The sequence below is a fragment of the Salmo salar genome, unplaced genomic scaffold (genome assembly GCF_905237065.1).
Source record: "Salmo salar unplaced genomic scaffold, Ssal_v3.1, whole genome shotgun sequence".
Taxonomy (NCBI): Eukaryota; Metazoa; Chordata; class Actinopteri; order Salmoniformes; family Salmonidae; genus Salmo; species Salmo salar.
Window position 1 is genome coordinate 47,641 of NW_025547873.1, and position 60,948 is coordinate 108,588.

General features: G+C 44.5%; 2 pseudogenes across 1 annotated transcript; both read left to right on the forward strand.

Annotated features, from left to right (window-relative positions):
• The first annotated feature begins 918 nt into the window (after positions 1 to 918).
• LOC123732478 (nuclear-interacting partner of ALK-like) lies at positions 919 to 9,712 on the forward strand (annotated as a pseudogene). Its single transcript, XR_006763173.1, has 10 exons — positions 919 to 1,054; positions 5,332 to 5,434; positions 5,693 to 5,843; positions 6,009 to 6,092; positions 6,291 to 6,419; positions 6,664 to 6,812; positions 7,101 to 7,368; positions 7,565 to 7,779; positions 8,115 to 8,331; positions 8,654 to 9,712. The product of XR_006763173.1 is annotated as a nuclear-interacting partner of ALK-like (transcript).
• Positions 9,713 to 13,418: 3,706 nt separating this feature from the next.
• On the forward strand, positions 13,419 to 44,222 carry LOC123732477 (ubiquitin-conjugating enzyme E2 H-like; annotated as a pseudogene).
• The last annotated feature ends 16,726 nt before the right edge of the window (positions 44,223 to 60,948 follow it).

A 60,948-nucleotide genomic window follows, 5' to 3' on the forward strand; every position in this document is an offset into this window, starting at 1 on the left:
GATGCGTCCAACAGTTGAGGTCTGTTACGGGTGGGTCCTCACCCTCTTTTAGTGAGACGGGAATTTCCCTTTACGCCTTCTCAAGAATGTGCCACCGGTGTTCCCTCTCAGACCTTCACTGAAGGATCACGTCGAGAAGATCAAACATCCTGTTCATTACACCAGGATTGTTGTGGAAATTCACCACTAAGGACTCAAACTCAATGTAAATGAATCAATCTTTATTATAATGGCCAGAGAGGTTCACAAACTCAATCCAAGCTTGATTTCAGTCCTCTTATACTGCTACACAAACAAGTCATATAAGCATGATTTACATTATTCATTATTTATCTTTAATGTTGTTTGCTGCATGTGACTGACTGACACCTCATGAGGCTTCTTCTCTCAAAGCTGGAACCTTGAAACTGAGATACTGATTTTGGTTCCCAAACAATGTTCTGGGCGTACTGCCAATTGGTCTGAAGAGGAGGTCACAGTCACCTGGAGGGGATGTGTACAATTCATTGCTATCTCTTCAGACAACAACATTTTCCCCTCAAGTCCAATATCTTGAAAACTTGAAAACATTTTGGAACTGTATCAACAGTGGACTAGTGAAAAAAAATACTGAAAGATACATTTTGGAGTGGATTCTCCTTCAAGAATTTCATAATTTAACCACCAAGGCAAAGGATTTCACAAGGAAATAGTTAAAAAATATATTTGGTAAATAGCACTGTCACAGTATAACGATTACAGTGTATGGACTTTGACAGTAGCCTACAGCAAAGGTACATTTAGAAGAATATAATAGATTTTATATGGACTTGTAAACATTGGCCACTTGAGTTGAAATCTAAGCAGGGCATTATCCCAAGCGGAACAGATAGCGTTCCTCTTTGAGGGGGAAGATTTAGCGTCTAGCACCGACCGATTATGGCGGCCCTTGGCAGTCGTGGAAATCGTCTTGATAATTCTCTAACAGACAGTTAAAATCTGTTTTAGCATCTCCAGAGAAAGTCCGTGAACTTCTCAACGCAGGTGTATTGTCGGATGAAAACAGATCAAATGGGTAAGTTTTTGGAGAATTAACGAATGCAATTTTTTAGGGACCTAACGTTAACTAGTTAGCTAGTTTGCTAGCTAGCTTACTGTGGCTGGCTCGCCATCTAGCTAACTAGGTGCCCAGTTACGGATCTAGTTTCCACATGTAGCATTACATTAGCAAGCAAGTTGCACACTTTATCGAGACAGGTTTTTTTTTTTTTCTTGATGCCTTTCTTACTCGACAGTTAATTTGTGTTTGTCTGTTTTGTTATTTACAATAGTGTCTAGCCATTATAGCTGGCTATGTTACGTAAACGGTCAATCATATAGCAATGTAAATAATAATCACAAATGATCAAGACATTTAATTGCAGCATTGTTTTCATAGTAGCTGCTGCATGCACCACTGTAGTAGTAACATGCAATGTCTTCGAGTGTGAACTTGGTTATGTTTTTGTACATTTTTTTACCATGTTTGATTGCTCACATGGGTCCACATGTGTGTACATAAATTAGGGTTTGTAACTATCAAATTACTAGAGTGGCTATGTCATAACCCTCGAAGTACCAGCATCAGGTAAAAATGGCATCCATATTGGTCAGGGAGAAATCCAAACCAGTGTAATTGGAATGAACGGCAGTAGAGGCATAGTCCTAATTTTACTTAAGCAGGAAAATATAAGTACGGTATGTGTTATATCAGAAATTGTGTAATTGTTCTCAACCTAAAATATTGTCACATCATTTAAATAGTTTTTACAGGTTTTAAACCAATGTTCTTTATAAATATCCTCTAAAATATAGGTAAACAGACCATCATAAATATCTAAATGTTTGTTTTCTTGGAAAGATGTGAGTGCTATTATATGATACAATATCAGTACTTGTTGCATTTACAACCTGTCTAAGTCTTATCATGAACTGATTCCAGCCAGTGTCTGGCTGTGGATTGACTGGGTTGTTTGAATGGAAGGTTGGCAGTATATTAAAACAATTAATGGTATCATACCTCTAAAACGATCTGGCTAGCTAGCTAACAAACGCACAGTGCAGATAAATGCATTATGAAAGGGATGATCAACAAGGGGCTATATGTTCTATTGAAGATAATAAAGGATGTGGAAGGTGTGTTTAACGATGTGCTAGCGGAGTGGCGTTATTTTCCAGAGAACGCATACAGCCCCGAGTTGATTATCCCTTTTAAACCATGGCTATAATTTAACTCATTTGCCACTAGAAATGTGTTAAACTTCCACTGAAGTAGCTAGCAAGTTTACTAGATAGCTGCAGTAGTTGCCGTGGTAACCAATGTGAGAGAAATGAAGTATTTACCTGATTTGTTTAATATTAATAGTTAACAACTATATGCTTAACAAATAGTGAGGGATATTCATGACTACTAATGCTGTGCTTCTGTAAAGGGTTGGCTCCTCTCTTACACATTCACTCCCCTCAGCTGGTCTAGGCCTCTAGTCAAGGACTTTCTTGGTGACTACGGGATAGAGAGAACTTGAGGGACAGAATAACCTGTTAGCTTTGCTTCTGAGTAACTTGGTCGCACAGCTTTAGACAAAAGTGACCACAGTTCTTGAGTCTATCCTTTTCTTTTACTATCTTCCAAGGGCACAGCTGTGTGGAGATATGAAGAGAACAGAGGCTAGCTTGAACTGAAAGGAGAAACGGAACTGCTGTTATCACTTGTTTGTGCGCTATGATCTCACACAACCAATACACATAGGCACAAGAAGATAACAAGGTAGCTTATGATGCCCCGGGCTGCTGGGGATGGGTGGAACCAACCAAGGACTAAGCAGTTTTTGGGTTTCTATATAAACCCCTTGCGTTTCTGTATTATTCGGGCTCTCAACGATCACTTCTGGGTGGTCGTTGACAAGTTCCATTATTGCAAAAATGTGTCGATATTAAAGTATAATTGTTTGAAGAAATAACAAAGTCTCTCCTTATTGGTTAGAATTTCCACGACACCAAACAAACAGACTTGCTAGTTTAGCTAACCAAACCATCAGTCCTGGCTTGCTATTATGAAAATCAAATTCAACAATACCAATACTGTTTTCAATTTGACTTTTGCTTTCAAAAGCAGCTCAAACAAAACATGTAAACATGAACTATGGCCATTGAATTCTACCATACAAATATACTGTGCATTATAGGGAAATAATGCACGCTCTGGAATGCCCTTCAAGCCAATCAGAAACAAGTTTAACGATGCCATAATTAAGCAATAAGGCCCGAGGGGGGGTATGGTAAACTCAGCAAAAAAGGAACGTCCTCTCACTGTCAACTGAGTTTATTTTCAGCAAACTTAACATGTGTAAATATTTGTATGAACATAACAAGATTCAACAACAGACAAACTGGACAAGTACCACAGACATGTGACTAACAGAAATGGAATGTGTCCCTGAACAAAGGGGGTCAAAGTCAAAAGTAATAGTCAGTATCTGGTGTGGCCACCAGCTGCATTAAGTACTGCAGTGCATCTCCTCCTTATGGACTGCAGCAGATTTTCCAGTTCTTGCTGTGAGATGTTACCCCACTCTTCCACCAAGGCACCTGCAAGTGCCCAGACATTTCTGGGGGGGAATGGCCCTAGCCCTCACCCTCCGATCCAACAGGTCCCAGATGTGCTCAATTGGATTAAGATCCGGGCTCTTCGCTGGCCATGGCAGAACACTGACATTCCTGTCTTGCGGAAATCACACACAGAACGAGCAGTATGGCTGGTGGCATTGTGATGCTGGAGGGTCATGTCAGGATGAGCCTGCAGGAAGGGTACCACATGAGGGAGGAGGAGGATGTCTTCCCTGTAATGCACAGCGTTGAGATTGCCTGCAATGACAACAAGCTCAGTCCGATGATGCTGTGACACACCGCCCCAGACCATGACGGACCCTCCACCTCCAAATCGATCCCTCTCCAGAGTACAGGCCTCAGTGTAACGCTCATTCCTTCGACGATAAACGCGAATCCGACCATCACCCCTGGTGAGACAAAAATGCGGCTCGTCAGTGAAGAGCACTTTTTTCCAGTCCTGTCTGGTCCAGCGACGGTGGGTTTGTGCCCATAGGCGACGTTGTTGCCGGTGATGTCTGGTGAGGACCTGCCTTACAACAGGCCTACAAGCCCTCAGTCCAGCCTCTCTCAGCCTATTGCGGACAGTCTGAGCATTGATGGAGGGATTGTGCGTTCCTGATGTAACTCGGGCAGTTGTTGTTGCCATCCTGTACCTGTCCCGCAGGTGTGATGTTCGGATGTACCGATACTGTGCAGGTGTTGTTACACGTGGTCTGCCACTGCGAGGATGATCAGCTGTCCGTCCTGTCTCCCTGTAGCACTGTCTTAGGCATCTCACAGTACGGACATTGCAATGTATTTCCCTGGCCACATCTGCAGTCTTCATGCCTCCTTGCAGCATGCCTAAGGGCACGTTCACGCAGATGATCAGGGACCCTGGGCATCTTTCTTTTGGTGTTTTTCAGAGTCAGTAGAAAGGCCTCTTTTGTGTCCTAAGTTTTCATAACTGTGACCTTAATTGCCTACCGTCTGTAAGCTGTTAGTGTCTTAACGACCGTTCCACAGGTGCATGTTCATTAATTGTTTATGGTTCATTGAACAAGCATGGGAAACAGTGTTTAAACCTTTTACAATGAAGATCTGTGAAGTTATTTGGATATTTATGAATTATCTTTGAAAGACGGGTTCCTGAAAAGGGGACATTTCTTTTTTTGCTGCGTTTATATGGCCAATATACCACGGCTAAGGGCTGTTCTTACGTACGACGACACGTGGAGTGCTTGGACACAGGTCTTATATATGGCCAATATACCATGGCTCACAACCCCCTCAGGTGCCTTATTGCTATTGATGAACTGTTTACCAACATAATTAGAGCAGTGAAAAGAAATGTTTTGTCATTCCCATGGTATACCATGGCTTTCAGCCAATCAGCATTAGGGCTCGAACCACCCAGGTTATAATTTACGCTATGTTATGACAGCACTGGCAAACCATGGTTGACCAACTCCCTGACCAAAATGGCTAACCTTTATCCATCATAAGAAGGTCCATGACCATTCTAGTATTCTAATTCCTAATTCTATGGTTGTTACACTGTGTACATGAGATGTTGCTGACTTGTGAGCGTGCGCGACACAGAATATCATACATAACATGTTTAAAGTACCCTATACGAGTTGTTGTATTTGATGAATGTTTGTTTAGCCCTATAGCTAATGCAAATTCCTTCTGTGAAATGTTTTTTCTTCTTGTGAATTTCAGTGTTCAGGGAGAGCTGGATAAGGTGGCACCAAACGGCAACCGTCAAGTTCCTTGTGAAGCGTCTAACAAAGAAGCCTTTTTCACAAGAGTGGAGTCCTACTCTATATCCTTTCTGCATCCAAGCCACGACATGACATGTTATACTGCCAAAGTGTTGTGTGAATAACCTTTTGAGTAGTACTGTAGTTGTACAGCACACCCTTTGCATTGCTTTTTACACACTAATAACATTGCCTACATTCCCCTTTTCACATTTTTCATCAAGACAATAACTTTTCACATTTATTTAATCATAATGCTCATTTTGATAATTTCTAGTGTGCTGTGTAAACGTTGTAAAACGTTTCCTTAGCGGGAGCACTGTCTGAGATGGGCAGGAAAGCCCCGCACTCTCTCCCCCCTGAAGTGTGCCAGCTATGGCTGGATCAACGTGGGATGTGACATGTTGAAATGTTCAAGTTGCCAGGCTTTCCTCTGTGCATCACTACAGCCAACCTTGGACTTCCAGAAATGTGAGCAGAGCAACCGGTTTGACACGTCTGCTGAACTTCCAACCATTATTGCAAAAGCCTTTGTTTTTTTTATTGTTAGAAACACAGAATGTTGTCATTAATTTTGTGCCTAAATACATTTAGCGGTTGGAATAATGTTTGCCCCTACTTCTTTCCTCTCCATAGATGATTCCCGGATAGCAGAGATAACTAGACAACTACAGACACAGCATGAGAAGTTTTGTCCATGGCCAGACTTTCCATGCCCAGGTAATGCAAAACTTTAATCCTCTCGTTGAATGGAGGTGGGTACATGTGTCTGTGTTCATTAGGCAACAAAAGGAAGGAATTGTATGGATGTACTGAAACAGGGAGGGACTACCTGGACTTGTCCAATAAGAAACAGTCATTTTTATTTCTGTTGTGTGCCTTACTGCACATGACCGTGATGTTGTATTGCCGTTTTAGACCGGTTCTGGCTTGTCCCGGGCGAACGAGCCATCAGTGCTGCTCAGTGCTTTCCTGGAGCGCTTTCACACCACCTGTCTCCTGGAGCAGCAGCTACCTGCCATGAAGCCAGAACAGCTTAAAACCATGGTGAGGGAGGCGAGCCATGTTCCTACACAACAATGAATCACCTATAGAAAGACGGGCTCTGTCCAGATACTAGCCTCTTCTGCTAGCCCCTTCTGCTAGCCCCTTCCCCTTATGGAGGTCTGTCTATGAACCCTTGGTTTGGGAATGCAGTTGAGCTTTTTCCCCACATGGCTTCTTGCACTACGATCCATTATCCTTTGCACAAAGAGAATCCCTCCCATCTCACCACTTTGTTTCCCTGCAGTCTTTGACGGAGGATGTGATTGGCGTTCTACTGCAGTTGATTGAGGATGAACAGAAGAAGCAGGGCAGGTCCCCTCTGAAGTCCACCTCTGAGGTCCTGGCTGTTCAGGTGGCTGCCTGCATCGTGGCCCTCTGTGGCTGGACTGGAAGGTTAGATATGAGAACAAGTCTCCCAATCTCCTTTTTATTGACAAAAAAATGTAGAGGCAAAACATTGTAACATTAGAAAAATACCAGGTCACTCTTACCAGATCGTGGCACTTAAAAGCCTTTATTGAATTGGCATCTCCATGTAGAAAGTTAAAAACATTTGCTTGTCTTAACTTTTAATTTTGGAAAGCAAAAAGCAGCTTAGCATATTAACTCGTTTTTTCCCCCTTTGTATTCATGTTCTATTAATAGGTTTGTTTCCACTTTCTCCCCTTGCTGTTTTTGCAGCCCAGCTCTGCAGGCCATGAGCCTACCCCTCCTTACCTGCTCCTTCTGCATGCGCAAAGTGGGTCTGTGGAACTTCCACCAGATGGAGGGAACAGGAAAAGAGGTAGAGGGAGACGTCCCAAAGTCCCCCACCACCCCGACGTCATCTACACCCCTGCCTGCACCCGAGGCTCAGGGGGACAGGAAGACCCCCACCTCGCCCTCACCTTCTCCTACTCCCTACCGCAGGGGGCTGCGGAGCCAGGACAAGACCAGAGGCTCAGAGCAGGTAGGTTTCAGGCAAGGCAGGCCACTTGAACTGGACGAATAGGTTAAGGTGGCACTTGGATGAGTTGGAAGTTCTAGCAAACCCGTTTTCCCAGTTTCTCGGTTCTTTGTAGCTTTCAGAATGTTGTAACATGGGCTCTCATACCTCTAGTCATGGATCTGTTTGTTAAAGTTCTCTGTTGATTGTGTCTTGGCAGCCTGTGGGCAGTCTGTCCCCCATGGTGGTCCGCACCCGCAGCAGGGACTCTCCCAGCCCCAGCGAGGAGCAGCCCGGCCCTCAGCCCAGGGGGAAGAGGCCCATGACCGGGGCCGAGGCCAGGGGGAGGGGACAGGGAGCGAGGGGACTGCTTCGGGGGGCTCCAGCCCCCAACGCAACCCCAAACGCATGTGCCTCTCCTCAGCCAGTAGCCCTGTAAGCCTTTACTCTCCGTGTTCACACCAGGTGTGTCGGGATTGTCCAGACCTGGGATGTGTGTGTGTGTGTGTGTGTGTGTGTGTGTGTGTGTGTGTGTGTGTGTGTACACTCTGTAGCAGATATAATACAGACAAATCCATCTATTTTAACACCGCCCTTACCTATAAATGTCTGCCTTGTTCTAACTGATCTTGGCCACTGGGTGCATGTGGGAGGGGAATGCACTTCAAGGTGAAGTTAAACTACTAAACTGACCCATGACCAGCATCTATCTTCACCCTAATCCGGTGCGTGCCACAACCTATTGACTTTCTCCATTCTCTTGTTTTCAGGAGGGCCCCCTGCATAGGAGTGTGTTTGACCCACTAGCCCAGCACAGAGACTGGTGCCCCTGGGTGAATGTAGGCAAGGAGAACACCCAGCCCACTGGTGGTGTACCCCTGCTGGGCCAAGAGGGAGAGCACCAGCAGGGGCTGGAGGGCCGCGCTCACTCTCCTCCTCCCCATGAAGAAGTGCTTCAGCCCAAACAAGGCAGCCAGTCCCCTACAGGTGAGAATCAGAACTTGGATGTGGTAAAATGGGGGTCCTGTGTCTCACTTGGTTGAGCATGGCTCTAACAATTCCAGCATTGTGGGTTTGATTCCTGCTGGGACCACCCATATGAAAATGTATGCTCTGAATGATGTAAGTCACTCTGGATAAAAGCGTCTGCAAAAACGGCATACTATTATGACAATATGAAGGGGTTGACATGGCTATGTTCTACAATGGAGCAATGTATATTACATTGTTACAGTTTCAGCATTTGGTCATAACTCTGCTATATGAGCAAGCTTTCATTTCTAACACTTCTGTTCCCTCTTTCCTCCAGGGTCCACATGACAAGTCTAAAAGAGTGTTTGCTATATTCCGTCAGTGGCAGGTATCTTCCCCATCTCAGTAAGGTCTTCCTTTCCACCCCAGAGACAGGATCATCGTGACATTCTCCATTCATATTCTTCCCTGTGGTATGCTGTACTGTACTAGTTTCACTGACAGTGGTTTCATATCTGTGTATTTCTCCCATCCGTTAAGTCTGGTTTACAATCATGGGGGGGGAATGGGGTTTGTATGAATTGAAGTACCGATGAGGATGGTTTTGCCAATGAACTTTGGAATGTTGCCCGGCTGCATGGTTCGAAAGCGATGAGTTCTTCACGGACATTGCCCACCAAGGAAATTCTGTTCTGAATGCAGTTTTTTTTTTAAGTGGGTTGACTTTACACTAAACTTAGAACCACAGAATGCAACGGCACACGGACACTGCCTGGTCTCAGACCAGCGCCTTGCCTCGTTTGTTTTACCTCCTATGAAGACCGCATGTGCTCTTGTCCTGTCGTGTGTCTATGGAATATATGAGGGACAAGGATTCTGAAATCTACCCCATGAGAAAGAGCCATCTGGCTTACACTGGAAAAAAAGTCATATGTATTATCTTCAAAGGGTATACTCTGTCATGTAGAAGTGTAAACATTTATTTACATTTTTACCCTAAAAGCTGTGAGGAAGTCATTTTTTTTTCAGTGCTGTTTTTTCCAGAGAGTATAAAGACGTAGATATAGGATTTCTAAACTTTACGCATACTAAATTTTGTTGCAAAGCAATTTTGTTACACAAATATTTTTAGAAACTTTGAAAAAGCTTTTTGGTTTTGTTTGTTTGCAAGTCTAAAGTGCTAAAGGGAGGGAGCAGGGGAAATCTTTTAATTGTAGATGTTAAACCAGGTAGAACAAATCATTTGCCATAGAAATCAGAGGATGTTTGGGGATAACATTGATTTAGTCTTTCATTCCATTTGCCTTTGTGGTTTTCTTAGCCAATGCAGTCCCTTCTACTGTGCATGTGCTTTTACTCTCCTAAGAGGATTTAATAAAATGTTCCTCTTTCTGCATGTTTATTTTTACTCTGCATTTTATTTTCATGTGTTCCCACGGCATATCCAATTTGTTTTGGAAGGATAAACTAATGACAAATTCAAATGCAGCTTCAAAAGGGAACATGTCGATGGCACTGTTCCAATAAATGTGGTCTTAATAAGTAGTTTGGAGGACAAAGCTTGGATCTGAGCCTGTATCTGCATAGCATCTGAGTGCTGATCTAGGATCTGCCCGTATAATCTTGTCAATTATGATCTAAAAAGCTCAACTCATCCTAGACCAGCACTCCTTCTCTGATGTGCTTTGTGGATACAGGCCCTGGTTTTGAGTGGCCCTTAGTCTTCTCACAGCAGCGTCTATGACCTACACAATAGCCCTAACTCTTCCTGGGCTGTCCTGTGGTTCCACACTGAGGTACTCATGGTCAGCCCATTATCCATAACAGTGGCAGTGAAGAGTTGCATTTCAGGTTCCTCCTTGGTGGCCATTTTGTCTGCTCTCATTTAAAACCAGACAACATGTGCAGTGTTTTCCTTAACATCTTAGAATCAGCCAAGCTTAGTACTAGTAATGCTACTCAGGTTGAGGCATAATAGGTAGCCTATTAGTCTGACTTATATAACCAAACGTAATATATTAGAAAAAGAGAAAGCAGTTAGAGAAGAAAACATGGCTGTTATGAGAGCAGCAGCTAACTGTGAGCTTGTCCTTGATACATCATTGTGTTTATAACCTTGGTCTTGCTCAGAAATAACTCCCTTGGTTAGGTCCCATCTGTATCCTATGTTGTTGCACAAGTTTCAAGCTATACTCTACTGTTTCTGTTTCTAAGAGGCAATTCAACTGAGAAAGCTGGTAGAAATCCTTAACATGTATTATATTAAGGGATCCTGGAAAGATACTAAGTGTGCAGCTAAAACAAACCTGTCAGCGACGCTGTTTTGTGGCCTGGCTTCCCCTTCTAGTGTTGCTTTGGGGGAGAGGCCATAGAAATAGAATGATCCCATCAAGGAATGTTGACTTGAATGGGGATGTCCTTTCTGGTCATTTTATTTAGAAGAGAGAGGCTGTGTCCAAAGGACTGTCAATGTTAGCTATCTGGGGTCTGCCTTGCCAGTTTCCACCCAACATCTGTGCATTCACTGCTGGGGGAGAGAAGGGGAGTCAAAACAAATATGCCACATGATGGGGGTGAATCTGTCTGAACTGGAAGCAATCCCACAGAGAAGGACGTGTCCATGAAAATAATATATTCCTGAACTCGGAACCAAAATACATAACTTAAGATCTTCAAGTTTTGTTGGATGAGGAATCTGACAAGCATGCCTTTTAGCTTTTTATTGCATCAACGATCAATGCAAGCTTTTATACTCAAACACCCATTTAATTAAGATCACTTAATTGGTCAATTACACACAAGGACTTACTGAAATTTGATTTCCACTTTTAACCCAACCCCTCCGAAAGACATACAGTACCAGGCAAAAGTTTGGACACCTACTCATTCAAGGGTTTTTATTTATTTTTACAATTTTCTACATTGTAGAATAATAGTGAAGACAAACTATGAATTAACACACATAGAATAATGTAGTAACTTAAAGTGTTAAACAAAGGGCCTTGAATTCTAAATAAATCACAGACGGTGTCACCAGCAAGCACCATCACACCACCTACAGTACATGCTTCATAGTGGGAACCACACACGTGGAGATCATCCGTTCACCTACTCTGCGTCTCACAAGAACACGGTGGTTGGAACCAAAAATCTCATATTTGGATTCAAATTTCCACCGGTCTAATGTCAATTGCTCGTGTTTCTTGGCCCAAGCAAGTCTTCTTATTGGTGTCTTTTTAGTGGTTTCTTTGCAGCAATCTGACCATGAAGGACTGATTCTGACACAGTCTCCTCTGAACAGTTGATGTGTCTGTTACTTGAACTCTGTGAAGCATTTATTTTGGCTGCAATCAGAGGTGCAGTTAATTGCCGATTTCTGAGGCTGGTAACTCTAATGAACTTATCCTCTGCAGCGGAAGTAACTCTGGGTCTTCCTGTGGAGGTTCTCATGAGAGCCAGTTTCATAGCGCTTGATGGTTTTTGCAACTGCACTTCAAGAAACTTTCAAAATTCTTGAAATTTTCTGGATTGACTGACCTTCATGTCTTAAAGTAATGTTGGACTGTCATTTCTCTTTGCTTATTTGAGCTGTTCTTGCCATAATATGGACTTGGTCTTTTACCAAATAGGGCTATCTTCTGTATACCACCCCTACCTTGTCACAACACAACTGATTGGCTCAAACGCATTAAGAAGGAAAGAAATTCCACAAATTAACTTTTAACAAGGCACACCTGTTAATTGAAATGCATTCCAGGTGACTACCTCATGAAGCTGGTTGAAAGAATGCCAAGCGTGTGCAAAGCTGTCAAGGCAAAGGGTGGTTACTTTTTTAGAATCTGAAATATAAAACATATTTTGATTAACACTTTTTTTGGTTACTACATGATTTCATATATGTCATAGTTTGGATGTATTCACTATTATTCTACAATGTAGAAAATAGTAAAAAAAATTAAGAAAAACCCTTGAATGAGTAGGTGTGGCCAAACTTTTGACTGGTACTGTACATATACAGGTTTTGGAGAGGGGGCTTGTTGTTGTGGGGGGTTAAGTGCATTGCTCAAGGGCACAACGGATAGGATTTGATGCCAGCAACTCTCTGGTTGCTCCCCCTCACACACACTGACACTGAACTGGAGAAGCACAGTGATTAATGAGGCCCTCTGCTCTATTTTGGTATTTTCTTTTGCCTCTGCAGCGCCTTTGACCTTGCGATTGATGAGTAGGCTCTCTCTCTCTGTGTGTGTGTGTGTGTGTGTGTGTGTGTGTGTGTGTGTGTGTGTGTGTGGCTGGATTGGGGTTGCGGGTGGACTAGACGATGTGCAGTTTGCACTGGACTGTGGGGAAAGATAATAATTCAGCCATAGTTGTTCTGAAATGTTTATTGCTTGCCAACATTTTACTCCCTCTATGTTTAATATAACACACATACATTCATTATTAATTTTGGTTGCCTATCCTGACGTGAAATGGAATACTTTGTTCTATAGAAAGTATTTGACTCTGATGTGTACCACAGAAAGTATTTGAGACTAGCCACAAAATTAAGGAAATTAGAAGGGGGGCACTACCGGTGGTGTGGGGGGGCAATGCCCCTGTGACAACAATTTTAGACCCCCTTGTGGCCCCCCTAAATGTGGAGTATGAAAATTTTTACATAACAAATTTTTGCTATCGTTCTTTTTTTACATCCGTTATTAGACAGTGGCAACGCGGAACATGGTCTTTTGCCTGCTAATGCCTGCAATGCAGTGAAGAAAACGATATGACAACAATGTCTAATGTAACTGGCCCCTCTAACAGTACAACTGGCCCCAGCTTGGCCCCCCCCAGTGGAAACGGTCTAGAACCGCCACTGGGGGGGGGGGTTCTGGCAGGGGGAGCGAGACAATTGACAGGGAGTGCCATTTCCAATAATTATTTTTTTTTAAACAAACACTTTATTTTCATATTAAAATCTCAGTCTATAGTCATAATAGCTTAGCTATGTGGCAGCTTGTCCATCAAACAGTTTTACGTTGATAAATCTGTAAAGACTACTAACACAATTGTGCCATTTATGTTGACGTTTTTTTGTCTCCTGTATATGACGCAATCGGCGGAGGGATAGCAGAAGCTTCAGGATAGTGAGAGCTCGGCAGCGAGAGAGAAGGGCTATACTTTGCTGCAGATAGAGTAGGGGACGTGGAAAGATTTCGTTATACGCATTTGCGACGAAAGCAGATGTAAACTTTGGGATATTACAGCTAGACGTTTGAGCTGCCATCACTTTACAACTTGGTGTTCTACAGTGGAATATAAAAATGTCGTCTCCAAGTCCGGGTAAAAGGCGAATGGATACTGACGTGGTGAAACTGTATCCTTTCAGAACATAAACAACAGAAGAATTCTAGCTAGCTGCTAACGTTTTACACTAGTTAGCTAGCGATATTTTTCCATCTTGCTACAGATGGCTAGTAATGACAGCTTGAAATGCATAGTTTGTATAATAAATTAATAGTATTGATTATTGCTCACGTTTAATGGCAATAACGTTAACTATGTCTATTAAAATGTGTATTTCTAATGCTAGTTATCGTTACAGTAGATAACTTGGTTTAGGTAGCTAGCTAACGTTACCTTGATGAATTGCATGCCACAGTTAGCTATGATGCCTAGCTAACGTTAGCTAATTAACCAGACAGGGACAGAGACTGATAGAATGTGCTGTTGCCAAGTTTGTTGATAATTACCTGCTAGTTGGCTTGAGCTATCTTGTTTTAAAACCATTTAAAATGTTGGAACAAGGGTATAACGTTAATTTGTTTGTTTTTCAAACCAGCCAGGTGTATAAACAAAGCTCAGTATTTTGACGTGGTTACAGTAGCTAACAAGCCCATATAAAAATTGTTGGCCAGCTAGCTAGCTATCGTTACACAAACGGACATCCTGTTGTTTTGCTCGAGTTGACCTAGCTAGCTACCTTAACTTACCTAGTGGAAAATGCCATTTCAACTTCACGATTTTTATTAATTGTATATATGAATCGAAATGACGAACATTGATTAAGACTCAAGTCCAAGCCTGCGGTCACTTAGGCTATTAGCTAAAGTGCTTTTTATCACATTTTCAGGTTGACTTATCACGCTTGTTTACATAACGCTACGACATGGAAACTGCTTTATTTCGACTATCACGGAGTCTCGACGACAACTTAACGTGAGCCATATCTGAGATTTGGTGCTCATCGAAGTATAGCTAGCTATTTTGTCATTTCCATTAGAAATATTAACAGCTTTGTTGTCAATCACGAAAATACCAATGTGTTTATTGGATTAGCTGTTAAGTATGCTTTGCTAGGTAGGCAGAAATATTGAATTTGTATCTATCATAACATGGCTGCATTGCGGAATAGAATAGTTTGCAGAGAAGGTTATTCTCATATTTCGATAACCACTAAAGAACCATTGGCTAGAGTTACGGCTTAACCATCTAGGTTTGTGGGGCTTCATGGACCTGCGTTGTGCTGTGCGCTGTTTAATTCTTTACTTTTGCATTCAATAACAGCTCGAGAGTTCCCATTTTGTTATCGATCCTTTTCTGCCTTTAATACATATACTAAGAAAAGAACAAAGGCAACAGGACTCCCATTTACAAAACTGTTTTTTAAGTTAATTTTCTTTATATATGCCAAAGTGCAGTGCAAAGTTATTGAAAAATATTCTAGGCCTATTGAAGTTCCCTGCCAGATTCAGGAGGAGTGGGGGGGGAGCACAAGTTTTGTTTTTGTCCCCAGTGTGCCCTGCAGTGGAAGCGAGTTTAATCATTGGGCAGGTCTGTTACTACCCGGAAACCAGTAGAGGGTGGGACTAGGAACAGCTGATTGAGTGACCTCAGTTCTTGTTCAAATATGGGGTAGGAGGAGGGGGTTGGAGAAAACCACAAACAAGACTAAGCCCTTCCTCCGCTGAGGTAAAAGTTGTTGAACAAAGGCAGTTTTTTTCTTGTTTTGAGTAGGATGAAAATGCTTCTAGTCAATACTTGCTGCTGAACCTTTTGTAGCTCTAGTTAAGCTTTTAGCCTACTTGTGCCTTTTTATTTTATCCTTGTAGTGTGTAGTTGCAGGAGTTGAATGTGAATAGTGGTCACTTCTATCGTTAGGCCTACTTTGCCGTTTTCAAACTAAATAGTTTTGAGTCATGCTGAATTCTGCCTGCCTGCTACTCACTGGCTTATTTATTGTGCCGTCCTCCCTAAGGCATTTGTATAAGTGCTCCTTGCTAGCAACCGCATTTGTTTCAGCTAGTTTTCGGCTCTTGTCTGTAGCCTGCATGAAAGCCATGACAGTGTATTGCGAGCACGCACGAGTGTAGTGCTGTGAAGTGAACCCCCACTGTCCTCTGAAGATCTCTCTGTGACGGGTCAGAGCAGGTTTACTCTTACTGGAAGCCACCTGTACAATCACATACAAGGACCTGTGTGTGGGGCATATGTTCAAGAAATAATGCTATTTGTGTGCATGCATGGCACGCTTGTGCGGACCTCCATCTAAGCTTGAGTTGTCCTTGTTTGTGTATTAGCGGGGTTGGGGTCAGGGAAAGTGAGCAGCTGTTTTGTGTGGAGTGTGTCCCTGCAGTAGGCTGCACAGCACGGTCCTCTCTCTGTGCTCCAGATCACCACAGCCTCCCCATGTAACCAAAACCCGAAATTAACACCAGCTTTGGAGAGGGACTTCTTATGGGGCTGTCTGACGCTGAGAACGAACCACACACTTAATTTGCTGCGGCAACAAGAGAGCTTACAAATCTGGAGCAGGCTCAATAGGGACTTCATGTCAGAATGACCTGGCCATGTAGCATAGGGTTTGAAACTCTTCCTAAGTCAGAAAACAAAATGTGGATCTGCCTGTGACGTTTGCACCTACCTCCATAACATGGAATAGGTCAGGTCTGTCCTTCAGATTGAATGAAATAGTCCCAGTAGAGGTATGGAATGTCTTGTGTTACACTTCATGCTGCTGTAGGCGCACTCCCTCTTCTGTCTCCATCTCTTCTGTTTCTCTCTTCTGTCTCCCCCTCTTCTGTTTTGCTCTTTCTGTCTCCCTCTTGATCACTCACACCACATCAAAAGCTTGCTGTCTGAGTGGCAATGGATCTTGCATCAGTAATCCCCGCAACGTGAAATACCTATAATCTACTACGTAAATCCACTTCTATCTACTGTTATATAGGACTGCTATAGCTAACTTACACTGACTGCCTGAATATTTCCAGGTAATTGGTGACATACTGTACTGGTTGACCGGTATTTTTCTTTCTCAGCATCTCGTCTAGTGGGAATAAGCCTAACCCTGTGTCCTCACTCCTCTTTCACCTGCCTGGGCAGTACTTCACTGGATAGGCATCTTTTCAACAACATGTAGGCTTTGCATTGATCTGTGACCGTGCACTTGTGTAGAAGTGGTGCTCGTGAGGATCTGAGAGTCTCATTATTCTGTAATTTACCCTGGCTGTTGAACTGGAAGCCCCCAGGACTTCATAACCAACTGAGTACAATGGGCTATTATCTATATCACTGTCGCTATATGGAATGACTACAAACTATGGTTTAAAAGACTTGGAGAGAGTTGAACAAAGTTTCCTCTTGTTCTTAAACACATGGCCAAAAATGTGAGCCATAGTTGGCTATTTCAGCTGTTAGAAGGAAATGTTTTATATTTGAAGGTAGACACTTAGTATTGAGAATAGGTGTAGGCTACACTTAGCCTAGTATTCCAAAGGTACAGTAGGCTTAACCCTAAGCACTGATAGGGTAGAGCTGCCGCTTTCAAGGTGCGGGACTCTAACCCGGGGAGCTTACAAGAAATCCTGCTATGCTCTGCAATGAACCATCAAACAGGCAAAGCGTCAATACAGGGCTAAGATTGAATCATACTACACCGGCTCCGACGCTCGTCTTATGTGACAGGGCTTGCAAACTATTACAGACTACAAAGGGAAGCACAGCCGCGAGCTGCCCAGTGACACAAGCCTACCAGACAAGCTAAATCACTTCTATGCTTGCTTGAGGCAAAGCAACACTGAGGCATGCATGATAGCATCAGCTGTTCCAGACGACTTCGATCACGCTCTCCGTGAGAATCGACATGAGTAAGACCTTTAAACAGGTCAACATACACAAGGCTGCGGGGCCAGACGGATTACCAGGATGTGTGCTCCGGGCATGTGCTGACCAACTGGCAGGAGTCTTCACTTACATTTTCAACATGTCCCTGATTGAGTCTGTAATACCAACATGTTTCAAGCAGACCACCATAATGCCTGTGCTCAAGAACACAAAGGCAACCTGCCTAAATGACTACAGACCTGTAGCACTCCGTCCGTAGCATGTAAGTGCTTTGAAAGGTTGGTAATGGCTCACATCAACACCATTATCCCAGAAACCCTAGATCCACTCCAATTTGCATACCGCCCAAACAGATCCACAGATGATGCCATCTCTGTTGCACTCCACACTGCCCTTTCCCACCTGGACAAAGGAACACTTTTATGTGAGAACACTATTCATTGACTACAGCTCAACGTTCAACACCATAGTACCCTCAAAGCTCATCACTAAGCTAAGGATCCTGGGACTAAACACACTCCCTCTGCAACTGGATCCTGGACTTCCTGACGGGCCGCCCCCAGGTGGTGAGGGTAGGTAGCAACACATCTGCCACACTGATCCTCAACACTGGAGCTCCTCAGGGGTGCATGCTCAGTCCCCTCTTGTACTCCCCTGTTCACCCACGACTGCACGGCCAGGCACGACTCCAACACCATTAAGTTTGCAGATGACACAACAGTGGTAGGCCTGATCACCGACAACGACGAACAGCCTATAGGAGAGGAGGTCAGAGACCTGGCCGGGTGGTGCCAGAATAACAACCTATCCCTCAACGTAACCAAGACTAAGGAGATGATTGTAGACTACAGGAAAAGGAGGATCGAGCACGCCCCCATTCTCATCGACGGGGCTCTAGTGGAGCAGGTTGAGAGCTTCAAGTTCCTTGGTGTCCACATCAACAACAAACTAGATTGGTCCAAACACACCAAAACAGTCGTGAAGAGGGCACGACAAAGCCTATTCCACTCAGGAAACTAAAAGATTTGTCATAGGTCCTGAGATCCTCAAACGGTTCTACAGCTGCAACATCGAGGGCATCCTGACTGGTTGCATCCTGCCTGGTCGGCAATTGCTCGGCTCTGACTGCAAGGCACTACAGAGGGTAGTGGACGCCCAGTACATCACTGGGGCTAAGCTGGTATACGGGTGCCAAGTCTAGGACAAAAAGGCTTCTCAACAGTTTTACCCCCAAGCCATAAGACTCTGAACAGGTAATCAAATGGCTACCCGGACTATTTGCGATTGTATGCCCCCAACCCCTCGTTTTACGCTGCTGCTACTCTGTTTATCATATATGTATAGTCACCTTAACTTCTTGCTCGTTCGTATGACATACTACCTCATTTGAGCTAACCAGTGTTCTTTCCGCACATTGGTTAAACAGACATATCTTGTTGTTGTGTGTATCACAAACATACTTTGTTCATTTATGTGGCGAGCATTGGCAACCATATCTACATGTACATGCTACACTCAATCAACCTGACTAACACGGTGTCTGTATGTATACAAGCGCTGTATATAACCTGTCTTTTTACTGTTGTTTTATTTCTTTACTTGCCTATCACCTTTTTTGCACTAATGCGTAGAGCCTTTAAGTAGAGCATTTCTGGAGGTTGTATTCGTTGTGCACGTACAAACTTTGATTTGAAGTTGTTAATTTGCAGTCGCTACAAAGGGAAGATAGACTTTTTCTGAAGTGTGCCCAAACATGTAGGGAACATGTGTCAGCTCTTTTGTCATTTTTTCTGATGTTGTTGTCTTGTGTTGTACTGAGTCAGTGACACATTTTCCTTACTTGAAGAGTAAATCAGGATATGGATTTTATTATGCTGGATATTTGTAAGCAGACATTTGTTTGTGTAAGGTTAAACCTCCAGGCTGGGGCTGGATAGGGCCTGAATCCCCACTGAAAGCCCATATTGGATGTTTTGGATAGTGGTTCTCTGAAGCATGTCGGACAGCCAGTGAATCTTTCAGGGGAGGCTGTGCTATGGGAGCCTGGGGGCTGTGGTTTTCCACATGCTTCGCTTGGGCTGGAGTTATCCGTCATCATTCCTGGAGTCGCCCTGCCTCAAGGTCCGTTCACTCAGCATCTTTTTGTGCGTGGGGGAAGGGGTCCATTGGGGAGGTGCATGTGTTCAGGCCAGCTTCGCTGAAGTGACCCCAGAAGTGAGGGAGCGAAGGGTTGGGCTGGCAGGAAGCTTCCCTTCTTGTTAGAACCTGTGTGTGTGTCCCACCACACACACACATCCCAAGCAATGAGTCGAATCAGGCAGTCACTGAGTGGAATACCAGTCCTGGGCTTTAGCTGTCCCGGGTTTGGCCCAGTTGTGCCCCCTCGTCTGTGCCCCCTTTGTCTGCCCTTACAGGAACTGTGTGACCCCCCGTCCCACCCTCTGCTGCTGTGTCAGTCTATGTGATGCCACATTGAACAGGTCCTTCACTGCACGGCCCCTTTGTTACAGGCCTGCACTAACTAGATTGCTGGCACACTGTAGGAAGGAGCCAGTGGTTTTGTGTGGTGACTGAGACAAGGAGAAAAGGCTCCTGTTGAATCAGTGGGGACAATGAGAAAGGCCTATTGGGTATAATAGTAAGTCATATTTCACCCTGCTGTATTATTACATTTGTGAAGCTGTTTTACACTTTCAAACACTAGACCCACACAGCCTACCGTCTTGTTTTCGCATTGGTCAATATTGTAACGGTCTTCGTTACGATTCAGTAAATCTGTTTCAGGGTTCTATAGCAGGGGGCCCAGACTTGAGTGACGGGCTGTGTTTTCCAGGGTCTTGGATCAGGGCGTCTGTGACAGTGGGAGATTTTGAGGCCCTCTGTAATCCCACAGTGCTAACTGTAAAGGCTTCCTACGCATGGCTGAGTCGTCTCAGAAGAACAGATGGACTCAAGTTCCTGTCTTTGTCTCCCAACATTTGCTGCTGATGCTGTTGCTGCTGCTGCTGCGTGTACATGGCTTGTCCTGTCCAACGGTTTGAAACACTAGGTACATGTTAATCATTCTCTGGAATAGTAATGTTACCTTATTACAGCCCGCTTCATAGCCCATCAGCTGGTTAAATAGAAGTGGAATGAGAGTGAAGTAAATGTGTACAGTAATCAGTCCTATCAACACTCCACTTCCCTGGACTGTATCTGGTGATGGGGATCTCTCTCTGTGGCTCTCCCTGGATCAGCTTAATAAAAGCAGCCCCTGTCGTGTGTTTTTTGTGCCATGATTAATTTCACTCCCTTTCCAGTCTCCCCGACAAAGGCTGCTGCTAGCTACAGCCGTATCCACCCCACAACAAGCTGCCAAAGACGTCTTCTCTCTGTCCACATCTCCTTTATTCTTAGCTACAGTGAGCAGCACTCTTTAAGCAATCGCCTAGCGTTTTGTTTTCTAAGCCCTCTCCATTCAAAGTAATGCAATCACAAGCCTGCCTGCTTATGGATGGATGCCTGGTTTGGTTGTTTGATCGTACGTGGCACAATGCTCTGTAAATAGATAGTTGATCTAGTGAGGAGGAGAGAGGCATGGAGTGCTCACTCAGGGAGGGAGTCATTATTACTGCAGTGGGGGGGGGATTTCACACCAGAGAGGAGACAAAGAGAGAGAGCTAGGGGCCCTGGAAAGTGCCTGTACCGTAGTGTAGCTCACTGATCTAGCTAGCTCTCTCTGTTCCAAGACATGACCCTGTGCTGTGGTAAACATGTTACGTTGTTGCAGAAGGTAGCTCCCTAAATGGCAGGTAATCCAAAGAAAGAAGACTAGTAGATTATTGCAGATAGAGCTGACATGATTGCTTATTCTACATGTCAAAGTGGCTTGTTTGTTCTACGTAACATATTTCTATCTGAATGTTCCACAACGCTGTGCGTGCCCCAGGACTGTTCTGTTTCTGTTAGTCAGTGTTGTTTCTGGGTCTCACAGGTTTAGCCTTTAGTGGTTTTGTAATGTAGTTCTGTCACAGGCAGCCCCACCCCAAGGGGTAGATGGTGGCACCAGGGACAGGGGAGGGGGTACTAACAAGGCCTCTATCACCAGGCTGGGTGTGTCTTTCTAGGCCTGGCTGCTAGAGAGCACCTGGGAAAGGCTGGTACAATTGGTCTAGCAGTCTCCAAATCATATACGCTTATGTAATTTCATCCAATAAAATGTGATGTATCACGATTCTATATTACGATTCAATACTGCAATTTAGTGATTTGATGTTCCAAACACATTGCTTACCATAGTAGGCTGTGTCTGCTGCAGAGGTTCAAGAGAGAACCATGAGATATTTGATTACAAATGTATGTATATTGCTGAAAACATGTTGCCAATTGGGCCTCTGGAGCAAAAGTAGGGGGGTCCACTTCTCCTTAATTACTCCATGTTGTTTTTAACCATATCCAGACGTGTGACCCGTCCAAAGTACAGTCTGTGACCATGTAGCATAGTAGAGTCTGACCAGTACATCTCCAGCACGTACCATAGTAGTCTGTGACCAGTACATCTCCAGCACGTACCATAGTAGAGTCTGTGACCAGTACATCTCCAGCACGTACCATAGTAGAGTCTGTGACCAGTACATCTCCAGCACGTACTCATAGTAGAGTCTGTGACCAGTACATCTCCAGCACGTACCATAGTAGAGTCTGTGACCAGTACATCTCCAGCACGTACCATAGTAGAGTCTGTGACCAGTACATCTCCAGCACGTACCATAGTAGAGTCTGTGACCAGTACATCTCCAGCACGTACCATAGCAGCATTCTACTGCTTGTACTCCCTCACTCCCCATGCCTCAGTGGGGAAATGCAGTTGGTTATAGATGAGATTTAAATGGAATTGGAATGCCTGAGGCTAGATGACAAGTTAGTAAGATTGCTGTGTATTGTACAGTTAGTCTCAGGGCACAGAATTAAATAGACCATATTATGTGTCTCTGTCCCAGTGTTTTGAAGATGAGCTCTGTGAGATGCAAGGACCAGTGGAAGTAGGGAAATCAGTCCCTTAAATGTTGTTGAGCTTAACTTGTTGACTTCTATAGGTCGCTGTTGCTAGAGAAAGATGAATGGGCCTATAACGTTACTGTAGGTCGCCATATTCAATTCACATCAAAACTAAGGAAGTTCACTGCCAGCCTTGGATGAAAACGTATCCAGGTATACACTAGCGTTTCAAAAGTTGGGTCACTTAGAAATGTCATTGTTCTTGAAAGAAAAGCAATTTTTTTTGTCCATTTAAAATAACATCAAATTGATCAGAAATACAGTGTAGACATTGGTAATGTTGTTAAAACTGAAGATATCGTACAATGCTGTGTACTACTCCCTTCACAGAACAGCGCATCCCGGAGTCGCCTCTTCACTCTTGACGTTGAGGCTGGTGTTTTGCGGGTACTATTTAATGAAGCTGCCAGTTGAGGACTTGTGAGGTGCCTGTTTCTCAAACGAGACACTAAATGTACTTGTTCTCTTTCTCAGTTGTGCACCGGGGCCTCCCAGTCCTTTCTATTCTGGTTAGAGACAGTTTGCGCTGCTCTGTGAAGGGGAGTAGTACACAGCGTTGTACCAGATCTTCCGTTTCTTGGCAATTTCTTGCATGGAATAGCCTTCATTTCCCAAAACAAGAATAGACTGACGAGTTTCAGAAGAAAGTTCTTTGTTTCTGGCCATTTTGAGCCTGTAATTGAACCCACAAATGCTGAAGCTCCAGATACTCAACTAGTCTGAAGATGGCCAGTATTATTTCTTCTTTAATCAGAACAACAGTTTTCAGCTGTGCTAACCCTTTTGCAATTATGTTTTCTAATGTTCAATTAGCCTTTAAAAATGATAAACTTGGATTAGCTAACACAACGTGCCATTGGAACACAGGAGTGATGGTTGCTGATAATGGTCCTCTGTACGCCTATGTAGATATTCCATAAAAAGTCAGCCGTTTCCAGCTACAATAGTCATTTACACCATTAACAATGTCTATATTGTATTTCTGATCAATTTGATGTGATTTTAATGGACAAAACATTTGCTTTTCAAAAACAAGGACATTTCTAAATGACCCCAAACTTTTGAACAGTAGTGTCTATTTGGGATTTGTACAAGAGAAATCAAAGTGTGCCTGACCATCTGGTCATGTAAAACCCCCTGTACTGTAGAAAATAGTATCTGTGGAGAGATGCTGTCATACCCTGTCCTTCAGATGAATAGACATGTTTCTCCTCAGTCTTTCCCATTTTATTTGACTCCGGTGTTGGTTTTAGACGGTTTTCTTTTGGATTAGATGTTGCTGCTCCTTTTCAATACTGAATTAGGAGGAAATGGAGAACAACTAAGTGGCAACTTGGTTTATTCTGGGCCAAAAGCTATACGATCATCCAAGTTCCAATTTAGGCTTGGGGTTACTGAATGGGTGGTGGGAAGCCCTAGGCTGTGTCCCAAATCTCACTGTATTCCCTACATAGTGCACTACTTGTAACACGAGCCCCATGGGATGCAGCCCCTAGGCTAAGAGACTGGCGTTGTCCTGTACAACAGGGCTCCTGTTGAGAAGCCCCAGAGCAGTATTGGAGGAGTGTTGGGACAGTGAGTAAAAGTCGACACCCGAAACCGTTCCCTGAGGCGAGGCCGGAAAGGGAAGTGGGAACAGCTGGTGGAAGGCTGCAGCAGTCCCACTCCCTCCTACCGTGGCACCCCACCTGCATTCACTTATCACTGTAGACCAGGGAGTGGAGGAGGGAGGACGACGACAACACCCTAGCACTTCAATGATATGGCCTTTTCACAGCCTGATTTCCAAGTTTGCTACATTGACATTGCTTAGGCTAATTACTTTGCTGTTCTTAAAGCAAAAGTCTCAATAACTGGTCTTTAACTTTCATGTTTTTTGTGATTCATTCAAGACATCCTGTCCTTTTCTTTTATTCCACCTTTATTTAACCAGGTAGGCTAGTTGAACAAGTTCTCACTTGTAACTACGACCTGGCCAAGATAAAGCAAAGCAGTTCAACACATACAACAACAACAACAACAACAGAGTTACACATGGAATAAACAAACTTATAGTCAATAATACAGTAGAAAAGTATATACAGTATGTGCAAATGAGGTAGGATAAGGGAGTTAAGGCAATACATAGGCCATGGTGGCGAAGTAATTACAATATAGCAATTGAACACTGGAATGGTAGATGTGCAGAAGATGAATGTGCAAGTAGTGCAGAAGATGAATGTGCAAGTAGAGATACTGTGGTGCAAAGTAGCAAGATGGTTAAAAAATACAGTATGGGGATGAGGTGGTTGGATGGGCTATGCACAGGTGCAGTGATCTGTGAGCTGCTCTGACAGCTGGTGCTTAAAGCTAGTGAGGGAGATATGAGTCTCCAGCTTAAGTGATTTTTGCAGTTCATTCCAGTCATTGACAGCAGAAAACTGGAAGGAAAGGCGGCCAAAGGAAGAATTGGCTTTGGGGATGACCAGTGAGATATTCCTGCTGGAGCGCGTGCTACGGGTGGGTGTGGCTATGGTGATCAGTGAGCTAAGGTGGGGCTTTATCTAGCAGAGACTTGTAGATAACCTGGAGCCAGTGGGTCTCTAAGTGTTGATGAAAGTAAAATGGCTGACTTGGTGGCTCCTCAGGAGTTTGGCTATGCTACCACCCTTGAAGCCTGTGAAGGCACAAGGCCTATATACTCCAGAGGCTGCTAGCTATATGCTATATACTCCAGAGGCTGCTAGCTATATGCTATATACTCCAGAGGCTGCTAGCTATATGCTATATACCCCAGAGGCTGCTAGCTATATGCTATATACCCCAGAGGCTGCTAGCTATATGCTATATACCCCAGAGGCTGCTAGCTATATGCTATATACCCCAGAGGCTGCTAGCTATATGCTATATACCCCAGAGGCTGCTAGCTATATGCTATATACCCCAGAGGCTGCTAGCTATATGCTATATACCCCAAAGGCTGCTAGCTATATGCTATATACTCCAGAGGCTGCTAGCTCTGTGAACCCAGCTCTGTCAGTGCAGGCTAATGCTTGGCTAACTCTCTGGTTAACAGCTGCAGTCGTGTCCGTGCTTTCATAAGGAGTTAATGAGCAATAAGGGGGATGAAGTGATAGATAAGGGTGGGGGGAGAGAGAGGAGCAGGTCACTGGAGTTTCCTGGCAGTGTACTATGGGGAGTTTTAGTTTGGCGGCGAGCAGATTTAATCACGCTCGGAGCGGCCCTACTTTTCCTCATGTTGCCGTGGCCTCGGTCGAGGACTGTTGCCATGCTACTCTGGCAGCCTGTTTTGTGTTCCTAGACTCAGTGTAGTGAGGTCACTCACAGTAATCCTGCTTGGCATTGGCACATGGCAAAACTTTCTCTGTCTGTCTCGCTCTCTCTATAATGCCCTATGTCAGAGAGTGGACCCGTCATGTGAGAAAGGACAGCATTGTTGTTGGCTTATTTTTGTGGAGTTCAGCACTCTGTCCTTATAGTGGCGGTGCTTTTTTGATCTTGCGTTTTCTCTAGTTCTTTCTCTCTGTCTTCCTCCTCACCCTTAACTACTTTTTTCCTGCCTTTCAAGGCCTTTGATTGCACATGGGGCCCAGAGAGAGAGTGGGTGTGTACGTGCCTGTGTTCAGAAGCACTATTCACCAGTGAACGTTGGTGAAAGGTGGCGGTGCACATCTGAGAAGGGCATCTGAGTTCACCCTTTCAAATAGTCATTTGCTCTATCCTGCCTGGAGTGCAAGATGGGAAGGTTTTTCTGTTTTGGGTCTATTCTCTTGGTCCTTTAAGCCAGACAAGCTGAATCAAGCACAAAGAATGTAGGTAATCCATGTAGGCAGGTAATCAGGGGGTAATTAATGAGCTGACCATGGCATGGGTAGTTGGTAAATATTTGTCCTGCCGCATAAGGCCGGTGTAAAGTGGTTCCGTGTTCCAAATGGCACCCTATTCCCTACATAGTGCACTACTTTTCACCAGAGCTCTACTGGAGCCCTATTCCCTACATAGTGCACTACTTTTCACCAGAGCTCTACTGGAGCCCTATTCCCTACATAGTGCACTACTTTTCACCAGAGCTCTACTGGAGCCCTATTCCCTACATAGTGTGCTACCTTTCACCAGAGCCCTTTGGAGCCCTATTCCCTACATAGTGTGCTACCTTTCACCAGAGCCCTTTGGAGCCCTGGCATTAATGGATGGAGGAGTATGCTGCCTGCCAGCCCTTGGCCTCTGCTCTCTCAGCACCTTTATGGTTCATCATCCTCTTCTCACTCACACACAGTGACATCACTGTAGCCATCGGCCCTGCAGTGTGCTGTGATGTCATTTGGATTTGTTATGATCACCAGATCTGCCGTGAGGCTAGGTCAGCATTCACCAGGCTGAGCGCGCCATCTCTCTCTCTCTTTTAAATATCTTGGCAGCAAGAATTTGGAAGTGGGCCTGATATGCTCCACAGATAGAAACAGAATGGGACAGCCATCTTTCTGTTGTCTGTTTATGTTGGTGGGAGTTGGATCAGGAGATGTTCTTGTCTGGTCTGCATTCCTCTTGACGAGAGCTGACTTCACCTCAGTGTTCAGCCAATGTCGTGTCAGGTCTCTGAATAACTTCCCATTACTTTTCTTTCTAAAGTGGGAAACGTTTGAGTGGTTACACCACGTTACAGCACATAGCCATTTATGATAATTATCGTGTTTGTTTTCAGTCTTTTTACTCCGGGGGGATATTTTTACTCTGGGTGGGTCAGAGAGGGACGGTAGTATTGGTCAGAATGGCCTGAGGGGCTAGGCCCTTAGGCAAGACGTGATGTCTAGACCAGACCAAACCAAACCAGTGTTGGTGAGTGTCCAAACAGAATCCATTAAAAAACATGTCTGTTGTCTCACAGGGAAGCCGATTGATTGGGCCCCTGAGGTATTAGATTATGTGTTTGCGTAACGGGATATTGACTAATGACCCTCCACAGATTATGACTAAATCTATACATATCCCAGGTGGGGGGATGGAGGGGTGCTTAGTGACGAGATGGGAGGAAACAGGAGGGATGAAAGGAAGGAGAGGGTGAGTTAGCGACTGCTTCTCCTGTGTCATCATAATGACATATGTCAAACTGGAGTTAGTGGAAGTTGGTATGGAATTGTTAGCACATTGCGGTAGGGTTTGAGAGGCAAGGTAAACCTGCTTATCCCATCTCCCTCTGTTTTAGTAGCTGTCAGGCTGGACAGCCAACTGTCTTCTGCTGCATCTTCTCACATCGTCCGTCAGTCAGTGTAACAGCTGGAGTTTAGGCAGGTTAGTAGCCCAACACCCTCATAACACCTGAGCTGCCCTCACATCACTGTGTGTGGAGTTGACAATGACATGGTTTTATTTTCTGGGCAGGAAGAAGGAATAAACTGCTACACAGCTTCCTGGGCTGTCTCAATAAAAAAAAAACAGTGGGATATGATCGTAAAACTGTCACTAAATCATGATGGACGGTGAGACCATTGACATGAATCCATCGGCGGACGGGTTCGTTCACAGGCCACCGGGTATGGAGGCAGAGAGAGAGTGTGTGTTTCTTGCTGTGTGAATGTATTTTTTTTGTTTGTGTGCATGCTGGTTTCGTGTGTGTGTTTTGTGTTCATGTCTTGCTGTCATGTGTGTGTGTGTGTGTGTGTGTGTGTGTGTGTGACAAGGACAGTAGGTTCTCTGCCACGTGTCATTGGGCCAGGCAGGGCTAGTGATGGCAGGTCTAGTGATGGCAGGTCTAGTGATGGCAGGGCTAGTGATGGCAGGCTGGCTCTGCTCTGTAGGAGATGTAGCTCTATCACCTGTTTAGTGGCAGTGCTCAATATGCCCAGTGTCAGTTAGTCTGTGAGGTGACTGCTGGTCACTACTGCTGACTCCCCTTCTCCTCCCTACCCTCCAACACATCCCTTTCCCATCCTCTCCTAGTAAACACACTAGTAATTCCCTACTGCTGACTCCCCTTCTCCTCCCTACCCTCCAACACATCCCTTTCCCATCCTCTCCTAGTAAACACACTAGTAATTCCCTACTGCTGACTCCCCTTCTCCTCCCTACCCTCCAACACATCCCTTTCCCATCCTCTCCTAGTAAACACACTAGTAATTCCCTACTGCTGACTCCCCTTCTCCTCCCTACCCTCCAACACATCCCTTTCCCATCCTCTCCTAGTAAACACACTAGTAATTCCCTACTGATAGATTCCCCTGACATGAAGGCTGGATAAACATAGAGATAAAGCCAAAGAGTAGGCCCAAGCTTTTGATAAAACAACCATTTTGATCCCTTGTCTTGAACTGTGTTCAGACAGACTCCTATAGACAGGTACAGCACATGAAGGGTTTGTTTTGTCAATAGTGTGTACTCATAAGTGTGTACATTGTGTCCTCGTTAAGGGATAAGTACTAGGCTGACATGCTGTTCAGACCGCACATGCACCATCGCTCACATGTTGATTTTGTCCACCCACACCACACGCGATCAGGACACGCATGTTGACATATCAAAAACTCTGAATCAACGATATTAATTTGGGGACAAGTCCAAAAGCATTAAAAATGTATAGTAATTTAGCTAGCTAGCTAGCTTGCTGTTGCTAGCTAATTTGTCCTGGGATATAAACATTGGGCTGTTATTTTACCTGAAAAGGTCCTCTACTCTGACAATTAAGTCACAGATAAAAGGGTCAACCGAGTCCTTTCTAGTAATCTCTCGTCCTTCAAGCTTCTTCTTTGGACTTTATATGACTGTTGGCAACCAACTTTAAGGTGCATTACCACTACCGACTGGAGTATGAACTTCAGCTCATCTTTCAATCACCCAGCCTCTCGAGTGGTGCAGTGGTCTAAGGCACTGCATCACAGTGCTAGCTGTGCCATTAGAGAGGCTGGCTTCCGGGTTAAGTGGGCATTGTGTCAAGAAGCAGTGCAGCTTGGTTGTGTTGTGTTTCGGAGGACGCACGGCTCTAGACCTTCACCTCTCCCGTGTCCGTACGGGGAGTTGATGAGACAAGACTGTAACTAGACTGATACCACGAAATTGGGGAGATAAAGGGGTAAAATAAATATATATTTAGATATTTCTTCTAATTCTTTCAAACACCCACGTGGGTATGTGCTCCTAAAAACCAATGAGATGGCACGTGGGTATATGCTGCTCAAAAAAACTACGAGGAGATGGGAGAGGCGGGACAAACAAAAGCAAGTTCTATTTTAGCGCCTGGCTACGCAGACACGCATGAGCAGTGTGGCTGCAATGATTGAGTAACATGTATGTGTAGATGTATTTTGTGACGTGAGCGACGTGGTCTGCTGACTGGCTGCGGTTTCCTTTAACTTCATCAAATCAACTGATGTCTGTGTTGTATTAGACTCTGTCAAAGCCTTGTTTTGAAATTGTGATCCAAAATGGCTATCGGTTGCTACCCAACACAATACTTCCTTTCTGAGAGCAACACTTCTTGTGATATGCTGGGGACTCACTCAATCTGCCCTTGCATGTTCTGCAGAGCTTAAAATAACCTTGAGTTTGCTTTAACCCTTTGGGGGTGGGTCACTACTCCACTAATGGGATCCCAGCCTACTCTGTCAGGATCCACAGCCAGCTGCTGCTGTGTGTCAGAACATGATGGCTCTCTCTGTTTGAATCACTCTCTCTCTTTTCTCCCTCTTCCTTTCTCTTTTGCTGCTTTTCTCTTCTCTAGCCCCGCTCTCACTTCTCTAGCCCCCTCGCTCTCACTTCTCTAGCCCCTCGCTCTCACTTCTCTAGCCCCCTCGCTCTCACTTCTCTAGCCCCCTCGCTCTCACTTCTCTAGCCCCCTCGCTCTCACTACTCTAGCCCCCTCGCTCTCACTACTCTAGCCCCCTCGCTCTCACTACTCTAGCCCCCTCGCTCTCACTTCTCTAGCCCCCTCGCTCTCACTTCTCTAGCATTCTCCCCCCTCAGCCAGCAGTGGGTAATCTCTCTGTGATGAATCTAGCTCTAATGTACTAGAGTGGGATGTAGACTAAAATCTCTGGATGATGTGAGATGGGATAACATGACCCCATGCTGTACTGAGTGGTAACGAGAGATGGGGGATAACATGACCCCATGCTGTACTGAGTGGTAACGGGAGATGGGGGGGATAACATGACCCCATGCTGTACTGAGTGGTAACGAGAGATGGGGGATACCATGACCCCATGCTGTACTGAGTGTTAACGGGAGATGGGGGGGGAGGATAACATGACCCCATGCTGTACTGAGTGGTAACGGGAGATGGGGGATAACATGACCCCATGCTGTACTGAGTGTTAACGGGAGATGGGGGGGATAACATGACCCCATGCTGTACTGAGTGGTAACGGGAGATGGGGGATAACATGACCCCATGCTGTACTGAGTGGTAACGGGAGATGGGGGATAACATGACCCCATGCTGTACTGAGTGGTAACGGGAGATGGGGGGATAACATGACCCCATGCTGTACTGAGTGGTAACGGGAGATGGGGGGATAACATGACCCCATGCTGTACTGAGTGGTAACGGGAGATGGGGGGGGATAACATGACCCCATGCTGTACTGAGTGGTAACGGGAGATGGGGGATAACATGACCCCATGCTGTACTGAGTGGTAACGAGAGATGGGGGGGGGAGGATAACATGACCCCATGCTGTACTGAGTGGTAACGGGAGATGGGGGATAACATGACCCCATGCTGTACTGAGTGGTAACGGGAGATGGGGGGATAACATGACCCCATGCTGTACTGAGTGGTAACGGGAGATGGGGGATAACATGACCCCATGCTGTACTGAGTGGTAACGGGAGATGGGGGGATAACATGACCCCATGCTGTACTGAGTGGTAACGGGAGATGGGGGGGGATAACATGACCCCATGCTGTACTGAGTGGTAACGAGAGATGGGGGGATAACATGACCCCATGCTGTACTGAGTGGTAACGGGAGATGGGGGATAACATGACCCCATGCTGTACTGAGTGGTAACGGGAGATGGGGGGGGGAGGATAACATGACCCCATGCTGTACTGAGTGGTAACGGGAGATGGGGGGATAACATGACCCCATGCTGTACTGAGTGTTAACAGGAGATGGGGGGGGATAACATGACCCCATGCTGTACTGAGTGGTAACGGGAGATGGGGGGGGGATAACATGACCCCATGCTGTACTGAGTGGTAACGGGAGATGGGGGATAACATGACCCCATGCTGTACTGAGTGGTAACGAGAGATGGGGGATAACATGACCCCATGCTGTACTGAGTGGTAACGGGAGATGGGGGGGGATAACATGACCCCATGCTGTACTGAGTGGTAACGGGAGATGGGGGATAACATGACCCCATGCTGTACTGAGTGGTAACGAGAGATGGGGGATAACATGACCCCATGCTGTACTGAGTGGTAATGGGAGATGGGGGATAACATGACCCCATGCTGTACTGAGTGGTAACGGGAGATGGGGGGGATAACATGACCCCATGCTGTACTGAGTGGTAACGGGAGATGGGGGGGGATAACATGACCCCATGCTGTACTGAGTGGTAACGGGAGATGGGGGGATAACATGACCCCATGCTGTACTGAGTGGTAACGGGAGATGGGGGGGATAACATGACCCCATGCTGTACTGAGTGGTAACGGGAGATGGGGGGATAACATGACCCCATGCTGTACTGAGTGGTAACGGGAGATGGGGGATAACATGACCCCATGCTGTACTGAGTGGTAACGGGAGATGGGGGGATAACATGACCCCATGCTGTACTGAGTGGTAACGGGAGATGGGGGATAACATGACCCCATGCTGTACTGAGTGGTAACGGGAGATGGGGGGGGAGGATAACATGACCCCATGCTGTACTGAGTGGTAACGGGAGATGGGGGGGATAACATGACCCCATGCTGTACTGAGTGGTAACGAGAGATGGGGGATAACATGACCCCATGCTGTACTGAGTGGTAACGAGAGATGGGGGGGGAGGATACCATGACCCCATGCTGTACTGAGTGGTAACGAGAGATGGGGGGGGAGGATAACATGACCCCATGCTGTACTGAGTGGTAACGGGAGATGGGGGGGGGGGATAACATGACCCCATGCTGTACTGAGTGGTAACGGGAGATGGGGGGGATAACATGACCCCATGCTGTACTGAGTGGTAACGGGAGATGGGGGGGATAACATGACCCCATGCTGTACTGAGTGGTAACGGGAGATGGGGGATAACATGACCCCATGCTGTACTGAGTGGTAACGGGAGATGGGGGGATAACATGACCCCATGCTGTACTGAGTGGTAACGGGAGATGGGGGGGATAACATGACCCCATGCTGTACTGAGTGGTAACGAGAGATGGGGGATAACATGACCCCATGCTGTACTGAGTGGTAACGGGAGATGGGGGGGAGGATAACATGACCCCATGCTGTACTGAGTGGTAACGGGAGATGGGGGGGATAACATGACCCCATGCTGTACTGAGTGGTAACGAGAGATGGGGGATAACATGACCCCATGCTGTACTGAGTGGTAACGAGAGATGGGGGATAACATGACCCCATGCTGTACTGAGTGGTAACGGGAGATGGGGGGATAACATGACCCCATGCTGTACTGAGTGGTAACGGGAGATGGGGGGGATAACATGACCCCATGCTGTACTGAGTGGTAACGGGAGATGGGGGGATAACATGACCCCATGCTGTACTGAGTGGTAACGGGAGATGGGGATAACATGACCCCATGCTGTACTGAGTGGTAACGGAGATGGGGGGATAACATGACCCCATGCTGTACTGAGTGGTAACGGGAGATGGGGGGATAACATGACCCCATGCTGTACTGAGTGGTAACGAGAGATGGGGGATAACATGACCCCATGCTGTACTGAGTGGTAACGGGAGATGGGGGATAACATGACCCCCATGCTGTACTGAGTGGTAACGAGAGATGGGGGATAACATGACCCCATGCTGTACTGAGTGGTAATGGGAGATGGGGGATAACATGACCCCATGCTGTACTGAGTGGTAACGGGAGATGGGGGATAACATGACCCCATGCTGTACTGAGTGGTAACGAGAGATGGGGGATAACATGACCCCATGCTGTACTGAGTGGTAACGGGAGATGGGGGGATAACATGACCCCATGCTGTACTGAGTGGTAACGGGAGATGGGGGGGGATAACATGACCCCATGCTGTACTGAGTGGTAACGGGAGATGGGGGGATAACATGACCCCATGCTGTACTGAGTGGTAACGGGAGATGGGGGGGGATAACATGACCCCATGCTGTACTGAGTGGTAACGGGAGATGGGGGATAACATGACCCCATGCTGTACTGAGTGGTAACGGGAGATGGGGGGGATAACATGACCCCATGCTGTACTGAGTGGTAACGAGAGATGGGGGGATAACATGACCCCATGCTGTACTGAGTGGTAACGGGAGATGGGGGGGATAACATGACCCCATGCTGTACTGAGTGGTAACGGGAGATGGGGGATAACATGACCCCATGCTGTACTGAGTGGTAACGGGAGATGGGGGGGATAACATGACCCCATGCTGTACTGAGTGGTAACGGGAGATGGGGGATAACATGACCCCATGCTGTACTGAGTGGTAACGAGAGATGGGGGATAACATGACCCCATGCTGTACTGAGTGGTAACGGGAGATGGGGGGATAACATGACCCCATGCTGTACTGAGTGGTAACGGGAGATGGGGGATAACATGACCCCATGCTGTACTGAGTGGTAACGGGAGATGGGGGGATAACATGACCCCATGCTGTACTGAGTGGTAACGGGAGATGGGGGGATAACATGACCCCATGCTGTACTGAGTGGTAACGAGAGATGGGGGATAACATGACCCCATGCTGTACTGAGTGGTAACGGGAGATGGGGGATAACATGACCCCATGCTGTACTGAGTGGTAACCTGAGATGGGGATATCCTTTTCTTAACCGGTTGTGCTAAGGGGTAGGGGGGAACCATATCCCCTACATGGTACACTACTTTTGACCAAGTAGTACACTACTTTTGACCAAGTAGTACACTACTTTTGACCAAGTAATACACTACTTTTGACCAAGTGGTGCACTATATATGGAATAGGGTGCCATTTGGGATGAAATCCTCAGTGATTACTGTAATTAACTTGGTGTATCTGGAGTCGTGGGCATTAAATGGCCAGAAGAGGAGAGATCCACCTGAAGACTGGCAGATTATCCAACGTCTCTTTGGTATAGGATTTAAATGGGCGTCACACTCCAGATGAGGGAGTCAAACACATGAGAAACACAAACCTAGTCCCAGATCTGTATGTGCCACTCTTGATTCAGCCACCGGCTCTGACTGTTGTTCAACATGTCATGTATGGCAGGACAACAATAGCACCAGGACTGTTGTTCAACATGTCATGTATGGCAGGACAACAATAGCACCAGGACTGTTGTTCAACATGTCATGTATGGCAGGGCAACAATAGCACCAGGACTGTTGTTCAACATGTCATGTATGGCAGGACAACAATAGCACCAGGACTGTTGTTCAACATGTCATGTATGGCAGGACAACAATAGCACCAGGACTGTTGTTCAACATGTCATGTATGGCGGGACAACAATAGCACCAGGAGTGTTGTTCAACATGTCATGTATGGCAGGACAACAATAGCACCAGGACTGTTGTTCAACATGTCATGTATGGCAGGACAACAATAGCACCAGGACTGTTGTTCAACATGTCATGTATGGCAGGACAACAATAGCACCAGGACTGTTGTTCAACATGTCATGTATGGCAGGACAACAATAGCACCAGGACTGTTGTTCAACATGTCATGTATGGCAGGACAACAATAGCACCAGGAGTGTTGTTCAACATGTCATGTATGGCAGGACAACAATAGCACCAGGAGTGTTGTTCAACATGTCATGTATGGCAGGACAACAATAGCACCAGGAGTGTTGTTCAACATGTCATGTATGGCAGGACAACAATAGCACCAGGACTGTTGGCTAAAGATACAGATTATGGACCAGGCTAGAGATTGGCCAATCTCATAACCCCTTTACATAACAGGTAAAAGACAACGCCACACAAAGCAACAGAACACCAATTGTTGAAAGCATTTGATTCTCACTCTATTGAAACGTGTTGTAGATCTGCAGAGCTTGACTTATGGGGCGGCATGCAGCCTAGTGGTTAGTGTTGGGCCAGTAAACGAAAGGTTGCTAGATCGAATCCCTGAGCTGACAAGGTAAAAATCTGTCGTTCTGTTCCTAGGCTGTCATTGTCAATAACAATTTGTTCTTAACTGACTTGCCTAGTTAAATAAAGGTTTTAAAAAAGTGTGTGTGTGCTGTATACTGCTCCCAGCCCCCAGATGAGAACAGTAGCAGTGTGGTAAAAGGCCAGGTTGACAACAGTAGCAGTGTGGTAAAAGGCCAGGTTGACAACAGTAGCAGTGTGGTAAAAGGCCAGGTTGACAACAGTAGCAGTGTGGTAAAAGGCCAGGTTGACAACAGTAGCAGTGTGGTAAAAGGCCAGGTTGACAACAGTAGCAGTGTGGTAAAAGGCCAGGTTGACAACAGTAGCAGTGTGGTAAAAGGCCAGGTTGACAACAGTAGCAGTGTGGTAAAAGGCCAGGTTGACAACAGTAGCAGTGTGGTAAAAGGCAAGGTTGACAACAGTAGCAGTGTGGTAAAAGGCCAGGTTGACAACAGTAGCAGTGTGGTAAAAGGCCAGGTTGACAACAGTAGCAGTGTGTGGTAAAAGGCCAGGTTGACAACAGTAGCAGTGTGGTAAAGGCCAGGTTGACAACAGTAGCAGTGTGGTAAAAGGCCAGGTTGACAACAGTAGCAGTGTGGTAAAAGGCCAGGTTGACAACAGTAGCAGTGTGGTAAAAGGCCAGGTTGACAACAGTAGCAGTGTGGTAAAAGGCCAGGTTGACAACAGTAGCAGTGTGGTAAAAGGCCAGGTTGACAACAGTAGCAGTGTGGTAAAAGGCCAGGTTGACAACAGTAGCAGTGTGGTAAAAGGCCAGGTTGACAACAGTAGCAGTGTGGTAAAAGGCCAGGTTGACAACAGTAGCAGTGTGGTAAAAGGCCAGGTTGACAACAGTAGCAGTGTGGTAAAAGGCCAGGTTGACAACAGTAGCAGTGTGGTAAAACCAGTTGTCTCTGGGTCTTACTGTCTTTTCCTGTCTGTACTGTATCATGTTGACTAGTGAGGGGGTGTGTGTGTTTTGAAAACTGGAGTCTGATCTGATGGCCCTGGTGTTTGGGCTCCCTTTCCTGGAGAATGGTGACACTAGAGATAATAAGAGGGGGTGGGGGTGCTATTATCTGTTTGAGTGGATGGGCAACACGTCTGGATCAGCAGAGGTGTGTGGGTGGCATGGCACGCACGTGTGTGGATATGAAGGAAGCGTAATAATCCAGCTAATTGTTGACGTTGATTTCATAGACGTACTGACAGATCAGAGGGTAGTCGAGGAAAGCGCGGGAGAGACGGAGGAGAGAGAGGTCTGGTTAGCTGACAATGATGCACACGCTTAAATGGGGGGGGGGGGGCTGTGGTATGGTTTTGGATGGTCAAATAGCTAGCTACAATGACAAGAAATTGCTGAGCAGAGAATCGTAGGTGGCTCGTTTCAGCTCGTTCCATGTTGTTCTTGATATCATGTCTTGTATGTCACCTTTACGCTAATATGGCTAAAATTCTCTAGTTAGCAAACCAACTGTAACAAAGTGTTGGAGAGACAAAAAGTGCTCATTTTGCAGATGTATTTGTTTTCAATAAACAATGGAGACTAAATATTTATTTTATTTAACCATGCAAGTCAGTTAAGAACAAATTCTTATTTACGATGACGGCCTACCGGGGAACAGTGGGTTAACTGCCTTGTTCAGGGGCAGAACGACAGATGTTTACCTTGTCAGCTCAGGGATTCGATCCAGCAACCTTTCGGTTACTAGTCCAACGCTCTAACCACTAGGCTACCTGCCGCCCCAAATATGTTGTCAGCAACCCCTCAGTTTTGGCCCATAGTTGCGCACGTGTCAGTTTTGGCCCATAGTTGCGCACGTGTCAGTTTTGGCCCATAGTTGTGCACGTGTCAGTTTTGTTGCTAAACGACCAACCCGTTTATAGTGTTTTCTCCTCAACTCCCTTGTGAGGAAGCTTGTGGTGACATTCCACAGAGAAGGCGTTTCCCCATCAGCAGGTGCATTATCATATTAATGAGTTGGAACATTTGTGTGACCCAAAACAAAGAGAAATGACAGATTGTATTATTTATTTAGCTGCAGCCACCTCCGCTAGCATTTCAGGTTGTTTTGTCATTCAAATCCAGTGTCCATTTATCCTTAACCTCCTCCAACACAGCATTGAGAGCAAGCACGAAGTCACGATCCTCAGCGGACTCAATGAATTTGTAGTGAAGTTTTATGGACAACAAGGAAGTAAGTGTCTTATATTATGGAAATGTTTCTGTCCTATTTACCTATTAACTGCCTTTTGGTCAAGATGCCATTTTGAAGTCCCGCCCTAATCAAATAACTTCAGACATTCTCCATCGTTAAAGTGATCGCCTAGTTCATTAACATTAATCGCGGACTTTAACCACTTTGTGGTCTGAAAGCGTCTGACAAACGTTGACTTTGAAGTGAAAAACCACTAACTATCACAGGTTTCAAGTATTTGTTCATGTCATGAATCACTATCATGTCTGAAGTTTACTCATAAGAGTACCACAACAGAGATTCAGTTATGATGGTCCTGTTGGACTGAAGCCCTCAGGTCAGCTACCACAGGAATGTCCGCCTCCTGGTCTGAATGCTGAGTGAAGTTCGAGGGCAGTGTGTAAAATGGATTGGAACGTGGCCTGTACAGAAGGTGTAGGTGGAGATGCTTCTCACCATGTTTTTCACAACGTCTGTAGCACCAAACCCTCCCCTGATTGCACAGCAATAGAGGAAGTTTGTGTGTGTGGTTATGATGCAGACAACAGCAATCTGGGAAATGACTCTTTGGGGTGTGTACACTAGTGTGTTTTCTGTGTGTGTATGCATGTGCTGTCCCGTTCCAGTTCGGCACGACCCTCTGGTTCCCCACCAGGTATTCTGGTAGTTCATGACACACACAAGCCCTCTCCATTGGGACCCAGTCATGGGATATCTTTATATTATGGAGATTGATCTGGAAGTAAAGAGCTCTTCGCTGCCTATGGCTAAAATACATTACTGTGTAGACTCAAAGGAAAATCAACGCTCGCTCATTTTACCTCCACGCTGCCTGTTTATGTCAGTGGTGTGGAGAAGACTGTTCCTCTGACTGTTGATGTCAGTGGTGTGGAGAGAGAAGACTGTTGTCAGTGGTGTGGAGAGAGAAGACTGTTGTCAGTGGTGTGGAGAGAGAAGACTGTTGTCAGTGGTGTGGAGAGAGAAGACTGTTGTCAGTGGTGTGGAGAGAGAAGACTGTTGTCAGTGGTGTGGAGAGAGAAGACTGTTGTCGTCAGTGGTGTGGAGAGAGAAGACTGTTGTCGTCAGTGGTGTGGAGAGAGAAGACTGCTCCTCTGACCATTGTGAAGGGCTACAGCCTTGCAGTGTCAAGTCCATAGGGTTTCTATGGTTCAGTCTCTCTGCTGTAATCCCTGTACTCATATTAAGTATCTCCCTCAGTGATGTCATTAGTATATAAGCCTACCAAACCTGGGTTGAGGTACTATTTCAGATCTTACTTTCACATGCATTCAAAGTATTCACATATCTTATTGTTGTTGAATATTTTAATGTATTTGGAAATACACTTGGAAAGTAGTTGATATACTCAAATACACTCACATGTATTTGAAAATGCTGTCAACTATGTTTGTTTTTTTACAAATAACCATTCAAATACTCAAAAGTACTTGTTTTGGGCTGTGCATTTGAAAATACTCAAATACACCAAGTTTAAAAAAAAAAAAATTTAAATACCAGATACTGTGAACCTAGGACTGAATCCTACATGTCTATGTACATGCATGGAGAAAAGGCACCGCACATCGCAATCTATGTTCCTAATGTGGTTTATTGGTGAAAATGTTGGTCACCAATCAACCACATGGCAGCATAGAGTCTCGTAGGTCTAGATTGCGACCTGCAGAGTCTCGTAGGTCTAGATTGCGACCTGCGGAGTCTCGTAGGTCTAGATTGCGACCTCGCGGAGTCTCGTAGGTCTAGATTGCGACCTCGCGGAGTCTCGTAGGTCTAGATTGCGACCTGCGGAGTCTCGTAGGTCTAGATTGCGACCTGCGGAGTCTCGTAGGTCTAGATTGCGACCTGCGGAGTCTCGTAGGTCTAGATTGCGACCTGCGGAGTCTCGTAGGTCTAGATTGCGACCTGCGGAGTCTCGTAGGTCTAGATTGCGACCTGCGGAGTCTCGTAGGTCTAGATTGCGACCTGCGGAGTCTTGTAGGTCTAGATTGCGACCTGCGGAGTCTCTAATTCTACTTTTTACCGTTTTGATGTCCAGTAGCTGCTCAAAGACACTGGATGTGCATATGTGATCTTTTCTTGTAGCATGTCTGTTATCTCCCTTCTCTCTCTGTGTCTCCTCCCATCCAGCAGCGTATGAGGGGGGCGATGGAAGGTGCGAGTAGATCTACCGGACAAATACCCTTTCAAATCCCCATCAATAGGTAGGGGAAGGCATTGAGCCGGGTGGGGGTTCATTTCTCAGTTGACACACACACAAAAAATATATAGATATGTGTTGTTATTGTCACAAACACGGGATAGGTGCAGTTTTACAGGGTCAGCCATTGTAGTACGGCTCCCTCTTACTAGAAGTAACCCGTAACATCTATACTTGACTTACGTATTGTTTTTCTCTTTCGCTTGCAGGATTCATGAATAAAATCTTCCATCCCAACATCGATGAAGCGTAAGTTGATCACGACTTCTGATTTCAAAGGAACACTGAAATAGTAGAGGGTGCTCTCTCATGAGACTCATCACCTTGTCTTGTGTTGCTGGAACCAATGGCAGCAGGGAGCTTTTCTAACCACATCCATCTTAAACCACCAGCTCTGACCTTAACCCTGGCCCTGACCTTAACCCTGGCCCTGACCTTAACCCTGGCCCTGACCTTAACCCTGGCCCTGACCTTAACCCTGGCCCTGACCTTAACCCTGGCCCTGACCTTAACTCTGACCTTAACCCTGGCCCTGACCTTTGACCCTAACCCGTAAATAAGGATGAATAGCTAATGAGCTTGCGCAAGCGTCTAGTGATGACCCCACCTGCATACCCATCTCTAAGGACCTGTAGCGTAATATAATTCAATTTCATTGAATTTCCATTCAAGGACATCAGTGGGTTGTTTGGCTTGTCTCCCAAATGGTGAGAGGGGTCATTGGAGGATCTAAAGCACAGAACAACAGTCTGATCCTCTACGTTAACTGACCATAATAATCTGACGTGAATACAAAACATCAAAACAGTCATGATGAAAACACTGCCTCGAGCATTTCAGTGGGTCATTTTTAAGGAATGTATTCCCCTCTGCCACCAACGTCACTTTGGGGCGCTCCTCATGTTGTGTAGAGAGGAAGTGTCTAAGAGAGCCTCCTCCTTAACCCCCTCTCTTCTCCTCTCATCTCCAGGTCAGGAACAGTGTGTTTAGATGTCATCAACCAGACGTGGACAGCCCTTTACGGTGAGTGGGGTGGCTCAGAGCTTGGATGTTTTGGAGGTGTGTGTGTGTGTTTGTCTATGCGTATGTGAGACACGGGCACATGGGCCACGGCTCCCCTGTCCAGTGTAAAACAAAACAAAACCATGACCGCTGGCGTCACTGGAGAAACAAGTGTAAAAAGTGTTGGTTGTGGCTTCATGTAGGAGCGCAGCGCGGTCAGTTCTCCTGTAATCCTCTTACTGGTGCTAGAAGGCTAACAAGGTAATACCCTGAGCCAGCAAAGTCAGAAAACAGACAGCCTAGCTGCTTCTCCTGACACTAATAATAAACAACTCTTCAGCTGAGAGAACAAAACCGCACTGGTTGTCTGTCTGTCCCCCCTTCATATCGCAATGAATTCCTCAGTAATAATGACCAGTTTCTCAGTCTGCAGGTTTTTTCACCCCATCTTTGTACTTGATTGATGATTTAAGGTCACTAATTAGTAAGGAACTCCCCTCACCTGGTTGTCTAGGTCTTAACTGAAAGGAGAAACCAAAAACCAGCCGACACTGCTGGTCACCCCTAAAGCCAACTCCTCCTTTGGTCGTCTCTCCTTCCAGTTCTCTGCTGCCAATGACTGGAACGAACTACAAAAATCTCTGAAACTGGAAACACTTATCTCCCTCACTAGCTTTAAGCACCAGCTGTCAGAGCAGCTCACAGATTACTGCACCTGTACATAGCCCATCTATAATTTAGCCCAAACTACTACCTCTTCCCCCTACTGTATTTATTTATTTTATTTATTTATTTTGCTCCTTTGCACCATATTATTTATATTTTAAATTTGAACTTTCTTCAAATAACAAATCTACCATTCCAGTGTTTTACTTGCTATATTGTATTTACTTTGCCACCATGGCCTTTTTTGCCTTTACCTCCCTTATCTCACCTCATTTGCTCACATTGTATATAGACTTATTTTTCTACTGTATTGTTGACTGCATGTTTGTTTTACTCCATGTGTAACTCTGTGTTGTTGTATGTGTCAAACTGCTTTGCTTTATCTTGGCCAGGTCGCAATTGTAAATGAGAACTTGTTCTCAACTTGCCTACCTGGTTAAATAAAGGTGAAATAAAATAAATAAATAAATAGAAACTGAAGGTTTTTAGAGACTAATCAATATGGAATGGATTTGTTATCAGAAGATTATTGAAGTTCTGAAGCCTCCTGGTTCATTCCACGCAGGGTTCGTTCTGTGTGTTTTGGACCGCGGCTTTGTTGTTCGAGATGAGTCACTCAAGTTGATGAGCTAATATGTTTGATTTGGCTATTGTGGGCTTTGTGTGGACTTCCAGCAGTGTAATGGACTTTGAGAGCTCTAACAAATTAGATTTCCAGAACTGTAGTGGAGGGCTTGGGACAAAAACAAGCCAATCAATGAAGCGTTGTCTACTCTAGGCCTAGGTCCTGATTGTGGGTAGGGAACATACACTGGGTTACAGTCAGTCTACAGTTTTACCCAGTAATGTATTTTCTCGTTATATTTGTACTTTTACACCCAGTCAATGTATATAAACCCTGGATTGCTGATGCTGTGTATTGGCCATTGAGAGGCTTTGAAGCCACCGGTCAGCCATATTGGCACTCCCCAGTAGGAGCAGTCCTCCGTAAGAATGAGTGGAATTCTACAGTATTTATATTAAATGTTTCAAGGACAAGATTACATGTATTTTGTTGTTGTCGTGGGGACAATAATATTAATAGTCAAAAAATATATATGCTTTAAAGGAAAAAATATATATTTTTATTATGTTTAGCTCACATAATATAATTAAGTCTGTAATAGAGTAAATGTGGTAAAAACAAATGTAGACATTAATAAATGCATTTCTATATCTTCCAATGGTGGGGGAGTTCCAAGATGGAGGTGTGGTGGCTTCGAAACAGTACCCCCTAAGGGTCATCTAGTGTGTATATATAAATCATTGCACCCAGTAGACATCTGCAGCATTGCCCATTTTCCGTTGAGTGCTAATTTTCTTACAGTTGCAGGCCTTGCTTTGTCTCTGCATGTCTAGTGGAAGGTCCTTCCTCTGGCAGGATGATTTTTATTTTATTTCTACATAGAAGCCCAATGCTAAAATGATTGGGTAGGTGTAAGCAAGGGTTCTATTACATAACCATCACCTATCCAGTTATGTCAGAAATTATTTTTTTAAAGAATGCTTTAATTGTATTTAGCAAGTCATATGTATGTTCATTGTGCCCTGTTTTATCGATAACATTCTGTTCTGTCTCTCACTGCCTCTCTCGTCCACTCCCACAGATCTCACCAATATCTTTGAGTCGTTCCTGCCTCAGCTGCTGGCATACCCCAACCCCATCGACCCGCTGAACGGAGACGCAGCCGCCATGTACCTCCACCGACCAGAGGAGTACAAACAGAAAATCAAAGGTACGCTTCTCTCCCTACGCCTTGCTTTCTCAGTGTTGTCTGTCTCAAGGGAATTCAAAGTGCAGATGTTCATTTCAAACGTCGCGTAATGGGTCCATGTAGAATCAGGAGGCTCACTAATGAAATTAATACTGTTGGTCAATAATATACTTTGACATACAGCAGCTACATTTTTGTTATGTTTGTGCATTATTTTTATTATTACTATTTGATCATGTGAAGTAGATACCCCTGCCTTAAGCCATAGTCTACCCTTTTGTTCAGATTTGATATAGTAAAGTGTGTCTTGTCTGTCACTCCTGGCTGATGCTTTGTTCCCTGTTTAAAACGCCTGTTTGCTCCCTGGCTCGGAGCTCTTAGCCAACGAGTTTGAGTCTTACTGACCCTGCTGCCTTGCTCTCCACAGAGTACATCCAGAAATATGCAACAGAGGAGGCTCTCAAGGAGCAGGAGGAGGGCCAGGCGACTCCTCATCGGAAAGCTCCATGTCGGATTTCTCTGAAGACGAAGCCCAGGATATGGAGTTGTAGTGATGGGAGACAACTCCCCTTTAAAACCACAGACTGTATGATTTCCTAACCATGAGAAAGCAGACATCATATTCATATAAGTTGATTTTTTAAATTGTATTATTATTATTATTATTATTGCTAAAACAAGGATTTTGTGGATATCAAGCCTCGGCGTATATCACACACCACCCGCTTTGTGTTTTTGCCATGTCCCAGTCGCTTTCTCCTCCTTCAATCCCTGTAAAGGTGCGTTGGACTTAGCGGTAGCAGTCCCCACATTCCACCGGTAGTTGGAATGTCCCCTTTGACCCGGTGACCTTCGGCCTTACCCTCACTGCACCAACTACCGGACAAAATGGAGACTAGCTCTATAGGCTGGGCTGAGTGGGAGGTGGGCACCAGGGGATTTCCTTCTCTTTATCTCATGAATGTGTTGAAGAGGAACTAGAGAGTTAGCTCATATTCATCGTCATGGCAATTATGGTCCAGGTCTTCAGCCGAATTCGTACCTGTCTGGATTTGATTTTTGTTTGAATGGTAAAGTTGGATTTGAATTGGATACATCACCCTGCCGGGCGTTGGCTGTCGACTTGTCCTGCTAGACAGGTGATTGGGTATTTTAAAGTAATATGAAAGAGGGGAATTGCAGCTTCAATATCTATTTTCTTTCACCAATGTTGTTTTTCTAGTGTTCATTTGTGCTTTTCATTTGGCTGGGGTTAGGAGCTGCCTATTGTGTGTGTGTGTGTGTGTGTGCAGCACCTAGCTTGTACAGTGATACTTCACCTTTCTCATTAGAGCCTTATGAACCGAGCCAGCGCGTCAATCAAAGCGCTTACATCTCTCTGAGCCTGTCCGAGCTGGTGTGGCTGTCAGACTACCTGTACCCCTTTAGAAAAGTACATCACTTCCTGGAACGCCATAGGTATTGTGTATCCACTGAAGTTTGTTAGGGGTGAATAATGCCCAGAATGAGGGATTAAACGCTGATGTGTTGGAAAGTGAGGTAGAAGTGGCCGACCTTACCTCACCGGCCACAGCACAGACACCTAACAAATTCTCCTCCGCTCTGTTTTTGTAAAAAAGTTACAGGAGTGTAGAAAAAAATTGCAAGAAGCATTTTTGTAAAAAAAGAAAAGCACAAGGTTTTATTTCCTACAAACTCCTCCCTCCTAGATGATTTGGACCTTGTTTATTTTGGTGGCAAAGACAGGATTTTTTTGGGTGGGGGGGACATCATTCTGTACAGTTTGGGCATGATCCAGAAGTGACGTTGTGTTGGTCTGTATTGCGCTAGGCTAGTGTAGGGCTCAACTAAAGTAGTACTGCTTGTGTGGCTACTGTCTGAAGTATTGAGTTGCGTTGTGTACAAGGCTTAGTGATTTACCTGGGTTACCCTTCACTCTTAGATGGGGGAAAATGCAGGGGGATATCTGCAGGTCTTTTTTTGCTAACATTGTTGAAATGACCAACTTTGCCTATTGCTCGCGCTAAACTATGATATGTGTTTTTGACTTGATGTAGCGATTGTTAGTTTACTGGGCGGTGTCTTCAACTAAAGATATGGGTATATTTCAGAGTTAGCTTGTTTCAGGCAATTGTCTGATAAGTAAAACAACAATAGCTGATTTTTAAGTTTGAAGGTAATGTCCATTGTAGGGTTTACATCAGATATTCCATGGATCTATACCTGCTGGTCCCCTTCAGAGATGTACAGATCAACGTGAGAGTGATTCCAGACAATTGCAATGAATTGACTGGTGGAGAAACTAGACTGAATGTATGATAGTCTGTGCAAAACAAAAGCATTGGGCCTGTTGAAAGTATCAGACACTGCGCAGTGTGATCAAGGCCACATTGGGATAGAGTTTGGATGGGAGACCACGTTTTTCTTTGTTTTTAATTTCAGTGTTCCCTAAAAGCTTGACTGTTCAAGGCTCCTGGATAAAGATGGTCAAATATGGATTGGGTTCCAATCTATTGCCTGGTATAAGACAGGAAAGTGGGTTTGGGGTTCCCATGTTTCCTAACAGGCCAAATGGAGCCTGCAAAAACTGAATGATGTCACAAGGATACGCAGCAGAGTACCTTGCAATTGGCTTCTGCCGTTTCCTGAGCTGCCTATATTTATTCACTCTATATTGAAACCTTCGCTTTTCTTTTCGTTTTTAATCAAATCATTTACGGGCACCGCTGTTAAAACAAAGGTGTATGTACTTAGGCTTCAGCCAAATTGTGTCATGCTGAAGAGAATTAGAACTTGAATTTTCTTTCTATTTTAAGTATTCAGTTTGGATTTAATGATGTTTTTTTCTCCCTTTTTCACATTTATGCAGTATTGTACCAAAGTGAAAAAGAAAGAAAAATAAGTCCCATCAGAATAAGTGGAGAAAGGCAATGGAGGCCATTTTGTGTTTTGGACACTTGCATAGGGGGAGCAAATGTGATATTTCGGTATTTTTAAAGAGAGTGCTCTTGTGTTGTCCTTGTTATAACTATGGTTTTGGTTTTCAAGCAGAAGTGTCGATGTTCCCACAAACGGGCGATCCAAAGACGACATGTACTCAGCTGTGGTCTGTTGCTATGGTAAACATTTTGTTTTCTTTCACTCCTTTTATTCCCCCCCAAACTAATTCAATGATGAGAGGACTATTTCTAACCTTTGTTTTTCTGTTTGTTTTTAATTCCCAAGTCGAGGACTCAATGACTCTTACAATCCAAAAATCTCCAATAAACATGTGTGCTTCTGTTGCAACTTTGATTTGAAATTATTTTTGAAAAGATTGTGAAAAAGTTTCACTACTAGATTTTTAGCCCCTCGCTCTCTTAAATACATTAGACCATAGGTGTACCAATGTGAGATCTAATTTCCCCCAACACACTATCAACACTGACCCAAGTCAACCTGTTCCAAGTAATATCGAGGTGGGAGGGGCCAAACCAATTACTGTAGTAAAGGTTAGTGTTACTAAGAGATAGTGGTACATAGCCCCACGCACACACACCCAATCTCTTACACACACACACACCCACACCCAACCACACTTTGTGCATAGTGAAGTCAGTACTGAGGGACTCAGCTGGTGGCTTCTGTCCAGACTATTACATTAGAGGGGAAAGTAGAGGCCTGGCTTCCATCTGCACCATCCCCCCCAGTCCTGTTTCGTGACGTCACCCCTGACCCCTGTATTGACTGTACAGTACCTCTCCCATGCACTTGTCTTGCATGCATCTGGTGTGGAGGGGCTCGACTCATCAGTGTGCACCTCACGTTCTGTCTTTGTGCTTCTCCAGAGTGGAACGCACCCACACTCACACAGTCCTACTGCTTTCACTACAGGGGACATTGGGCACACGACATGGAAAATTGCTTAACAAAAAACATTATAGGAACTCTATTTGGTACCTGTCTACTACTTAAGTCAGGGGTGTTTTATTTTTATCTGTCCTTGGTCTTACGTGAATTTCAGTCCTCTTCCCCCGTCCCTCATCCCCTCTCTCTCTTCTACATTTTCTCCTCTCCGTTTACTCTGCATTGTGAAGTGGGCATGCTTGTCACAAGACAGACGCTCTCTATCAGAGGAGGCTGCTGGGAGGAGCTATAGGAGGATGGGCTCATTGTAATGGCTGGAATGGAATCAATGGAACGGTATCGAAAACATGGAAACCACAACTCTGTTCCATTTCTAACATTCCAGCCATTACAATGAGCCCATCCTCCTATATCTCCTCCCGGCAGCCTCCACTGCTCTCTGTCTACAGGATTATAACCTCATAAATAGTTGTGTATAAATAAACTGTAAGTTCTTTTTTAATAAAACATTAACTGTGTATAAACTGTCAGTGTCTTTCAGTTTGGGGATTTTCCTCATCTAGCCCAGTATTTATAACACTTCCCAGAGTACATGTTTTTGGGTATAGTAGTAGTTTTCCCCCCCTCATGGTGTAGTGAACTGTGTACATGTATGCACATTAACCCTATCTACACCAGTTGGTTTCAGCTTAAAGTTCAATTTAGAGAATTATTAGTCCTTTAAGAACGGTTATTGGAGTTGATCTGCCTTGACTCAAAGTACAGTTTTTAGATAACTGTAATGAACCAGAGTTAGAGCCCTGCCTTACACCTTTAATGGTTGTCATACTGTTTACTACCGCTAGATGGCAGCCTCTCACTACAGTCCACTCAATCACTACAGTCCACTCTCTCACTACAGTCCACTCTCTCACTACAGTCCACTCTCTCACTACAGTCCACTCTCTCACTACAGTCCACTCTCTCACTACGCACTTGTGTCAAACTCTCCGAACAATGTGGACCACTGTTCTAACTTCCACATGAACAGCCAGGGTGCAGCGAATCCTGAGATTCAGGCTAGTATGCCAGGTCTAGGTGGCTGAAACCTGTTAATGACTGCAACCAAATATATTTGTATTTCACAAGTTGAATAAATGAGCAGAAAGCTTAAGCTTATCATTATTGAATATGTACCAGCTTGGAGTGTGGATAACCAGACAGCTATTGGTGGACCTTCGAAGATGGATATGAAAGAACTGGATCAGTGTAAGCAACATGGCAGAAACTCTCATGAGGGCTAGGGAGTTTCAGCCTTTTAGTGCTTACAGAAACTAGATCCTTTCAGAACGATCAAGCAACCATCGCATAGTGTCTCTGCTAGGGGCTAACAAAGAGTTCATGCTGGGCATGGGAGTTGGGTGAACCTTGATATACCAGTACTGAGCCAAGCTGTACTGTGGTGAACTGGTTCACACAGCCACCGTTGTGAAAATGACTATCTGAGCCACCACACTATGGTTAGGGTAGGTACATTACTGTGAAGGGATGGGTAGTTTGTAGCTGCCATGATGCCACTTGAGCCCCAAAGCTTCTGCAGTTCCACATTAGCCCAGATGATGGCGCTGCTACACTCATTTGCTTTCCTTATCACTGCTGTACCTACACTCTACGTTATAAAGCATTATTAATCTCCTCCACCCAAAAATATAAACTCACATAGATTACAGATTTCTATCTCTGTCTGCTTTCATGTGAACACGGGAATCCTGAGGAGCAGAATTAAAATGTGTCATATGTCGTTTCCGTCTCACTGTTTAGTTTTTTTTTTAGGGAGGATGGAGCCCCCTAGAACTCACAGGGACCTGAAAGTAGATCTCCCTATCTTTCTCTCTGTGTCTCCTTCACTTCCTCCTTCACTCCGTCCCTCTCTCTCAATTCAACTTTCAATTCAATTTAAGGGCTTTATTGGCATGGGAAATGTATGTTTACATTGCCAAAGCAAGTGAAACATAAACGAAAGTGAAATTAACAATAACAAATGAACAGTAAACATTACACTTACAAAGGTTCATATGTCTATATGCAGTGTTGTAATGATGTGCAAGTAGTTAAAGTACAACAGGGAAAACAAAACTCTCTCGCTAACTTGCTGTTTTACTCCCTCACTTGCTCTACCCCTCTCGCTACCTCCCTGTTTCACTCTCTCTCTACCTTGCTGTTTCGCTCTCTCGCTACCTCCGTTTCACTCACTGACTCTCTCTATACCTCGCTGTTTCACTCCCTCTCTCTCTCTACCTCAGTTTCACTCCCTCACTCTCTCTCCCCCTATTTTTCTCTCTTCTCTATTGTTTTGCCTCCCTCTCTAAACCTCTAATTCCCTCACCCCCGCCATTGTTCTCCCTCTGTGAACATGCCCCCCTGTCCTAGCCCACAACCCCAGCCTGTCCTAGCCCACAAGCCCCAGCCTGTCGTAGCCCACAAGCCCCAGCCTGTCGTAGCCCACAAGCCCCAGCCTGTCGTAGCCCACAAGCCCCAGCCTGTCGTAGCCCACAAGCCACAGTCTGTCGTAGCCCACAAGCCCCAGTCTTTCCTAGCCCACAAGCCCATTGCCTGTCCAGGGCTCTCCCCTAAAGGGACAAGCCCCAGCCTGTCCAGAGCTCTCCCACAAAGGGACAAGCCCCAGCCTGTCCAGAGCTCTCCCCTAAAGGGACAAGCCCCAGCCTGTCCAGGGCTCTCCCCTAAAGGGACAAGCCCCAGCCTGTCCAGGGCTCTCCCCTAAAGGGACAAGCCCCAGCCTATCCAGAGCTCTCCCCTAAAGGGACAAGCCCCAGCCTGTCCAGAGCTCTCCCCTAAAGGGACAAGCCCCAGCCTGTCCAGGGCTCTCCCCTAAAGGGACGAAGCCCCAGCCTGTCCAGAGCTCTCCCCTAAAGGGACAAGCCCCAGCCTGTCCAGGGCTCTCCCCTAAAGGGACAAGCCCCAGCCTGTCCAGGGCTCTCCCCTAAAGGGACAAGCCCCAGCCTGTCCAGGGCTCTCCCCTAAAGGGACAAGCCCCAGCCTGTCCAGAGCTCTCCCCTAAAGGGACAAGCCCCAGCCTGTCCAGAGCTCTCCCCTAAGCGGGACAAGCCCCAGCCTGTCCAGAGCTCTCCCCTAAAGGGACAAGCCCCAGCCTGTCCAGGGCTCTCCCCTAAAGGGACAAGCCCCAGCCTGTCCAGGGCTCTCCCCTAAAGGGACAAGCCCCAGCCTGTCCAGGGCTCTCCCCTAAAGGGACAAGCCCCCAGCCTGTCCAGAGCCTCCCCTAAAGGGACAAGCCCCAGCCTGTCCAGAGCTCTCCCCTAAAGGGACAAGCCCCAGCCTGTCCAGAGCTCTCCCCTAAAGGACAAGCCCCAGCCTGTCCAGGGCTCTCCCCTAAAGGGACAAGCCCCAGCCTGTCCAGGGCTCTCCCCTAAAGGGACAAGCCCCAGCCTGTCCAGGGCTCTCCCCCAAAGGGACATGAACACTGGTAGGAATGTCAGTGATGGACATGTTACTGCCAATAGGCCCCAACACAGACATGAGTTATACAGGACCACCACTTATACTGTCGAGCATCAGTTGTCGGTTGATTTAATTGTTGCAAACGGGAGCCGTGAACCTAATATTCTTGAGGAGGAACTTTTAAAAAGACAAATGAGCATGATATGCCTCTGGTCGTCGCTCAAAGTCACAAGCACTTTGGTCTTCAGAGGTGGGATTTGAAACCACGCAGTACCGGGCCACAGCCTACACAGAGAGGAAGAACACCAGCCTCCACACCACTCCACCCCACCCTCCTGCCTTCTCCCTGTAGCCATGGAGGATGGGCGGAGGAAGAGGCTTTTTTCCACAGGCCTGACCTCCAAGAGTCCAGAAACCCGAGCTCCTCAATGAAATATTTAGAGCTGCTGCTTTATCCGCAGTGCGTTGGTCAAAGAGCTGCGCCACCCGGGCCTGGCTGCATGACGTAATGCACAACCTCATACTGACCTTCTGATAGGACGAGGCAGAGCTCTGTTGGTCAGGTGACCTGCGGGCTGTGCCTCTGGCGCTTGCAAACCATCCCAATTCCCCAGGCTCCACAGCGGACTGCTATTGGTTCGACTACTGTAGGCTAGTTGGTGAGTGATGACCTGTGGACCCATTAGCAGAATACTGAGAGTAAAGAGATACTCACTGGCAAGGACTGCAGGACATTGGCCTTCCTTTGTCAATACATGTGTTTTACCCAAGATTTAACCCAGTCATCAGTGTATCTTTTTAGCTACTGACAGTCATCAGTGACTGCTGCCATCTCTAACAGGTTTCTCTTGTGAAATAGATTTGATGTCAGTGAGACTAAACTGTATATTTAAATGTTAAATCAAATAAAAACTGTAACCATGGTATAATGTTGTTACAGAATGTCATTACGTAACACACTGTGTCAATCAAAACATCCAAACTGGAATGAAACACCGGAAGAAACATTTTGAGATTCGGGAGAAATCTAATTCTGCTAAACAACGTGCACAATGCACACATCTCCTGCTGCGCTGCTTGGGGTGGGGCTCTCTGTGGGCTTAATGCAGGAGTGCATGGTACAAGGTGCTGGAGTCAGAATCCGCTGTCCCATAATGCCGCAGTGGGACGAGGTATGGTCACCGCCAGATGCTCTCCTCTCTGTTTATAATGGGAGAGATGAAGTTGCCCATAGAAGCACGATTTTGGGGTCAGTTTAGCATGTCCCCCACTGATAGGTTTCAAAGGCCCAGCCCAGTGCAGTCAAATGGGTGATTTTCCAGTGTTTTATGTATTTCACACTGAGGTTGGAATAATATTGTGAAATTGTGAAAATAGTATGATAATGCCATTTTAGTGTTAGAGCTGTTTGAAAAGACTACTTTGAAAATTTCAGCCAGACTTTGATGGGATGAATTTTGGCCTTCCATGGTGACATCACCATGCGGTAAAATTAGTTAATAGACCAATAAGAAAGAGGAGTTCCAAACATCTACCAATAACAGCCTAAATTTAGATTTTCTGCTCCCAAACTCAGACCCACTTCCAGAGGGGTCCTAACTGAAAAATTCTTGCTTGAGAAATTGTTATTTACTAAGAAGCTTATTTTGTTGTTCCTTTTTGACGATTTTAATTGAAAACAACAGTTCAGTTCACGCTTACTCCCTCGATGTCCATTTCCATTTAACTAATTTGAAATAATATTTACCCAAACAGCATTTCATACCAGACCTGGCTTCCAAATACATGTATGTTTTAAGTAGAACCTCCTCCCAGGCTATTGATATTAGAACGAGGTAACTCTCTGCTTTGAGGCTCATTAGTGATGAAAGTACAACCATAAGAGGTTCTTCTCATCTGAGCCTGGCAGCCAGGAGATTGGGTGCGGTCCCAGGTGATGAAAGGTCCCGATGGTGGAATGGGAACACCATGCAAATGGAGGGTTTTAGTTGGGGCTGGGTGGCAGGCAGGCAGGCAGCAGACTCTCCGTTTTCCAGCTCAGTTTCAGGGGTACAGTGGGGCTACTGAACATCACCCATCCCAGGTCTTTATTAATGGATGACCCATTGATTGTGTTGGCCCTCCTAGTCCACATATAGGTGGTTACACACAATTAACTTATAACCTCTGCTATATATTATTTTATTTTTACTAAAGACTACTTGGATGGAAAATTGCAAAATATCTAAAACACTACTGGTGCTGATGAAGTCCCATGCTTTGATGTGAGCCTTCCTTCTGCTGTGCTTAAGAGGTTATCAATCGACCAGAGACCTCAAGAGGGAGCGTTTATGGACAACAGTGCTGGGTTGATGCCCAATGGTAGTGCACACCCTGCAGCAATATACATCATCACATCATTTTCGATTCAGGCAAAAATACAAAACATTATACCCACTAATATGGTCAGAAGGAAGTGGTACTCTGTAAGCAAGCAAGTGACGTCTTTACTGCATATATAATGTTACAATATATATATATATATATTGATATATTCAAAATGTATATTGACAATGATCCTGTAGTTGTATATGAGAACCATATTATAACTGAATATTTCATTAATTGTATAGTGAGAAATAAATCTTGTAAAGAGTAGCTTATCATATTAAATAGGCTATATTTTAAGTGAATATTTAAATTGTATATAATGTAATGAATTTTGTAGTTTATTTATTGTATTTATTAACAATTGCATGTAGCCATAGCCTGCACTAAATATCCAGCCTTCTTAACATATCAATATATTAAGACTATCTAACCTAAAACCAATGGGATGGACATCTTTGCTTACTGGCTGATATTTAGTAAATGGTGTTGTGTGGTGTTTCATCCAGAAAGATTAATGGAATTTGAGCGTGGATTTTGTAGCACCAGATTTGCGTTGAAATCAGCAGAAATATTAGCAAATGAATTTTTGAAAAAATATATATTAAGATATTTTAATTTAAGAATATATAATTCAGGTGATGATGTATACTTTTATTTAAGAAAAGTGATTGAAAATTGGCCATTTATTTATGCATACATTCTGGGCATTGTATCATATCGTCAACATGAAATAAAATTATGCAATTGTGAGATAAAGAGGACAGAAATTTTATATTGGATAAAGAATGGTATGGTGATATTATGCCTTTAGTCTTATAGGCTATATTTGTCAAAGATAAATAGATAGATAAAATAAATTAAATGATAGCGAATTTGAGAATGTAGAGGAAATAACATAATAAATCAATATTTATTTTATATGGATAGTGATATTTATATTAATGTGAATTTCAAAGATGACTAAAAGCTTACGATGTAGGAATATTGCTGGGGGATATTCATTCAGCCACAAGAGGCATTATGGTTGGGCACTGAGTAAGGTAATAAGATCTGGAGTGTCAATTCATCCCAAACAATTTAGATGGGGATGAGGTTAGGGTGTGAGATTAATTTCCACACTAATCTCGATAAACCATTTCTGAGATTTTTGCTTTGGCCTTTCCAAACTGTTGAAAAGGAACAGAAATATATAGAATGTATTGTATGCTGTCACATTAGGATTTTCCTTTCACCGGAAACTAGAGGACTTAGCCCAAAACCATTCGAAAAACAGCCCTAGACCATTAATATCCCCCCGCCAACTTCTTATAGCAGTGGTATATGTATTGGGTAGAAGGTAGTCTGGCATTGCACATTATAGATTTGTATATATTCAGATGGTGAAGCAGATTATCAAGAGAAACGTCACGCTCCAGAGTCCAATGGTAGATTCACCACTCAGTTGATGTTTGGCATTGCACATGAGATCTTAGGGGTTGTAAGTGGGTAGTGGATAGAGACAATTTCAGAAGACAAGGAACAGGTTGCGCTGATGTTGCTTCAGAGGGCAGTTTGGAACTCGGTAGTGAGTGTTGTAACCGAGGACAGATTAGTTTCACACGCTACACCCTTCAGACATGAGGTTGTTTGTGAACTTGTGTGGCCTACCACTTTGTGGCTGGAGCCAATGTTGCTCCCAAATTTTCCATCTTCACAACAACAACACCTACAGTTGATCCGGGGCTATTCTAGCAGGGCAGAAATTTGACTAACTGACTTGTTGGAAAAGTGGCATCCTAGGCTTATAGGCTGGCAGGTAGCCTAGTGGTTACAACGTTGGGCCAGTGGAATAGACTTTGAATAGAAGTCTGTGCCCAGTGGGTTTGCCTTTGACTTTGCCAAAATTCCTATAAGCCTACTATTCTACAGGTTAATGTTATTTATTTGATTATTCTTATTACGAGTCTACTAAGGAGAATATGTGATCGACAAAGTGCAGACTGTAACACCAATTTGTTCGAGGAATCAACTTCCAGATTTCGAATGATCATCAAAAAGATGTCCATCATTAACAAGTGTACATGTTGAGGGCCTGCATTATTTATTGTCAGTTGGCGCTACTCGCAAAGCCTAAACCCTGAAAGGAGACGCCATGCCACACGAGCGGCAGGTACATCCAATACTTTTCCTGGCAGGTGGGAGAGTAGGCTGAACCCAAAACGTAATCTGAATGGCACTGGCACAGTGGGGCAGAGCGAAATTAGAATTTTCAAATATTTATTGGGCTACTTTATTCTTCTATACTGTGCCTCGTGCACAGATGACTCACAGCTCGAATTTCCACTGTTCCAGGTGGAAACCAAGTATGCGACTTGGAGAGGTTTAGGCCGCGCTCAGGTTCACCGCTGACTACTACGACAATGTGTAACCAGGATAGATTTCACTGTCGCTATTCTTTTTGAAAGGGAGGTAACCAGATCGGCCATATAGTGCTACTGAAGCCGTTTGGATTACTTCAAAATATTAGGTCGTTTTTTCCCACTGCGATATCTGTCCAATTATCAACAGCAGGTAAATGGACTCTGGTTAGCTCTCAGAGAGGAGTATGGGTAGAATTCACCTGCATATATTAGAAATCCAAAGCTCAAGAATGCCAAACCTAGTTTAGCCTAGAAGAGCGACCTTGGCCTAGTGGTGAGGGCGCTCAGCTGCGTAAAACCGCACCGCGTGGCTGTCGGTTCACCGGTTTGTGCGTTATGGACGATGCGTTATGGACGAATCGAGTAACGTCTTCGCCGGAGAGTTGACTGTCAACCACTTGGACTCTCTGCACGTCATGGTCCTCACTCTTCAGGTTGTATAAGATCATGATTGTGCTGAAATAATAGTATAGCAGAAAGGGGATGTCGTCGGCGGACAATTGGCAACATTCTCATTCACTTTAGTCTTACATGCATCCAACAAGCACATGATGATTTATTTGGCAATTATCTCAACTGTTTGCAGTAAATTACAATACACATATTGGTAGACTGAAGTAGGTAAGCCTACTGTCATCCTTAACATGATGGGTAATAGGGACAGACGTATACCGCATTGCGACAGCTTGTTCATATGAAATGCTGCTTTTTAGTTCTTCTTGATAATTATTGGCCATCTGGACGCGGTCATTTGATCCTCCTGCATCAATTTAACCCAAGAACTGCAGGCTCAACAGTATTCCAGCCGACTAAACCTAATCCTTGAGTGGGGGCTGGGAAGATGCAGCCATTTTCTCTGTATCACAGGCCTATGGCTTAATATCAGAAAATGCAGCATAGCTAGACCTATTCTACAGTTAGAAAAATCATATGATTCAATTAAAATAAAAACTCTAATATGCAATGCCTGATGTTGTGGGTAGCTAAAAAGTAGTGCACTAACTATTTATATTAATTTAGTTTATGCGTTGTACCATATGTAGAGATTGTCGGTAAAACAGATAAAAAGGCTGCGTGAAATGCGCAATGGCAATTGGATAGGCTTTGCCGCCATACATCCATAAATAACTAATTATAATCATCAGAGGTAATATCAAATAGCCCTTTCTAAATGTTAAAAAATAAATACAATACAGTACAGTCCGTCGATCCGTTATACTCCCTCCCCCCCTCTCCCTTTCCTTTCCACCCTAGACAGAGCCTCTTTTGTCTGCTGGGCACCGCAGGTAAACACCTGTCTAACTTTATCCAGACAGACACAACCAGGACTGTCTTGCGTACATGTTCGTTGCAAAAAAATAACTTACTATTATGTTTAGATGTTATATAACATGTATCACGTTGTATCATTGTCCTCCATAAAACAATGGTCAAATAACCCACAGCAGGATTTTGCTGAACGAATTTCGGTTAACTTCTATTTCATTTGTAATATGTGTATATGAGGTCAAAAGACTTGCTAGAAATAGCAATTAAAAGGCATTAAAATAGAAAAGTATTATTTCTAATGGTTAAAACGTAGGTCTCTCTCCAATGTAGTCCCAAAACCATCAGAGCACCATAGATACAGAATCATAGAGAGACTCTTGTTAAATCAAGCAATAGCCTAAAGAGGGGCTGGACCAAATTATTCTCCATTAAATAATTTAATCCAGGGAGCAACCAATCCTCATCTGCTCAGGCTGCAATAGTCCTCCAGCCAAAATCGAAGCACTTTTAATGTTGCCTTGCCTCCCGCGAGCTCCACCTTAAAAGAAAAAAAAGCACTTGAGCCAGTGACATCGCAGAATACGAGAGACAGAGGCGGGTTTGGATTATTCCTTTGGTACGATAGTAAGATGCTTACAAACTAATTATCTTTTCCATTGGCAAATCCTTGCTCTCACAGCCCAAACAAGGAGCAACGGCTTGTGGGCAGAAGTAGAGCCTTTGCAGCATGCGGCAGGATAGAAGGCAGGATAGAAGGCAGGAAACGAGGCAACAGGAGAATCGCGCACCTGGAGTCGACAAAACGCCGCGGGTTGAGCCTCTCTCGCAGGTAAAGAAAGGTTGGGAAAAACAGGCGAATCGGGCTTGGAATTGACATTTGATACTCAGGAAGTTAACGACGCCGCTTGGATTTCTTTGTTTCATTGTAATTCTACAGTTTTGCTGAGGTCTAGTGAGCTTCGAACGACGTTTTATTTTGTCGAAAATAGCTTTATGTTTTAAAAAGCGTTGGCTAGTGAAATGTTGATTTGAATATGTTCTGCTAAAAGTGGTGAGCTCTGAAAAAAAGTAAAGGGGACCTGAATTAAGTGTTTATTTTTTTCCCCCAGTTTTTAGAATAAGTCTAGTCTTAGGTTAGGTTAATTTTTTATTCGATTTGCTAATGCACGTTTCGTCGCGCATCGAGAACAGGTAGGCTGATTATTTTTTGAGAATAGTTTTATATAGGCTAATAATTCGATTTGGTAAAACATCGGTCTTAAAAAAAAAAATGATGACTGTATTTTCCTTTAAAAATGTCTTTATTTTGTTGGAGAGACATTTCATCTGGCAACATTATATTTCTGTGATCCGTTAGCCTATTCCAAGATAAAGCAATTCGGACATGCTTCAGCAAACTAGAACAATTATTAGCCTATAAATTAGGCTAGACTAAAAATACATCCAGTAAAATATATAAACCATGTGTAGCCTAACATTTAATTTTCTTATTTTGTTACAATAAAAGATTTCGAACAATATTTTCCTTGAAGGTTGTGGCCTAGCTATTACATCGTAATGAGCAATATCGTTCATTAAAATGTCTTAGGGAAATGATTTGCATCCTGCCACAGGCTGGGGGTGAAATTAGAGCAGGTGTAGGCTAATTAGTGTATTTTGAGCCATTACACTTGTTTATACAGTAGTTTACACGTTTTGTATATGGTATGGACCTTAACTGCAACAACTAGTTTCATATGTCTGTATTTCATTTAGTCTAACTGTAGTGTGGAATATTTCTGGAATTGTATTTCGGCTACAATCATTTGTATATGGAAAAATGTAACGAAATCCCCATATAGCCTAGGCTACAATATGATGATCTTAAAATGAAATAATTTACATTTTCGTTTGTTTTATTTATGTGCCATATAATGCTGCACATTTATATATATATATTATTAATTCAGATTTTATTTCCCATTTTTACAGTCTTGTTTTTCATAAACTGGTAATCACACTTGTCAACTAATTCATCAACCCTATCGTGCCCTCAGAGAGAGACCATAGCAACATCGCGCCAAATCTCTCCTAAAATAACCGAAGTTGGAGGACTTGCAGACTCCGTAATCAGACAAATGCGATTAGACGAAAAGGCTTTGCAACTGTCATTGGGGTTAAATGAACGATGGGTGTCCAGAATACACCATGGTAGAGACGGGCACGCAATACACAGCACCTTTAGTTGGCATTGAGTACTGAGTAGGCTAAGGATTGTTTTGTCTCTGTACTCAAAATAGCTTAATTCATAGATAGGCCTAGGCTACATAATACATGTGGATCAGTTTACTCATTCAATTGTTAATTGTTTAAAAATGTCTATGTTTAAACCAGGTTTAAACATGTCTCAAATTAATGAAACTCAATCTCTAACCAAAATGTCATTTATTTTCTGTGTCATAATTTGAACTAATCTTATTGAAGTGATTGAAACCTCATCTTCATTCACATAAAACACGTTGTGAATGACTTGTTTACCATACTATATTTCATTTCAAATCTCTGTGTTTTTCATAGAATCTTCTGCATTTTATATTAGTTTTTTAATTATTTTCGTCCATTGGATGAATATAGAATTTCAAACGGCTTTTAGATAAGCAATAGGGGAGGGAAGAAATACCATATGTACACAGAAATTAGGCTCTTTAATCAGATGAAAAAAACTGAAGACAGGTCAATCTGACTGGATGCAGGGCTTTTTCAACTTGGGCTTTTTAGTGCTATTGATTTCTCCAGGAAATGGCAACAGGAGTCCTGCTCTGGGAGCCATTTGGGTGTCTGAGAAATCACTTAGAACATGGGTTGAGAGCTGGAATCAATGTGGGTCTCCTCCACTGCAGGGCCCATGGTGAGGGAGCTAATGGCTGAGTGTGGGGCCCATCGGGGTGGAGCAGAGCAGAGCAGGGCAGATTTTAGGATGGAACATCACACTCACAGACAGATGGTAGGGAAATATTAAGCTGTAAACGAGAAATAGACAGGCTAGATGACTCGTAAGGGAGAACTTGGTTTATGTCCTATGGAGGAATATAGGTTTGTTTGATGGGAGTTATTTTATGCGTGGGCTCTTCTTGGAACCAAAAAGGGTTCTCCTATGGGGACAGCTGAAGAACATGTTTGGAACCGTTTTTCTAAGAGTGTATAGCCTATAGCCTTTGGATTGGATAGAGGACACTGCAGTTATGATGTCAAACTGCTGCACTTTCCCTGCAACGCCTAGTGTAAAGGCAGGCTGGCGGCCATTTTCTGTTTCGAACAGGGACTGTGTTGCATAGCCCAGAAACCCATGGGTGACCGTGAGACCCATTGACTGGCTGTCAACACACACAGACCATTGTCTCTGTTGTGGACAGAGGGCACTGCAGCATCCTGAGCTTGGCGGCACACTCACCATAAAGGACTATGCTCATTGACTCATAAAGGAATCTATGCATGATAACATTATGCTGGAGGTTTTCTCTTTATAAATAGATTACCGCTGCAATATGTATGTTGTTTGTCTGTGCTTTATAGTCAAGGGAAATGTGTTAATGTGCTGGTATCATAGAACAGTAGGCTATTTAGAAATAAGGGCCTCTTTGGCACAATGGAAAGGGAAAGGGGGATACCTAGTCAGTTGTACAACTGAATGCATTCAACTGAAATGTGTCTTCTGCATTTAACCCAACCCCTCTGAATCAGAGAGGTGCGGGGGGCTGCCATAATCGACATCCACGTCTTCGGCGCCCGGGGAACAGTGGGTTAACTGCCTTGTTCAGGGGCAGAACGACAGATTTCTACCTTGTCAGCTCGGGGATTCGATCCAGCAATGCAGGATGTTAGGGAGTCAGGGACAACGTCTGTTTTCTGGATCTTTCCATTGCAGTCATGTGTCTCTAGTGTAAAAGCTGGTGCAACAACAACCTTGATGAAAACAGTTGCAATTTGGCAGGGCACAATAGCTCCCGTGGATGTCATCCACAAT